Raw genomic sequence first — 72,089 nt, forward strand, 5'->3', positions numbered from 1 at the left:
TTGGGGCCAACTGGTTGTAGAAAACTAAGAATAAAGCCAAAAAATCCTCTGAGTATTTTTGTGATGTCATCAAAATCTTTTAATAGATCTTATTTCCTTTTTAAATAGAAATCCTCACTCAGAGCCTGTATACTACTATTAGCAATAGTTGACATGGAGAATAACATGAATAGAGATAATTTAAGAATAACTGAGCTTCCTGAAAATCATCATAAAACAAAAATCTTATACTACATTACAAGTAATCATAACAGAAACTACTCAGAACAACTGGAAATAAAAGACAAAGAAAAAATGGAGAGATTCTACTGCTCTTCAGAAATTGGACACTTAAAACATTCAAGAATATGATTGTAGGTCTGCAGTTTGCAAATCAAAAGGGAAAAAAGACTGCAAGTAATCAGAAAAGTTGCGTACTAATGAACTACATTTAGAATCACACAAAATTCATCCATCAATTAGTAAGCATTTATTGCCTATTATATGTCACTATATGTGTGTAAATAAATGTATAAACACATATATGTGTGTGAGAAAATATATATATTTATACATACACATATACACACATGCACTTTGTCTTCCTAACTTTTGTCTTGCCACTGCACTTTGATGACTCAAGAAGAGAGGGTAAGGTGATGAATTTATGTAACTGTGTCTCATCAGAAATAAAGGGGGAAGAACCATATGACAGATATTTTGTTAGCAAATATAAAAGGAAAGAAAAACCCAAAAACAAAGCAAGAAAGATTACAACCAAGAATAACCTTCTGAAAAACTTAGCATAGACCCATGGGGAATGGATGGACCTTTAATAAAATCAGTATCTTCCATAAACATTCCTGTTCAGAAAATCACATCTGGATAGATTCTTTCAAATATGAATGTGAAAAAGAAGAGAAGCCTTTTTCTAGATCTATCTTAGTAACTTGTAATAGTTAAGTGATATGTATACTTTTTTAATGATTCAGATCATTAATATTAAGATAAATGTAAGTTAAAGTAGCTCTAAAGTTCTACTTCATATTAAGCAAGGTAGAAAAATAGAAAAAAAATTAAAATAAAACAGGTACATTTATGTAGTGTTCATGGTCTAGCCATGCTGAAAAATCAATTTGGAACTATGCTGAAAAAGTTAGTATGCTTGACATATCCTTTGAACTCAGTGATGCAACTACTAGGCTCACACTATGAAGAAATCAAAAAAAGAGGAAAATAGCCCATGTATACAAAACATATTTGTAGTAGCTTTTTTTGTAGTGGTAAAGAACTACTTAGGGTGTACCCATCAATTAAGGAATGATTAAAAATTATTAAAGATGAACTTAATGTGCAATAAGAAATAATGCAAGGAACAATTTCATTGAAATCTGGAAAGACTTTTATGAACTGATGCAGAGTTAAATTAGCTCAACCAGAAGAACAATTTATGAAATAAAAGCAAGAAGACAAATTTGAAAGACTTAAGAAACTCATTAATAATACCAACCATTATTTCAGAATACCAATGACAAAGCACGCTACTCATCTCCCAACAGAGATGATGAACTCAGGGTGCAAAAAAATATGTGTATATGTGTGCATGCATGCATATGTATGTATGCATATATGTATGCACCTATTCATATATGTTTATATATATATATATATGCATTTTTAGTGTGGCCAATGTGGACATTTGTTTAGCTTGACTACTATATCCATATATATTATATAAAATACATTCACCTATATATTATTTAATATATAATACTATATGTTTAATATAACCAATGTAAAAATTTGTTTTGCTTATATATGCATCCATATATTCATAGAGATAATATCTAATTAAATATTATGCAATATGATTATTAATTATGACATAATATAATTGATAATATCAAATTGTATATATTTAATGTGGTTGGTATGGACGTTTGTTTTGCTTGACTACCCATATCGGATACAAGAGTTTACTTTTTCCTTTCCTTTTCAGTAAAGGAGGGAGAGAGAATCAGATTTTTGTTCATTGAAAAATTTAAGTCACATTTATAAAAGAAAAAGTTAAATGATCAAATGTTTGCATACTGAAAGGAGTCTTGAGATTCTTGCCCTTGAATTGTTCCTAGCATGTCCATGGTATAATTAACAATTAAATTATTAATTTAATAATAATTATTATTATTCAGTAAATAATAAATCAAGGAAATAATTTAAATAGGAAAATAATCAATAGGTACACGTAGTTTGTATCAATATGGAAAGAAAACAATGTAAAAATAATGTAAATACAATGAAGTCCAGATATATGAGTTTTATCAGCTAAACTTACTTTCAGTTCCCATCCCAAAAGCAAGGACCTAGTAGCAATAGTAGCAGTGAGAATTCATAAATTTGACCTATATGTCATTGGAAGGATTTCCACTCCAATAAATAAATAAGAAAAAAATAATAATATTTAAACATGCAAATTCCTTTAGCCATTTGGAGTTGAATGTCCAGAATGATTTATTTCCAGATGATGAGGACTTTTGTCTTTATAAGATGAGGTTCTTACACAAAAGGCTTTGAAAGAAAAGTTTTGGTTTGAAAAGGAAAAAAAAAACTTCTATATGAAGCATAAAACAACTCATAAGTGACCTATCAGTCATTCTAAGGGTTTGTTCTCCTGAGCCTTTCAATCTAGTCTTACTTATACTATTTGCTTCCTTTAAAAATTATAGAGAATAAAATTTCAACCCAACTTTCTCATAAATTTTTATTCTTGTTGTTCAGTTATTTAAGACATATCATTCAGTTATTTAAACCATGCATTCATGATCCCTTTTGGGGTTTTCTTGGAAAATAGAATGGAGTAGTTTTTGATTTCCTTTTCTAGCTCATTTTATAGATCAGAAAATAGAAGCAAACAGGGTTATTACAGACAGGCCAATGTCACCCAAATAGTTATGTTCTAATGTCACATTTGAACTCAAGTCTTCCTGACTCCAAGTCCACCACCTAGCTATTCCAACATGAATTATTATAGAATAAACTAGCAGGATCCAATTTAGTGAGGTCTTTCTATGGTAGTGAATGCACCAATACTCCCATCCTTGAAATGTCATTCTTAAAAATAGTTTTTGGAAAGGAAAAACAAAATTATTTGGAATTTCCTAGAAACACATCTAATGCAATGACTTCAGACAAAGAATATTAAAGTTTCTAAATGTTGCTCATAGCATGAGCCATTTGCCTTCTGAACCTTTGCAAGATACAATTACATTAAAGAGTTCAGAGATTCATTGAAGTTCTGGTATGTACCATACTGTAATATTTAGAACTGAAAATTAAAGCAATAAATATTTATCAAGGTAGTTCTACATGCAAATTTGCATGTGTGTGCATGCAGGTATGGTCCTAACAGCTAGGTGAGGGTAGGAAAGAATGATCAGGAAGAACTACTGGAAACTATTTATTGCACACTGTTTGCCATTCTACAGTTACTAATACAGGCTTTTGTCTAAAAAGCTGTAGGAGACTGAAAGGTATTTATTCAGTAACAGGAATGTGGGAAATGAACAAGTCAGACAAGTCATGCCCTGTTGGTGGCTCTCAAATCTAACTTCCTAATGACATCCAGATTACCAACACTGACACAGCTGGCTCTCTCAACAGGAATTATGTAATGCATGGAGAACTTGGCAGTACTTCCTAGTCACCTCTGGCCCCAAATTAGTACTTCTCACCCTGAGCTTGAATGAAGTTCCTCCATAACTTCTCCCCCTTTTATTTGACTGCTCCCATTTTCTACTATAGATTATTTCCTGTTCCAGTTCTCATCTTTAAATCCAAAGCATCTCCCACACCATTCTTTCTGTCTATAATCTCCTCCCCATTTCTTTGCTCCTGAATCCTATTCTCTCCCTTTCTTTAATTTTTTTTTAAGATTCACCTTCTTCTCCCTGATGCCTTTTTCTCCTTTCTGATCATCTTGATGTCCCCCATCATCTCCATCCTTTCAACCTCTCCATATACTAAGCAATTAGGAGTCTAGCTTTACTTGACCAGATCAGTTGGAGATAACTTTATAGCTGGAAGAGGATGTTAGAAATTATTTAACCCAGTCCCTTTTCTTAATATTCAAAGTGTTCCCAAAGTTTTAATACAACTCAAATAGTTTACACTCAGCTTTTTGGGATATCTTATATAAGACCATATGTTATATAGAATACAGAGCCAGAAAAAATGGCTAGTAACTGCAGAGAAGCAGATTTAGTCTTTTAGGCTTTACAAAAAAACTTCCTAACAATTAGAGTTCAGCAAAAGTGGGATGGGCTGCCTGAGGAAGCCATAAGTTCTGCCCTAGAGATCTTCAAGTCATGCATCATTTGTCTAATGTATTGTTGAAGGGATTCTTGTTCAAGTATGTATTAGGCCTTAAGTCCCCTGAGCAACCTTTCAAATCAAAGATAGGATACTTTAGTGAAACTGAAACTTATTAAGTTTTAATAGCCCACCACTACTATTTTATACTTCTGTTCCAGGTTTGTGATCTATTTTCCAAGTTTTTTATTATTATACAGATATGATCACTTGATTCCCCCTAGCCAATTTGTTTCCTACTGCCTCCAGGATCAAATATTCAAAAGCCATTCAAAGTCCTTTATTACCAAGTTTTGTTTTTTTTTTTTCCTAAGCACCCATTTTTTCAAGTCTTCCTGTAGTTGACACCCCACTACATTCTCTTCATTTCAATGATAGTAGCCTCCTTGCAAGTCATTCCATTTCCTGATTATGGGCATTTATATGATTATTCCCCATACCACAAAAGTTCTCCCTCCTCACACCTACCTCCTGGCTTCCTTGGCTTCTTCAAGTATCACCTAAAATTCCCTCTTGTCCAGGAAATCTTTCACAATCCTTAATTCTAGTTCCTCCCTTTTCTTATTCTCTGTTATTTCCTATTTTTACTGCTTGTTTGTATATTTGTTTGCCTGTTGTCTCCTTCATAAACAGTAAGTTTCTTGAAGTCATGGACTATTTTTTGCCTTTTTTGTATCTCCTTGGTACAGAGCCTCCCAACTAGCAGGTGCTTAATAAATGCTAATTGACTATTACTCTCTCTTCACAATGAATCATGGTAAATTGATGGTAGCTAGAACTTTCTACAAATTATCTGACATCACTAAGATACTTATAAAGGGCACCTCCTGAAGGGGATACTAAGAGTGAATAAGAGAAAGCCAACTATATAATTTTATATACTATAATAAAGAAAAAAACAGAAAGGGGATGAAAGTATACTAAAAGAAATAGAGAGAAAGCATGAGTTTTAGACTCAATTCTGCCACTAATCAGCTATGTAACCTTAGCCTGTGAAAGATTATTATACCTTCATTTCACTGAATCATAGCAGATGCCTGGATTATTGAAGTCACTATTTCAATGAAATCATCCATCTATGCCAGATTTGTAATTTACATTCAGAGCTCCTTCATTTATGTGGTCATCAGTCTCTCTGCCAAAAGAAGAGCAATTTAGAACTTCTTTCTTGACTTGTGTGAAGGGGGAGCAATTGAGACAATTAATCAATCCTCTTTTCCCACTTAGCGTTGATACCTTTATCAGGTGAGAGCATATCTCAATTAAATCAATTGGGCAGAGATGTCAACTACTTGTGAACAAGGTCTGGGGATCTCCCTGAACAAATCAATCATAGGCTTTAGATCAAGTATGGGGAAAGTCCACTATCTATTTATATGTCTTTAAAAGCCATTAGATAGATGTGACATGCAGGAAGTATGTTTGGACTGGTCAAAGACTGTCATCCTCTGAGGGTCATCTACAAAGTATCAGATATTTCAGAACAAGAGATCTATGCATCTGTCAATTGTAAAGGAGAGCCATTCCAGCCAAACCCTATAGGAAAAAAAAATTGGTTACTGATGAAGGAAACAAACAAGTCTAAGTCTCCTTCCTAGTCTCTTCCTTATGAACTTTGAAAGGCTCATAAGATTTTGAACTTCCCCCAGCATTCTAGCAGTATTCACAGAATACTGATGAGAAAGTATATCAGGACCTGAGACGTGACTAGATGCTAAGGAGAAAAATATATTCAAGATTCTACAGAGTCTAGAAGAAAACCATTTCATATCTAAAGAAAATATCTTGAGGACTCCAGCAATATAACTTCCAGAAACTGGATTATCTCCTTGATCACATTTGCTCAAAGCTTGAGTCCATTTTTCCTTGGATTCTACATGTTCCTGAGAAAAAGTGGATTACAGCTTCAAGGCATGGGAGGATGATTTATACAGAGTTACTTTTATTATGCCACCCAAGTAAATACCCCTAACTAAATTCTAGCTATGCCTGAATGATTAATAGATAGCAATTGGAATAGCAGGAGGGGATAACACTGTTGAGGCTCATGAATTATAACTGGAAAACAGCCACTCAAAGTTCCCTAAAATCTTGAAAAGAGATATATAGAAGCTGTGTTTTAGGGAACTAGCCTGCCAGTGTTAGTAGAGTTTGGGAGAGTAAGTCCAGAATTGATATTACATTTGCTTTAATGATAATTTCATCTTGTAAAAGATGAAGGTACTAACAATGGAAAGTTGTATCAACAGGATTTTCACTAACAAGGCGGTATTAATTCCTGGAATGGAAGTTATGGGAACCTTTGTGGAAAGTGGCATTTCCATTTTAAATTCTTTTTGGTAGAAAAGAAGAAAGCTGATTATAGCCTGACATGCACAATAGTGTCTGAAAAAACAAATTCAAGAGTTTACAAAGAAGATATGAAGGATTCCAAAGGGCAAAATTCAGAAGTCAGATTACAAAGCTCTCAAGAATGAAATACTAATGATGAAGAAAAGGAAGCTATTAGTATAGATGCAGGGAAGTCATCAATGATAAGTAATTTTTAATATATTGAATATGAAATTAAGGGCAGATAATAAAGAATGAAAATAGAGTAACTAGCTAAGACGATAAGACTACTGTGCTGCTTGGGGAAAAAAGCAAGGAAGAAGAACTTATTGGGTAACTACTGTATTACAGATACTGTACTAAGTGCTTTACAAATATTCTTATGTGGTTCATATAACAATCCTGGGAAGTAGATGCTAGATGCTCCTGTCATCCCCATTTTACAGATGAGAAGCAGATAAGAGTTAAGTTAAATTTTACCCAGATTTGAACTCAGTTTTTCCTGACTCCAGGCCCAGTGCTTTGTCCACTGTACCACCCAACTACCTAAGGCAATTATAATTTATGGAAGAAATACAGAGAAAACAAAGCAGCTTGATTCCTATTCCATATTGTTGTGATTTTTTTTCTCTGACAAGGAAAAATGGTATTCAGATTATAAAATACAGGGGGGGGGAAATGATTAGTATAAAACCAAAACTCAGGCTAAAGTAAGCAGATAATAAAAGAGCAACTCATTGCCTCTGATGTCTTCAAAAATTTGAAGTGCTGATAGGTGGGCATCTAGATGGCACAGTGGATAGAATGCCCAGCCTGGAGTCAGGAAGACATCGTCCTGAATTCAAATTTGGCTTCAGATGCTGTGTGACCCTGGTCAAGTCACTTACATCTAGATTTGTCTTATGAGCTGGAGAAGGAAATGGCAAACCATTGCAGTATCTTTGCCAAGAAAACCTCAAATGAGGTCATGAAGGCTAGAATGTCACTGAAAAATAACTGAACAACAAAATATTCTTTCCATTCATTATATGGCACAAATGATGATGACTAAGGCTCAGACTGACAAATTAAACTACAATTTCCACTTTCTACCTTAACTTTCAATCTTCTTTGAGTAATATTAGCTGGCATTAGTATTATCATCACAAAAATATTTTGAGATAGATGCAATTACTATGTCTATTTTACAGAAGAGGAGATTAATGCTGAGGAAAGCTTCCTAACCCCTTCCTGCCTGCTATCTACATCAGCCACCCAACAGCCCAGTAGTTAAGGCTAGTTCTGCATAGCTAGACACATTTACCTGTTCTTCTAAGGGAGAACCTCTCCTCTCTCACATTACCAAGTGGCTTACATGGAGGCCTTCAGCATTTTGTAATCTATTCATCAGAAGCAGATTCTCACTTTTCTTGGTTTTAGGAATACCTGTTTCCTGTTTGCATGTCTGACACATTCTTCAATTAGTCAGACACCTATGACTGACACATCCTGAGAATCATCCAACTTAGGTTTCCAGTTCTGTCTGCTTCCCCAGGTTTTCTTTGATGACCCATTATTCAGGTATTCCCAAGAAGAAGAATGGAACTCTTCCTGAATGTGATATGTTAAACATATAGTTATATTATGTAGTCATAATTTCTACCACAATTAAGGAGATTAGCTACTAGCAGATAAACAAGAAGATGTTGCTGTGAGACTTGATAGTGATATCAGTCCAAACTATTTGAGACTAGAATTTTCTAAATGACCGGATCTCACATTTGGATGATTGCTCAGATGAAATCTAAGCCAATCCAGGGCTCAATAAGAACCCCTCTCTACAATATACCTGATAAGGAAGGAGTCATCCAATCTTTATTTGAAGACCTTCAATGAGGAAGAAGTCTGCCTGCTCAAGAGGAAGAGGAAGGACCAGTGATAATGCTTGTTCCCATGAGACACTGGCACAACCAGGAACACCTACACATCCTCTCCACACTCAGATGGCTCTCACCTTGTCTTTTCCCCTGAGCTAGTTAATTCCACTTTGGATTGGCTCTAATTGTTATAAAGTTTTTTCTTGTTGGGGGTATACCCCAATTCAACACACTTATTGCAATTTCCACTCATTATTCCCACTTATACCTTTGGGACAGATCAACTCTCTCTCCTGGGGACAACCCTTCCAATTTGGGGAAGTTGATTTCTCCAGTATTACCTTGAGCAACTGAAGATCTAGGAAACTTAAAAGAGGAAAAGGGACTTTTGAAACCATCTTCTGGACCTCAGTTCCCTCACATTTCAGATCGAAGATTTTGATTATTTTAATAAATATTTTAAACTAATTTTAAATTTCTAACATGGTAGAAACCCATATAAACAAAAGCTCTTTGGGCTCAATGGTTTTAAAAGTACAAAGTGTTTGAGAACCACTGTCTTAATCCATCAGTCAAACATTGAACAAACACTTATTATATACTCTGCAAAGAACTGTATGTATCTAATCATCATCCTCATCTCTCAATCAAAACCTTGAGTTCTGCTCCTGAATTTCTAGGCTCTGAAAGGGAAGTTTTCACTCCTTCTAAAAACAAACTTTCACATCACTTTCCAGCCATTTCTTCACTATGGTGCAAAGTATTCCAATCTTTATATTTCTCCAACTCTGCCCCTCTACACACACACACACACACACACACACACACACACACAGAACAACATTAGACTCTACCTCCACAGATGCCTTTAAAGGTAAACTTTACCTGAAGCAAGACTTTCACTCCACTTCCTATCAATTGCTATCCAAGCCCTTTATATGTTGCCTTCTCTCACTATAGGAATATAAACTCCTTGAAGGCAGGAACTGTCTCATATTTGCCTTTCCAGGGTTTAAGACAGTCACTGGCATTTAATAAGTAATTACTAACTGCTTCCTCTATCCAACCTAGATCCCTCATGCCAGCTGATTCACCTCCAATAACAGTGGGTAACAAGAAAGTAGCCAGAAATGGGAGCATCCAGTCTTTCTATATTCTTTCTTCCCTATTTCCAAAACCCATTCTTTGAACCAACTTGATGGTGCTCCCTAAGAGAGAATCCACGAACATGTGGAATCAGGATATTTGATCTCCATGGATGATGGGAAGGGCACCTTTCAAGAGTCATATTGGGAATACTGATTTAGTAGAAGAAAGTTTCCTTTTACCTCAGAATGGTATTCTTAAAGACAGAGCTTTTAGAATGAAGTGTCAAATTGAGGTTGACCCCTGAGGTGGGGCCCAGGCTTCCAAGCAGTCTTTGAACATAAAGAGGTGTTAAACTACAGTCTCCTGACCAAGCCCAACTCAGGATATTAGTTTTTGTCTACTGGAATTCCATGCACCTTTTTAGTTTTCTCCCCTCCATCTCCATAATACAGAAAAGTAGAGGCTCCTATTTAGCAGTGTAGTATCTACACCCCACATAAGTGGTTTTTTATGAATTGCAGTTGCCACAGGTGCTGCATGGGATCCAAGAAGCACTTTCAAGTGAGAAGGTGAGAGGCAGAGATGTGGAGCTAATGTTGGTGGTTACATTGATAACTGGAACAGATGAATGAACAATGTCTGTTTGGCAGACAGTTTACTTGGCCAACTTTTTCTGATCTCAAAGAAAATATGGTACAAAAGTAGAAAAGATGGTCTGAATTCAATTTATTCACAAAAATGAAGGATTGCAAATACTTCAGGAAACAGGCTTGGTTCAGCTCAATTTAAGAGGATTTTTTGTGAAGAATGTAAACCTCTCAAGTCAAACAATTACCAGAGATGCAGTGGCAAATGTTTAACAACTGGCTTCCCAGAAGAAGACAAAAATAAGCATGCACACTTTTCAATTAAATCTATATTATTAACATTGTCCCTTTCATTTTCCTAAATCTAAATAATCAATAAAACAGTAAATCAAACTCTGATTTGTATTGTCTACTGATTTCTAAGGTATGAGCTCACATTGAAAATTTAATATTTGCAGAACCACAGACTCAAACTGACTCCAGTACATCCCTGATACTAATGTAATGAAATGCACATCATTTTGGATTTGCTCTGTTGTGTAACAGTATGAAAGAGTGACTGGAATCCTAGACTTGAGTCAGAAAGATCAGAACACAAATTCCATTTTTGACAATTATTGTCTCCATAAGTCTGAGCTCAGATTGTACTCTAAGGCTGTATTAAATGGCTTGCCATCTGCCACAGTGAAGAAAGTTTTCATACCTAAGAAATCACAGGCCCTTGACATATTGACAGATCCTTCTGTATATTTTTCTGTGTCCCTATGATTGGTTGTGCATTCATGTGAAAGAATGTATTGGGTGAGATTTTAGCAGTCAAAAGAAAACTTAGAGGTCATCTGGTTCAGTCTCTTCATTTTGCAGATGAGGAAAATGAAGCACTAAGAGATGGAGGTAATTTCAAATGGTATTTAGCTTTTCCAGAAGGACCATATTCTCAGTTTTGAAACTTGTCACTTCATTAAGTGAACACATCACTCCTTAAGTTGTCTCATGAGTGAGGCTCCACTGGAGTATGGATTAACTTTAAGTCAACATTTACCAAGATTTATCCTACTAGGGAAGTGAACAAGAATTTTCTAAGTATTACTGCCAGTAATATTTTCCCTCCAAAATATAAAATTATGTGTGTGTCAAGAAATAGCACTCGGTCATGGACTTGGGGTTCAAATTCTCTATTCCATGTTGCCTCACACATTGTGGGGTCTAATTTCTACCACTGTGATCTGATACAGGAGACTAGGAAGAGCAGTTCCACCTTCATCCATTGCTGGGACTGCTGCCTAGAAGAGGTAAGTGTGTTTCTTGTGTCCCAAGCTAAAACTCAGAGTGAAGTTATGTAGGAAAAAATATTATTAATGATGGATCAATTCTGTAGAACAAGAATTCAGTTACAGTCTGGGCTAAATGGACCATTATGAATTGGCTTAGAAACCTAATACTATTTATATTTTTAAAATCTGTGGGAAAATACTTTCCAAAGCTCCAATCAGTTAATGTTCAAAGAAATCTTTTGAATATTATCCATTTGCTAATCTGAGACAGATTCTACTGACCTGAATACTATGAATATGGATATTGAGTGGCCATAATCAGGGATCCCACAGAGAAGAAAAGGTTGGGCTGCATCCCTTCTAAGACCTTATGATTTCATTGAACTCCAAGATTCTGATAAGTTCAAGCTTGGGAGAGTAGGAAGTCAAGGATCATTTAACTCACTATGTTTGGCTGCTTCTGATGCTATCAGTCCTGCCTGTCTGGTTCAAACCAGAGTTCCTAAAACCACATCCAATGGGCTTTCCCTGTGTGGGAGCAGAATGTTCAGATTCTGCCAGGCCTCTCAGTGTTATACTTTTCCAAGGAATATTACCACAATAACTCATTGGCCAAAAAGATAATTTTTATTGGTCAAAGAAATGTGGGACACATCTTTTCACACAAGATCTCAGATTTCCTGACCTCTGGATCCCAACATGGTAGTACAGCTGTCACTGGAGTATTTATCAACCAGGATACACAAAAGAACTTTTCAGGGATGTTGCCCTTTCTGAGACAATCCAGGGATGACCTGTCAACAGTACTTTTTCTTTGAAGTTTATCTTCCATCTATGCTGATTATCTTCTATGTACCTATTTATATGCATATTTTTTCCTTTATCATAATATAAGCTCCTTGAGGGCAGGGATTGTTTTTGCTTTTTCGTTGTATCCCCAAAGCTTAGTACAGTGTAAAGCACATGATAGGCAATTAACAACTGTTGGTTGATTTGTTGATAGGAATTTTTTTATATAAAATATAGAGCTCTGAAGAAATGGCCCATGGCCATTATGCAGGGAAAGAGAAAATGTATAACATAAAGCAGGGCACACAAAACAGTTTAGGAAGCAATGACATCCTGTTGCAAAATTACTTGCAAAAACCTCTATGGTGGATTGCCAGTATCTCTGGGCTACCACAATTGTCAAACAAATCAAAAATTATGGAACATTAAGATGACTCACACTGAGAAACATCATGATATTGACACCATACATTTTTATGATGCTTTGGATATTTTTAAAAGCACTCTCCAATCTATTTCCTGCTTTGCCTATAATAAGCCCTGAGCAAATGCTTGTAGAATTGAATTGAATTAAACATTTATTTTTACAACATCCCTGAGAGATAAATAGAGCTAATATTGTTGTCCCCATTTTATAGGAGAGAAAGCTGAAATATAGAAAAGTAAGGTCATTTTTTTTCCAAAACCATACAAGTAAATGATAGAGTTGAAGTATAAACCAGATCTGTGTTTTCTACTAGACCAGGTGAGCCAGTGGCATAACAATTCATCAAATATGAAACTAAAATATAGTATAAGTCAGAGATGAGTGGGAATCATTGACTGATCCAGTAATTTAAAGAAATTACTATTAGAACAGCCTTTTTTGCACTCTTGGAAGGGAAACACCTGAAATGGCCAAGTCAAATCAATAAGTACTTATAAGAACTTTCTTTGTGCCCTGTACCAGGCTAAGTGCTAGGAATACAGATACTGGCAAAAAGAAAAACACTCACTCCCTCAAGGAGCTTAAATTCTGAAGAGTAGCAGGGAGAGCAGAAGGAGTGGCATGTGGGAGAAAGTTTGGAGATTCAGGAACAGAGTCCTGAGAGGAATGAAGTAGTAAATAGGGCTGCCCAACTTATTTTCCTTAAAATTTAACTTTTTGGAGGGGACTGGCTGCGAAGGTCCCTTTCACCATAGATCTATGTTCCAGAAATCCTTCCTCCGTTCCACTAGTGAAAGCTAAAAAGCTACCATTTGCCAGTAGTATTTTTAATGAAACAAATAGATTAGACTTATATTATTGGGTGGGGAATGCATACCATGTGTCATTTGAAGAGGGAAAAAGTGTCAAAAGTTTCTAAAACTTGAGTGGAATGAGTAACTCAGAAGCTAATAGATATCCAGAGAAAGAGATATGGTTTACAAATGACAGTTACTTGCTCTGGAGCAAGAATAAGGCATTACTAACCAAACTCTGGAATCAGACTTACTCATGCTAAAAATAAGGGTCAGAAGGATTGTTGGTCTCACAAGCTCAGTCTCCTTGACTCTGCAATAAGAACTTAAGACAACCTCTCTTGAAAACATCTCACATAAGCTAAGAGACAATGTGTGCCTCTCATGCCATTACTAGCTCTGTCCTCTGAGTGAAAAAAAAAAGCATGAGTTGTTTTCTTTTCTGATTAACAATGTGCTTTCACAATCAGAGTACGACTGAGTTATGCAGCTAAGTTGGGTATCCATTTCTTTCTTTGAACAGGTTGTTTTCATAGCAGCAGAACCAACAGGACATTCCAAACCCCTGGAGCATCATATCTATGACTCAATTCACTTAGGAAAGAAGAAATGGTGTTTTGGGGTGTTCTTATGAAGGGTTGTTGGGGCATAAAGGATAAGAAGGATTAGGGCGCCAAATTTTTGTGACTCTGTAGGGTCCAATTGTGTGTTTTCTCCTTCATTTCTGGTATTGGTTCCATTTTAAAAGTTGTGATAAGAGCATGACACTGAGTGGGAGATCTAATCTCCTCTGTATTTGCAAGGAAGAACTTTTGCATTTGCCTTTTCAGGACAGAAAGCAAAGTATAAATGGTCTCAAAACCAGGAAGATCTAGATTCAAGTTTTCCCTTTTCCTCAGACTGGCTCTAGCTCTGGGACAAGTCACTTAACTTTATAAGGCTCTAAACAACTTTTAGACAAGAGTCTAAATCCAGAGAAGTTTTCCTTACCGAAATCACAGGTCCAATTCCCTATCCTTGGTACTTATTCCCCTTCCCTCTGATCAAATAAATCTGGATCATTTCCTTACCTCAGCTTCCATTAATTCTGGAAGTGGAATGGAGAAAACAGAATGGTTACAGATGATTCTAGAATCATGAAACAGTTTCTTAGCCAAGAACTAATGTGTTTTCTTTTCCATCATCAAAGACTCATTTCCGAGAATCCTGGTGTACTAGGGATAACCAGAATTAACTTCCCACTTCACCACCACCACCACCACTACCACTACTCTTTCTAGACACATCGCCTTATAACATACATGGAATTGAGTCACTTTTTGGAAATGCATTGAAGAACTATGAGCTTTGGAATCACAAAGAAATCTTCTTATTGATCCCACAGGCTCCCTTATTGAATTCATGAGAACTGGTGGAGCAATAAGGCAATTTCTTCATTTCCCATCTGACTGAGCTCTTCTGTACTTCATCCTGCTCTCTGTTGTCCCCCTTTTCAGCTTCCTCTTGTCTTCCGCCATTGGCTAAGCTCCTGAGGGCAAGGACCATCTTTACTAATTGCTGTATTTCCAGAACCTGGCACATAATAAATGTTTAATAAATTCTCTATCTTCTATGAATACAAAGACCAAAAAGTGAAAGAATTCCTGCCCTCAAGGGATTTTAATTCTAGCAGGGAAAGCTAAATAGGATCATAGATTTACTTTTAGAAAATACCTTAGAAGTACTCTAGTACCCCATTTTCTTTTATAGATGAGGAATTAAAGCCCAGAAATTAAGGAACTTGCCTATGATCAAATAGATAATAAGCAAAATAGCTGGGATGTGAACTCTTGATTCCAATACTTTTTTTTCTTTTTTACCGTGGCATTTTTTAAACATATAAGGTAAATCAAAGAGAAGTTGGAAAAGTTAGAATGAGCATCCAGTAGGAGATGGCACTTCAACTGAGCACTTCAAAGGATCTAGAAATTATAGGAAGGAGGGAGGGAGAAAGTGAAGAGGTGAGAAGGAAGCACTCTCTAGGCATGCAGAAAGATCTGACTAGAAGAGATGGACTGTTGTGGTTGTGTGTGTAGTAGTAGTAATAGAAGTAGTAATAGTAGTAGTAGTAGTAGTAGTAGTAGTAGTAGTAGTAGTAGTAGTAGTAGCAGTAGCAGTAATAATAGCAGTAGTAGCAATAGTAGTAAACAGGCTTATTCATCCAGAAAGCAGAGAACTTGCAGAATAGTAAGGTATAATTAGCCTAGGAAGATAGACTGGAACCAGATTTCAAAAGATTTTGAATGTCGAGAAGAGTTTGGATTTCTCCTGAAGGCAACGGGAAGACAGTTGGCTTTTTTGAGCAGGGAAGTGACATGATCAGACTTTTGTTTTAGAAATATCACTTTGATGTCTATGTGGAAGATAGACTGAAAAGAAGTGAATCTTGAGGAAGGGAGACTAGTTAAATAAGTATTGCAGTAGTTCAAGTGAGAAATAGTGAGGTTCTTCATTAGAGTGGTTCTATGAATGGAGAGAAAAGGATGAGTGTGAGAGATGCTGTAGAAAGAGAATTGACAAAATTTGGAAATTTATTTGAAGGTAAAGGTGAATTTAAATTAATAGATGACTACAAAGCTGCAACTCTGGATGACCAGAAAGAGGATAGTGCCCTCTAAGCAGGGGTTTCCTGAAACATCTCTCAAGAGCAATTATTAAGTTAGGCATTCATGCCCATCAGTTGGAGAATGCCTGAATAAGTTATGGTACATGAACGTTATGGAATATTATCATTCTATAAGAAACAATCAGCAGGATGATTTCAGAGAGGCCTGGAAAGATTTACCTGAACTGATTCTAAGTGAAGTGAGTAGAGCCAGAACATTGTACACAGCAACAATAAGATTATACTATAATCAATTCTTACGGACGTGGCTTTTTTCAACAGCAAAGTAATTCAGGCCATTTCCAATGACCATCTGCACTCATTACATTTTGTTTTCTTTCTCATTTTTTCCTTTTTGATCTGATTTTTCTTGTGCAGCAAGATAATTGTGAAAATATATATAGAAGAATTGTACACATTTAACATATATTGGATTATTTGCCATCTAGGGGAGGGGGTGAGGAGAAGGGAGGGGAAAAATTGGAGCACAAGGTTTTTCAAGGGTGAATGTTGAAAATTTTCTATGTATATGTTTTGAAAATAAAAAGCTTTAATAAAAAAATTTAGGCATCCACTTCTCTAAAATCCATAAGTGCTACAAATGAGGATTTGATTTATTGTTGACTGATTGGACTTTAAAAAATGATAGGAAAAAAATGTTAATAGTGCAGATTAAGCTTAAAAGTATGTTTTTGGAGAGCCAGCTGTAAAACATTTACTAGCATACCACCGTCTCTAATCAGCCCCTTTCATTTTATTGACGCAGAAAGTGAGATCTAGAAAGGGAAAATAATTTCCTCAAAGTTATGAACTTTATTTACTTACTTACTTACAAGTAAAAGACTCAATATTCAAAACTGGATCTCCTGACTTAGTCCAGTCTTCTTTGCATTACACCATGTTGTCACAGGATTCAGAAACTCAATAAATACTTGTTCATTGATTAATGAGCCTATGTGACTCAGCTTTTTCATATTTATTTATATTTCTCTTGGAAGTTACCTACTAATTTGGAACTATGCTTAAAAAGTTATCAAACTGTGCATACCCTCTAACCCAGCAGCATTTCTATGGGGCTTACATCCCAAAGAGATCTTAAAGGAAGGAAAGAGACCTACATGTGCAAAAATGTTTGTGACAACCCTTTTTGTAGTGGCTGGAAACTGGAAACTGAATAGATGTCCATCAATTGGAGAATGGCTGAATAAATTATGGTATATGAATGTCATGCAATATTATTGTTTTATAAGAAACAACCAACAGGATGATTTCAGAGAGACCTAGAGAGACTTACACATACTGATGCTAAGTGAAATGAGCAGAACCAAGAGATTATACATGACAACAAGAAGACCATACAATGATCAATTCTGATGGATGTGGCTCTTCTTCAACAATGAGATGATTCAAACCAGTTCCAACTGTTCATTGATGAAGAGAGAGAGGACTGTGGGAATTGAGTGTGTGTTGGAATCCTTACTAACTGCTAACTGATTAGAGTTGATCTAATCTTACAAGAAGATGTTTTGGGCAGAACCTGAAACAAGGTACTAAGTAGAACTAAGTTCAATGAGTTCACACCTCCCTTGAAGCTCGTTGGGCCAGAGAGCACTATGGGAGAAAACCCATAATCCCTCTCTCTCGTATCCCACAATTCCTCCCTCTTGGATAAAAGAAACAGACAGAAGCTCTCGGTCAGATTTCAGTAGAGTTACGCCAGAAGCCCTCTCTCCGAGGCAAGGCAGAATATTTTCCACTTGCTGGCTGGTGGCAGAAGAAGGAGCTCTAGAGAGGAAGACGCTACAAGTCGAGATTTCACCGGAATAACATGAAGACTGGAGTTGGGGAGGCTGAAGAAAACAGAGGCAGAGGCTGAAGGACCAGACCTTTGGATTTAAAGACATTTGGAGAGAGCTCTTGGAACCAAGCAGAGAGATAGGCCTCTAAGCTAACCGGGCTAGAAGAAAAAGCTCACCAACATTTTGGCGCCCGAACAGGGACAGATTCAGATCCATTTGAACTCCAACATTTTGGCGCCCTGAACGTGGGGCTAACAGACCCCCTCAGTGGATTTCAGTGGAAAAGCTCCGATCCTGATTCAAGTGGAAAAGCCTCTGATCCTGATCCAGTGGAAAAGACTCATCAACCCAGAAATTAGGGTGAGTGCAACAAAGAAATTTTGTTAGAAGAGTTAAAGTAGAATTTCATCTAAGATGGGACAGATATTTAGAAAACAGCCTGTTTCTGTTCAAGGAAAATGTTTAGACAGCATTGTCAAAATTATGGAAAGCCAAGGTTTAATTATAAGTTTACAGCAAATCACTGAATTTTTATGAATGGAAATTGGTTGGAGAGGATCTTTGTCAATTCTATGATAAAAATGGGCCTAACTCAATAATTAATACATATAATGTAATACAATTGGCTATAAGAAGTTATTTAAGTGATAGAATGATGAAAAGGAAAGTACAGGAGGAAGAATTGCCAACTTTACTAGGTGAAAAGGAGGACGAATCAGATGAGAATGGAGTTAATTACAATTCTGAGTATGATACTTCACAGCAGGAGGAATTAAGTGATTCCACATCTCATGACCCTCCCCCCGCAATTAACCGTTCATGGGTGGAACAAGGGGGAGGGAGGGAGATAGAAACACAGTCAACTTCTCCTGTAAAGCAGAATTTGACAAGATTAGAAAAAGCATTAATTAAAGCAAAAAATGAAGGAGAAGATATATCTGATTTTATAAATGCATATCCTGTGATTGAAGAGCTCAACTCCTCAGGTCAAAAAGAGAGAAAATACACTCCTTTTAATTTGGGACGCAATAGGCAAACAGGAGCTGTTGTACAAATCACTTTTGACCAACTAGCTGGTGAAGGTCAGTATGCAGAGAGTTCAGAACAGATTTATTATCCCATAACAGTCTATGAGCAAATTTCTAAGGCTGCAATAAAAGCCTGGAATTCTCTCCCTGGACAGAAAGATGGAAATAATGCTTTCACAAAAATAGAGCAAGGTCCCAACGAACCTTTTGCAGATTTTGTGGGACGTTTACAAACAGCTGTAATAAGAACCATTGGAGACAATGCAGCAACAGAAATAATGACTAGACATTTGGCTAAGGAAAATGCCAATGAGATTTGCAAGAGAATTATATGGGGGCTAGACAAAAATGCTTCTTTAGAGGAAATCATAAGACGCTGTGCCACAGTGGGCACAAATGCTTATTATGCCCAGACTATGGTGAACTTGGAAAGACAAGGTCCTTCTTGGCAGAGGAATTCTAGAGAAACTCGTCGATGTTTTCAGTGCGGAAAAATTGGACATTTGAGAGCTCATTGTAGATATGGAGATAGAGTGAGAAGACAGGGTGAGAGAAAACCCAAAACCCCATGTCCAAAATGTAACGGAGGCTTTCACTGGGCCTCTAAATGTATATTGATCCAGAGGAATGAGAGGCAGGGCCCAGCTCTAAAGTATCAATCAAAGGATAGAAGAGAATTAGATAGGTTAACTACTTGGGGAAGAGGATCTGCTTATATTTCCACAGGTGGAAAAGGAATCAGATGGCTAACAATGAGACTGTCAAAAGAACTTTAAAATCTTCAGCTTTCAGTTCCTGAAAAACCAGCAAGAATCACTGGATTCCCTGAGATGAAAAATTGTTGATGAGACTTTTGCAGTACTTCAGAGCTTACAGGAATTATTAGATTCCTGGCGCATGAACTAATGGACAATGGATTCCTTATGGACTATTTCTAGGACTTATGGACATTTGTAAATTTTCAGGTCGATTTATGTTGTTACATTAGTACTAGCCTGTGTTATATTACTATGTGCTTATGTATTTTAAGCAATTGCAAGAATCATTGGATTTCTTGAGATGAAAGATTGTTGATGAGACTTTTGCAGTAGTTAAATTTTCATGTTGATTCATGTTATTTGTTACATTATGTATACCATGTATATCTGTTACAAAGTTCTGGCCCATATTGATGGATTTATGTGTACCCCCTCAGAAACCCCCTATGTTTTAAAACAAAAGAAAGGGGGAGATGTTGGAATCCTTACTAACTGCTAACTGATTAGAGTTGATCTAATCTTACAAGAAGATGTTTTGGGCAGAACCTGAAACAAGGTACTAAGTAGAACTAAGTTCAATGAGTTCACACCTCCCTTGAAGCTCGTTGGGCCAGAGAGCACTATGGGAGAAAACCCATAATCCCTCTCTCTCATATCCCACAATTCCTCCCTCTTGGATAAAAGAAACAGACAGAAGCTCTCGGTCAGATTTCAGTAGAGTTACGCCAGAAGCCCTCTCTCCGAGGCAAGGCAGAATATTTTCCACTTGGCTGGCTGGTGGCAGAAGAAGGAGCTCTAGAGAGAAAGACGCTACAAGTCGAGATTTCACCGGAATAACATGAAGACTGGAGCTGGGGAGGCTGAAGAAAACAGAGGCAGAGGCTGAAGGACCAGACCTTTGGATTTAAAGACATTTGGAGAGAGCTCTTGGAACCAAGCAGAGAGATAGGCCTCTAAGCTAACCGGGCTATATTGGATATAATAAAAGATCTGAACTTTTATCACCTGGCTGTGTTTTGAGAAGAAAAAGGTCACAACAAGTGTGGACCCCAACATAGCATTTTCATGCTTTCTATTGATGTTTGCTTGCATTTTGTTTTCCTTCTCAGGTTTTTTTCTCTCTAGATTTGATTTTTCTTATGCAGCAAGATAACTATATAAATATGTATACATATATTGGATTTAACATATATTTTAACATATTTAGCATGTTTGGGACTATCTACCATCTAGGGGAGGGGATAAGGGAGAGGAGGGGAAAATTTGGAGCAGAAAGTTTTGCAAGGGTCAATGTTGAAAAATTACCTATGCATATGTTTTGTAAATAAAAAATCTTTAATAAAAAATATTTTAAAAAATAAATTGTAAGCAAGCATAAAAAAGGAAGTTACCTGCTAGGAATATTCTATGATAAGACAAATGTGTGATATTTCTCTATGTTAAGTGGCTAAAAAAAGACTACATGAACAAAGGCTACATAACAGAAGAAAGAACACTGACAATCCAATCAGAGGACCTGAAATTAAATCTATTGAGTCTGGGAAAGCCAGTGAGAGGGTCTTAATCACAGCAAATCAGCAACTGAATTGAAGAGCAGACCAGTAGGGCAGCCTCCAGTCCCAGTTCAGAAGGCAATTTGCTAACTACAAAGACCGGGCTATTTCCTGGAGAGAGCAGGTAGGGCTATCCCATTCTGTCAGCAAGACATCAAAAACAAGAGGCCCTTGTGCTCAAAGCCAAGGCTCAGAGCTGCACAAGAAGCTTGGGACAGTGCCCCCTTTATCCTAGAAGCAGAGTTTGACCTTCAAAATAACAAAAAGTGGGGGAAAGAGAAGGAAAGAAAGTGAGCAAGCAACAGAAAAGAACCTTGATCATAGAAAGCTATGTTACCATAGTAGGGAAGACCAAAATACCAACTCAGAAGAGAACAAAATATCCAAAGAGGAAATCTCAAAGAGTGATATGAATGGGTCTCAAGTCCAAAAAGGATTTTTGGGAGTGCTCATAAAAGATTTTAAAAGGCAATAAGACAGGTAGAAGAAAAACATGAGAAAAGAAATAAGAGGTATTAAAGAGAGATTCACAGCATGGAAAAGGAAGAAAAAATGACTAAAGAAAACAATTCCTTAAAAAATACAACCTGCCAAATGCAAAAAAATCCACTGAAGAAATCAATTCCTTAAAAAAAACCCACCAACCATCACAACACCATCTATTTGTTACAGCCAGTGGAGACATTGTGAAAGCTGCGAATAAGTTCACTTATCTTGGCAGTAAGTATATTTTCCAGGAATATACATATAGATGATGAGATTGACACATATATTATTATTAGAGCTAGCTTACTATTTGGAAGGCTCCAAAGAAAACTGAGGGATAAAAGAAGAATTAGACTGCCTAACAAACTGAAGATCTACAGAGTCATTGCATTAACCTCATTGCTGTGAAACCTAGAAATATACCAGTGCCATGCCAGGAACCTGAATCACTTCCATTTGAGTCGATTTAGAAAGATTCTGAAGATCACTTGGCAAGTTAAGGTATGGAACACTGAGGTCCTTTCTCAGGCTGAATACCAAATTCAAATTCTACTGCAGACCACAGTTTCAATGAGCTGGCCATTGATAACACATTTGCCTAAATGACTGTTTATAGAAAACCCTCCACCCAAAGCAAGTGCTTACATGGGGGTCAGAAGAAATGATGCAAGAACACTTTTCAAAGCTTTTCTAAAGAGCTTTGAAATCAATTTGAGAAATAGGAAACATTCCACAGAAACACACGCCTGCATCAAAAAAAAAAAAAAAAAAAAGGTGCTATGCTCTAAGAGAAAGCAGAATTGCAATAGCTCGAAAGCAATATGAGATGATCCACTCCAAATGTTCATATAAACTAATTGTGTCCAACTTGTGATAGAGCTTTCTGAGCTTATATTTGTCTGATCAGCCACAGTCAGACATACTGTACCTTGACCCCAACATAATGAAACAATTCAAGGATAAAAACCTACATTGGACAAATCAGTTAACTTCGTATCTCAGTTTCCTCATTTATAAAATGACCTGATGACCTCTGAGGCTCCTTTCAGCTTTAATCTTTGATTTTATGAAAGCTTGTTTGAAACTGATGCAGAAAGTGTTCTAATAACTAGATCATCTGACGTTTAAGATCTTTTCCATCTCTAACATTCCATGATCCTAAGTCTTGAATCCTTATGCTAAAAGCAGTTTAAGCCTTCAAACTTATACCACACCATATTTCATCTTTGCAGTTTGGAACCAAAGGAAAATTTTTGGGAAAAAAAAAACACAAAATTCCCGCTATTTGAGACAAATTCAACATTGACCAGAAGATGGCACCCTTTCCTTAAGTCTGCACAGCTGTTCTCCAATTTCTGGCTGGTTTCTGAAATACAGGATTCTACTGACTGAGGCTATTTCCTGAAAAGAATTCTTCCATAAAGAGTCCATTGATAAAGAAGAGAGAAAAAAGACTATTTTGGGAGAAAAGGAAATCAAAAGAAAAATCCATTAGCTGACCATAGCCACATCACAAAATTTGTCCCCTATAACTCAGGTTGGAGACTGTTTTCTGTTGCAGTCTGGGGATAGAATTAGAATCTCTCTGAATTTCTATGATTTTTGAATCCATACAGTTCCATGTGTACATATCCCTGAAAGATGAATATTGATGTCGATAAACAAGATACATAAGCCTCATTATGTCAGCACATTTTCTTGGGAAAACAAGACAGCTTTAGTACTCAACAAGGTAGGGAAACTACATGACTTAAAATCTATGTGAGGATACATAAGAAATTATTTGTAGCAGGATCTACTTTTACACACATCAACAAAGGAAGACATTCACCATTTTCTGCCTTCATGGGGCCCCAAACTACAACACTTTCCTGTTCTCCTGGTAAGGAAAAAAGCAGCAGCTGACACTGCTCTTTATCAGCTACTCTTTCTCAATATTTACCAACCAATAAATCTTCTTTCCCCCCAAGACAACAGACATTCGAATCTCGTTCATTTGGAGGCTTGTTACCCAAATAATATTAAATGAACTGGTTCATTATACATTGAAAAGTAACAAGATGCCATTTTCTTAATAGGTCAATATTTAGGAAGAGAGAGTGGACTGTTTCTGTACCAGGAATAGGACAGCTGTCCCTGCTCTTCTAGACTTTACATCTCAGTCTAAGAACTTGCCTGCCAGGCTTCTGGGAAATAAAAAAATAATAAAAACTATTAATCTCATAATAGTGTGGACAGGATACTGAAATAAGAGCCTGGAAAACCTGCATTCAAATCTTTCCTCAGGCATTTATTATCTAAATCTCACTTTCCTTCTCAGTAAAATGAATGGGAGTCGATTTGATTCCACCTAAAGATAGATGATCCTCTGTTATCCTATTCCCTAGTCTTTGGTGCACATTTAGAAGAATTTGGAAAGCCTTTCTCTTTTTGTTCAAAGGACTGTATTTAGTTCCTGCCCTATAGCATCTTCTTGTAAGAATACTAGTCACTGAAAAAGATAAAATTAGCAGAGCAGAGATCATGAAATATTTTCAGCTTAGTTAGATAGGAAAGGAAATGAGGAAAAATTGAAATCCAAATGGGAAACTTATAAGTTATCACCTTTTCCCAGTAAGAAAAAGCTCAACATGTTCCTAAAACTCCAAATTCTGCTTCTCTTTTTCCTTCTCCAATCCAATATTACAGGATAAACTAAGATGGTGTTTGTGTAAGTGGAAAGAAGAAGATGGCTGGGAGACACTCTATTGCAGGGAGAAGAAACAAGACTTAGCAATGCATTGATGTAGAATGACAGTCTGCCCTCAAAGAAGTTTCAACCCTTTAACTCTTCTTCCTTGTATTCTCTATTTTTTAAAAAAAAGCATATATGAGGACCTGCAATGAAAGCCAGGAATATTGGCAATAAGGAAGAATTTCTTGTCCATTAAAAAGATCAGACATTGTCTTGGTTTCTGAGGGATACTGAAGATCCTACTGAATATCTTCAAGAAGTGAGTAGAAAAGCAATAGTCCTGGAGAACTGAAATCCTATAGTCATAGCAGGAGATGAACTCTGCTTGTTCTGTAATTCTGTAGCTATGCCTGAGTTGTGTTCCACGTAAGAGGGCAAGAATCAAATTGAAAACTGATGTTACATCTTCCTTCCTTTCCTCCCTCATGTATTCTGTTCCAAGCTCCTAGTTCCTGTGATAGAACCAAAGAACCATAGAATTTTGAATTGGAAGAGACATGAATGGTCATTGAATTTAATTAATTCTAGGAGGAAAACCCCACTATAATTTACCCAACAAGTAGTCATCCAAATGTTCTTGTGGATCTCCAAAGAAAGAGAACACACTTCTGAGTCCTTGGGTTCAGGATGAGAGCCAAAATTTCCCTGAAGAATGCTATATAGTGAGGAACTTGGCCACATTTCTGGAACACCCAAAGTTTAGGGACACCTCCTTCTCTGAATGGCTAGTTAGAAATAGGGCACAATAACCTCCCCAAAATACTGTCATCTTCCATGCTACTAGACGCCCATAGCCAGGAGTATTATCACTTACATCTACCATATGTCAGGTCTATATTCTCTGTTGGTCCCCAGAGAAACCTTTTGAAGAAAACAGAGTTAATCTCAGAGATTACCTTCTTTTTTTGACATTTTTCCTCTTCTAAACAATATTCCCTCACTTCTCTTCAAGCAATTCAAAGCCATCAGACTTTCTCCTTTCTTCCCTCTTAATACCAGAAAGATCATTGATTTTGGCATCAAAAAAATGGGAGACTAAGTCCTGGCTCTGTTACTTACTAGCTTCATGATCTTGGAAAAGTCATTCCTCTTAATATGAGCTTTTGCTTCCTCTTCTTTAGCATGAGGTGCCTTTTGACTCTAAGACTTTTAACCCTATGCAAATATATTCTTAGAAAGGGTTCTATTTTCCATTATTTATACCTTGATACAATTTGTCAACCATCTCTTACATGAATCATTTCATCTAAATACTTAAGTATAATTGTAGCATGAAAGATTTTTGTCCCCTAATGAAGACATTTCAGGCATAAACCAGTAGGTTGGGAAGATATTTAGGGATTTGAGAGGACCTAATTCAAATATTAACATGTGGGCAAATGCCTGTTCTACCGATTTGTAAGGCCAGCAGTATTCATTATGAAGATTCAAATATTAATACTAGGCAGGACATGGTTGATCACTTCTAATTCATAGTCTATGAAGAGGTGGCAGCTGCGCCCCAAGGGAAAAGAGGGTACACAGCTGCCTATGGTAGTGAATTACTCACAGACTATCAGAGAACATCAGGATATGCAACTAATTCTGGTAATTGGTGGTGTAGAGGTAGTTTAAAGCTGGCTCCACGGTGCTAGCAAGTAGGATGAAAAGTGAAATTCCTAGTATCCAGAAAACACAGCGGAGACAAGAGAGCTATGTTCAGGCTTGGAAAATTTCGTGTGATGATTTGGGGTGTGGGTGCAATCAGTATTTTAAATCTGTACTAACAAGAAAGTTAGAATTAGGGTACAAGTGGAAGCTGTATTTGGATGCAAACCCTCAATCAACCTAAGAGTGATTATCAATGTATGTTTTTGTGTAGAATTCTCCAGTTTGGGAAAGCAAGACAGTGCCCATGTGCAGACTGATCACTAATGTTTCAAATCCTATAACTAAATGTAACCTACATCCTAAGGACTAAGAATCATAAAGGTCTTCCATCTTTGAGCGTTAGTCAATTAAGCCACATAGGACCTGGAATCCTGGAATATCTCACTTCAAATCCAGTCTCAGATACCCAGTAGCTATGGGACCCCAGTAAATCCTTTTTTAAAAATTTGAATAGTATTTTAACCACTTTACCATTTTACAAAAATTTTACATTTACATGTAAAAATAATTTTTAATATTCGTTTTTATAAAATTTTGAATTCCAAATTTTCTCTCACCCTTCTTAAAATGGTAAACAATTTGATACAGGGTATATATGGGCAGTCATGTAAAACCTGTTTCCATATTTCACTTAACCTTTCTTAGTGTTAGTTTCCTCTTCTGTCAAAGGGAAATAATCATAATGGCACCTACTTTCCAGAGTTGTTGAGAAGATGAGAGGAGATAACATCTGTAAACTGCTTTGCAAACCTTAAAAGGTGGAGTAAAAGCTAACTATTGTTTTTATTTGGTCTAAGAATAGACACTAAACATTCTTTTTGAGTTTATCACAGAGAAGAGCCAGTTCAAAAGCCTTTTTTGTTTTGTTTTGTTTTCAGTTAAAGTGATTCCTCTTAGAGACCTCTCTACCTGGGCAGGCATTTTGATTTGTAGACTTTATTCTTTTTTTATATTCTTGTTTTCAACATGAATTAGTAATGTTTTTGTTTTGACCATAGTTTCCTACTCTGAGCCTCATGAACATTCTTTAAACTAGCTAATGCCCTCTAACTAGAGTTCCTCTCCTCCTGAATTCTTGTGACTCATATATGAGACTAACATTCAGGAACACTGAAATAGAGCAGTAAATAAAGAAACAGAGTTCTTGACTTTTGAATTGAGCTAAGAAGCCTGCACCAAAAAGAGATGGGTGGGAGAAGAGAGAAATTCTGTGAACAAATTCTAACCAGGAGATAACTCAAAAATTGTTCAGGGCAGTTCCTATATCCAATCCACTTCAACTGAGTAAACATTAAGGGCTGTTTAAGACTCTATGGATTCAAAGGTATAAAATAATACAGTCTCTTCTATCAAAGACTTGATAGACATAGGGAGAAAGAACATGTGTATTATACAAATAAGACACTGATGTTCCACCATCAGCAGGCCAGCCATGGGCTTTGGGTAGTTTGCCCAGTCATAGTAATTCATGTCTATGATCACTTTTTCTGTCTCTTATCTCGTCCTTCTTGTGACTTTCTCAGTGCATTTCTGGGGACAGGAGTATAACCTAGAGTTATGGAATAGGGTGTAGCAACCTGTTGGAATAAAACTTACCAATGACTTCAAGCTCATTTAATACCATCCTCTAACCAACTCGGCTACTTCAGTATTTCAACAATGCTTCTGGATCTCATGATCTCATCAATGCAATTCTTCCAATTCGCCACCACGTACCCCTTTTCATCCTCCCACATACCATGCTATAAAGTCCAGGGGTCCTCAAACTTTTTAAATAGGGGGCCAGTTCACTGTCCCTCAGACTGTTGGAGGGCCAGACTATAGTAAAAACAAAACCTTTGTTTTGAGGGCCTTTAAATAAAGAAACTTCATAGCCCTGGGTGAGGGGGAGAATCATCCTCAGCTGCAGCATCTGGCCCACGGGCCCTACTTTGAGGCCCCCTGCATATACTCTGCAAGTCCCCCACAATGTGATCCAGTAAATGTATTCAGGGATGCCTTATTTATCTCTTGACATTTCAAAAGTACTCATGCAATACATGAACTATACATCTTACTACTTGTATATAATGGAAAGACTGGTGAGGCAAGCTCATGAATTTCAAAGAAAAATATTGCCATTTGTATAACACCTACTATATGTCAGACACTGTGCTAAGCTCTTTACAAATTCTATCTCCTTTGATCCCCATGACAACCCTATGAGTAATAACAATCCTATTATTATTCCCACTTGATAGATGAGGAAATTGAGGTAGACTTTTAAGTAACTTGCCCAAAGTTAGACAGCTACTAAAAGTCTGAGGCTAAATTTGAACTCAGATCTCTCCATTCTCAGTGGATTATCTGCAGCATCACCTAGCTGCCATCTTCCTAACACAGTGACCCAAGTGGGATGGGAACAGGAAGGGGATAATAAAGGATATGAAAACTATGGCCACCAAATTAGGCTTATAAAATGAGAGGATTTTGCAGTCTTCAAACTCTTTAAAGACCTCATTAGAGAGTTCGCTCTGTAGGGAGGGGATGAGTGCAGATCCCATTTACATAGGGATCAGCATGTGTGTCCACTCAATTGGGATTTACTAGCATCAACCATGCCCAGTCAGCTATTGTTTGCAGCACAGTGCTAATGAGGCCAGGGTCACAGGTTTAGTTCTCTCATGGGCCACTTAGCTTTGCTCCACTCTGTCCACAGACTTCACCCCTGACCCCAGCCAGTCATCACAAATCTTGGTCATCAGGGGAAGCAAATGTGGATGGTTCAGTGCAAATAAATCACCATTATCAGAAAACAATACAGATACATGATGGTAGATCAATTAACTTATATTTATGAATATAACAGACATTCTAAGGCTTATATATTCTCAAACCCCAATAAAAGAGCCTCCATGGTCGTTGGAAACTGGGAAGATTCTTTTCCATAGGGAGCTATTTTATAGCTACAATTTCTATTATTGTTAATAATAGTTTTTAAAAACTAATACCAAATTTATTAATTTATTATTTATTAATTAACTAATATATATTGTTATTGTTGTTGAGTCCTTTATTTTGGTTCTTTTCTCCTAGATACTGTTTGTAGTATAAAATCCATTGAGTTAAGAGAAAGGGGTCTTTCAAGTTCTTTACAATACCTAACTAAAGAAAGGAAGGACCATGGATTTAAACCTGAGAGGATCATTAAAAGCTATGAAAACCAACATCCTAACTTTACAAATGAATAAACTGAGGCAAAGAAAAGTTAAATGCATTTTCCAATATCCCACACTAAATAAGTACACAATTTATTTGTAGCAAATCCTACTTTTACACATATCAACAAAGACATTCATTAGTTGTTACCTTCATGAGACCCCAAACTACATCATTTTCCTTTTCTCCTATTAAGAGAAATAGAAAACATATATCTATATTTGTATGTATTTGTGTGCATGAACACAAACAAACATAGTATCCAAGCTTTGGGCTCACCCTTTCCCAACTCACACCCCAACCAGCAGGCCAGGTCCCCAAAACAAATCTACCTACTTTCTCCCATGTCCAGTTTTAGAGGTAATCCTGAAGGGCTTCAAATTGTTTTCTAATACTACTATGCACAAGACTCCATTCAGATATTAATCATCAGCTGACATCTAAATAATATCAAGTGACCATTTGATTCTTCCTTAATATAAAATTAACCAATTAATTAAAATTAGTGTTTACAAAAGTTTACTTACTGGTAAATATATAACATGGGTAAAAATATAAATTTATCTTCTGAACTGGGGCATATACTCTTCCCTCTTCATCCCTAAGGATAGTGGACTTAAAGTGAAGAATACCAAACATTCCTACCACCAGATTCACTTCTGGATTTTGTAAGCTGATGGACTAGTTGATCCCTTGTTTGTAGCATATGGTGTCTCTGGTGCTAAGTTGGGGCAAGCAGGTCATTTCTCAAGAAGGGACCCATATCAGCTCAGCTGCTGTGACTCCTAGAAGTCTCTCATACGAAGTCCAATTGCTAAAACTCTGTTCAAAGTGCACAAGATCATAAATTGGTCTATTTTTTTTAATATTCATTCATCTAAGATCAAGAAAGAATAAATCCAGATAGTCAAAAGAAAGAGCAGCACTTCAGCTACATTGTGGATGAGGGAAGAGATAAGGCAGGAAGGTACAGACATCAGGCTACCACTCTTCCACTGCTACACCTTTCACCCAACCCATGGCCTAAAGACATTCTTATCTTCTTCATCACTCTTCAATAAATATTTTAATTTTTTAAATTTTATGCATATATTCTCAGTTCTGATTCAGTAGCCCATCAAAATGTCTCTCACTATGCAGAAGGCTTACTGGAAACAGTCAGAAAATATCTATAGGAAAAATTCAATATATAATATACAGGAATCAATCTCGCCTCTGTGAGTTGATATCAGCCATAGCATAAAGCTATACTCCAAGGACTGGATTCTAACTGGCCAAAGTCTCCATTACATTTATATGTATATATGACATGATAACCAGGCCCAGAACACTGAACTTGGAATCATGGGACTCTGAATTCAAAATTCTATCACTTACTATCTATATGATCTTAGATAATAAATGAATGAGGCATTTACTCAGTGCTTACTTTGTGTCAGGCACTGTACTAAACATTGTCTATACAAATACAGAAAGTGAAACAGCCCTTGACCTTGAAAGAGCCTACATTCTAATAGAGGGAAACTAAACATAGTGGAAGGTAATAGCTAACAAGAATTATTTCATTATGGGGAGTCACAAGGATAGTGACATAGGACTATCAATTGGCATGTCTTTCTAGAAGTGATGCTGCTATCAAATTTATTTTCATGCCAGGAAGATGGCAAAATGAATGTGATATAAAGGTGAGGCAAAAGGTAAAGTGAATTACATAAGTTTGCATTAGGCAAATTACGTAACTTTTCTACGCCTCAGTTTGTTCCTCTATTAAATTAGATAAAATAAACTTTGAAGTTTCTTCCTACTATAATAGAATGATCCTAATATAATATATCTCTATAAAGTTAGGTGGAAGAAATAGAGATGAGAGATACATATGGCCTTCATATGATTGTATTTATATGTACAAATAGACATATATGTGTGCGTATTTGTGCATATATATATGCACATGTAGTTTTTAAAGTTTCTGGGGTTTGTTTGCTATGTTTTAGAGTATCCTCAGGAGAGATGAAACATCCTTCCTCTCCAAGATGCGGATCCGGTGACAGAGGTCAAGTGACTTGCTCCAGTGCCCACCACAAGTCTGTGGCAGAGCTATGAGTTTCTGACTGCCAGGCTTCTGGTCCCTCCCCGAGGCCAGGCTGCCTCTCTGTTGCTTGTTGGCACTTCGCCCAGGTTTTTCCTCCTCTGCTTTGAGAGCTCCCATTGTGGGTGTTAAGTGGCTGTGTGCCATCGCCTGAGATCCTGCAGGTGACAGATCTGTTCTGAGATGCAGAAGTGGCTTAGACTCAGTGAGGAAAAAAGACTCCTCTTACTCTCTGTGGTTAAAGAGCTGGAAATGAGACGTGTAAAAGGGACAAGGAAAGAGCAGAGGCAGGGAGGGGGGACCATAGATAATGAGGAATAATGGAGATGTTGAGAAGGAAACAGAAAGAGATAATGATGGCATAGAGGGAGAGCAATGGGGAAAGAAAAGAAACACAAAGTAGAAAAAGAAAACAAAGAGACTGAGAAAATGTTGGGTTCAGGTGACTTTTGTCATAGTTTCAAAGAATCTCAGAAATAGGATGAATCATAGGTAAGAAGTTCATCATGACTTGAAATCTCTCTTTGAAGAAGGCATTCTTCAAAAGGCACAACCAGAGGGGGAAAAAAAGTTGGGCAGATGACTTCCAGGCTTACTTTCTACTCCAATATTATAGGATTCAATCATTTGCTAGCCTGATATTGTGTCACCTCATTCTGCCTGTCCTATATTTTCTCTAATTTGAAAGGGGCCAAACAATAAAATTGGTGGCAAGAAGGAAAAGAAATTATCTCCAGAAATCCCCCATTAAAATGTTCATGGGTCATATATGCTCTCATAGTCTTTATCCCAACTCCCACTTGCAATGACAACTTGGTTTCCCAGAAGGTAATTGTGTGGCATCTCCTTTCAGGATACAAAAGATGATGTTATAGTGTTATGAGATTTTCCTAATGTCATCAGCTTAAGCCCTCAATTTAGTGTGCTCCCTCCAATAGCAATCTCAAGACACAGCTAATGTCTTCACTATGTCATTGATTGACCTATCAATGTCAATTGATATCAATATCATTGATATTAGCATTAACATTCTAATTAGATTAGCATTCTAATATCATTTATCCAATTAACATCAATAAGCTTTTACAAATATTTACTGAGAAGATAGAAAAATCAGGAGTGTAAATTTAGTAACTTCAGAATTAGGGGGAGCATGTAGGATGGCAACTCTCTCTCCTTCCTGCCATCTTAGTTCCTGGGAAGATATAGGTCAAACTTAACGTGATCACTATGTATATTTGCTCACCAACTTCACTTCTAAGTGTTTATAGTTACTAAATAAGGTAAAACATTTCCTTGATTGAAGGACATATGTCAAATTGTATCCTGCAGGTCCCTCTCATGGCTACTTTAGAAACTCCCTTGATTTAGTTGCCAATTAACTCTGGTACAGATTGCCTTTCCTGGACCTCTTGTGCTTTTTCTGACTTCTTAACTGCCACTAGGTTACAACTTTATTGATTCCAACTCCAACACTCATTCCCCTACTGTAAAGCCAGAGGCACACAGAGGCAGAAAAATAGCACACTATATGCTTATGACTTTATATCAACCCAAATGGGTAAAAGAAGCTGCTGGTGCTTCCCCACCCAACCCCAACAAAGACTTACTGAAATTTTTGTCTCAAAAGCTCCTAAGGAAATAGAAAGATCAAGTTGGTCAGTTAGTATATTTTATATGTATCCTCAGTTTTGATTAAGCAGCTAACTAAAAGGCCTTTGCTTCACTGCTTGATAAGTAGACAGAAGACAGTCATAGAATCCCTATACATCATTGGAAATAGAAAGGCACCCCTTTCCATTCCACCTCATTAGGTACTTTCAAAAGCAGGTTTGCCAAACATGTATATTCACTGTTCCCCATTACATGAACACCTGTTTCCAAAAGGTAGGAAGAACTATAAGGATCCTCCTTGAATTTTCTCCTATGGGTTCTTTAACACACCAATTATTTTATCAAATTAAGTACTTTGCACAAACTTGGACTGATAAATTATAGAAGGATTGAGTTTCAATCAAGTAGTAGTTTCAGCACAGTAGTAACAAGCACTAGGTTGACTGGAACACAATCAGAAAAAAAAAGTGAGATCTGAGGAAAACCTAGGGGAGGAGAGAGGAGAGATTTGTCTGAATAAGGTCACAAAAGCACAGAACTTCAAAGTTGGAAAGGACTTCGTGGGCTATCAAATACAACCACTACCTGAAAAATAACCCCCTCCAAACATGGTCTACTATGGTCATGTAGTCTTTACGCAAAGAGAGAAACCTTTACCCTAACCCCACAAGTTGCCAATTCTACTAAGCTGTAATTGTCAGAAACTTTTACCTTACATGAAGTCTAAACTATCTGTCTATAACTTTCATCTTTTTTTAGCTCTTCCTCCTAGAGCCAACAAGATAAGTCCTATTCTCTTTTTCATGTAACCTCCAGTACATGAGCTGATCATTGAGCTGATATAATGAGTCCTCTCCAGGCTAACAGTCACTAGTCACTACATCCAATCCTCAAATGACATGGTACTGAAGACCTTCTCCAATTTAGTTGCTTTCCAACAGAAGATCTCCAACTTATAAGGCAGTACTTCATCAGTGGTGTCATATATTATCATCTATCCCAGGGATCCTCAAACTTTTTAAATAGGGGGCCAGTTCACTGTCCCTCAGACTGTTGGAGGACCGGACTATAGTAAAAACAAAAACTTTGTTTTGTGGGCCTTTAAATAAAGAAACGTCATAGCCCTGGGCAAGGGGGATAACCGTCCTCAGCTGCTGCATCTGGCCCGCAGCCCTAGTTTGAGGACCCCTGCCACTGTCCATATCCTATACTTGTATGGTTGATTGTTTGAAATGGTGGTATTTCGTTTATGTCCCTAATAAATTTCTTCCTCCTAAATGCAGTTTTTTGCTTTATGGATTTCCACAACCAACCTTTTTATGATGAATCTCTCTATATTTAACTAGGCTTGTCCTCAGTAGACAGACAATATCTATTTCCATAACTATGTTCAAACTTTTTTCTAGAGGTAAAATATACCAAAGCTTGTGATCCACTGTCATACCCCTCAAGAACTTAGGGTCATCTCCATGCTAAAATGAAGCATAAGAGTGCTGTAGGGGAACATTTGGTCACAGTGAGAGTCAGAGTTGGACACTCTCACAATATTCTCTTTAAGTCAAAGCTTTATTTAGCCAAAACAGGTGGATCAAATAGCATGGGTAACTAATTAGTAATTACAAGGGAAACAAAGCTTTTATACCAAAATTTTGGCTGTAAACTATGTTAAGTATTTTAAGGTTGTTAAAACACAATCTTTTCCAAACAGTAGCTTAGCCACAAGATCTGTTAAAAACCAAATGAAATCCAAACAGAAAATTGGTTGCCTGGATTTAAGGAACAGTTTTCAGGACAAATATTTCTTCTATGGAACATATAAGCCTAAATGTACTTATTTTAGTGATTTTAGAAAATGTTTATGTTAGTGATTTTTATAAGCTAATCTAGGATCCAGGTACTAGATTCAGCATGTCCTCTACAAGAGTAGAACTTTGTGGAGAGGTAATATAAATGATATAATCAGGGGAATGAATGAACAGAAAAAGGTAAACAAGTCATGTAGTGAGGTTGATGACAGATAGTTTATATACTTCCTTGATATCCATACAATATCTAGAGACTTAGAGGCAGGCCTCCAGGAGGCTAGATATCACCTTCTTCAAGAACAATTTATGGGACACATAGATAAAAGTCACACATATTGGAAAGGTATAGATGAGTTGTAATCTGTATCACTAGTTAGGACACAATATCACAAAATGACAAAAGTATCAAAGATATAGTTCATTATTCTAGCTTCTTCAGAAATTTTTAGAATTCTATTCTATCATCTAAAACCTTGCCATCTTGTTTTTAATGGACCTATATTTCTCATAATCATCATATCCATTTCGAGTGTTCGCAAAACTATCCACTTCATTATAGTTAATGTTGTAGAAAGTTGGCAACATAAACATAAAGTTTATCAGTCAAGAATTTGCAAAGTTCACATAAAAATATATGGATATATGTGTATATTTGCCATAATTTCTAAAGAGAATTGCCAAAAATTTATAATTGTAAAGCTAATCTAGACATTTGAAACTAAGGCATGAATGCTTTACAAGATATGCTACCGAAGAGCATGGTAGACAGCCACACCAAAGAAACTTCATGGACAGGGAAATTGAATAATGTTTTGCCAAGTGAATAATAGACTCTTCCCCTCTCTCTTGAGTGACCAAGGAGCAAAGCCTGGAGCTGACTGGGTGCCTAAAATATCAACAAGGCCTGCCAGAGTCCAGTCAAACAAAGATACTGAGGGAAAATGAAGTGCTCATGCTTAACCAGGGATAGCCATTGATTTGAGTACCTTTCTCAATCCCATCCTTGAAAGAGTTTACGATCTGGATAAATAATGGATTCTTCCCTAAAGTAAACAGTAATGAATTAGAAGAAAGTGAACCAGCACTGCCAGCTAACTCTGTCCTAATATGCTCCCTCAAATATCCTTGTTTGATTAGAAATGTAATATCTAGGGATAGTGAAGAGAGAAGAAGAAAAATAAAAAAACAAAAAATTACCCTGGACATAATTTTGTTTTCTTCTGATAAAAACAGATTATAATGCATCAAATTTTTATTAGAATGTCAGACTGCTCATGAAGAAGTACTCATATTTGCCATGAAGTCTTAAAATCTCAAAATTATTTCTAATTGTCATTCAGAAAACAAACTTTTACTAGGTATTTTTTTACCATATTCTAGGTATATGAGGTACGTGAGCATGTGTGTGTGTGTGTGTGTGTGTGTGTGTGTGTGTGTGTGTGTACTTCAGTTCCCCTCTGTACCTTTGACTGGGCTTTGTCAGGTCTTGCTGATGTCTTAGGTATCCAGGGCCTTATTTCTCTGATTGAGAGATGCAGAATTTTTTATGGTAATTACCATACTAAGGTGAATGATAAATTCCTAAGTTAGACATAAGAACATATATGTATATGGTAGGGGAGAGGACACAACATGGTACATGGAAATAACCTCTCTTTGGAATCATTAATATCCAGATTCATATCCAAACTCTTATACCTATTAGTTATGAGACCATGAACAGTTTGTTTTTCCTCACTGAATATCGGGCAAATCTCCTAGATTATAAATTATAAATTTTTTGGGAGATTGGCAGTGATTATGGAAATTCTTACACTACAAATTCCTTACAGGATAAAATTACAAATCTCCTTTCTCAGAATAAGCTGTTGTCCACACTGACATGCCTTGCCCTATAATGAGGTCATACCCAATTCTTTTTGGATCTCTCTTCTCCAATTTTATCTTTTAAGGATTCTTACTTTTCCAAAAAGGAAACATTAAAGAGGAAGGATTGGAGGCAGCTAGATGGTGCAGTGGATGGGAAGATCAGCCCTGAAGTCAGGAGATCTGAGTTTAAATCTGGCCTCAGACATTTAATACTAGCTGTGTGACCCTGGGCAAGTCACAACCTCTATTGCTTTACAAAAGCAAACAAATAAAATAAACTCCCTAAATTAAAAATAAAAAGAAGAAAGATTGGCCACTATATACTTGATGGCCAAGTCTTCTTATTTTTTGGTCATTCAGCCATGTCTAACTCTTCATGACTCCATGGACCATACTGTCCATTTTCTTGGAAAAGATACTGGAATAGTTTGTTATGGTTAAGTGATTTGCCCAGGTTACCTACCTAGTAAGTGTCTGAAGTCAGATTTGAACTCATCTTCCTGACTTGAGGCCCAACACTGAGCCACCTGGCTATCTGCTTCTTATAGTCAGTAGTATTCAAATATGGTGTCTGTGGATTTTAACTAGAACAATTAGACTTGCTAAGGAAGAATTATACAAAGATAACAATAAGAACTTCATCTTGGAATTTCCACTTTCCAAACCTAAGGTAACCTCTCAACTAAAAATTTAAATTAAATAAAATTTAATAGGAGAAGCAATATGGAGATTGAGAAAAGAGTTTCCAAGAAGCTACTTTTATAGAATCTCTCTTCTGAATAAGCTTGGTTCAAGACTTCCTCCTGTTCTCTATCTTTGCCATTGATATTTCCATATAAAGTCTTCATTTGACCCAGGAACTTCTTCTGGCTCAATTATTGTCTCTATCAGCTACTTCTCTGGGAACAAGAGGTGCCCTAGAGAGGAACAAAAATCTAAGCATCCCATCTTTTGACAGCTCTCTTTTACAAAGACTAAATCCAATAGCAGAGTTCAAGTTCATGACAATCTAGGATTCTCATGGTTAAATTATCATTTCTTTGTAAATAGTTCCCAGATTTATACATTTACCCCTATCTCACGTACAATCTCCAGACCCTTCAACACCAAGTACTTTTTGGAAATTTCTAATTAAGCATTTTAGAAACATTTCAAACTCAACATGTCCAAACAAATTTTTATTCTTCCTATTTAATTGCATCTCTTCTTTAAGTTTCCCCATTTCTGTGGAGGGAACTGCCACCCTTCCAGGCACTAATATATATAATTTCAACCATGTTTAACTCAAGTAAAATGTAATCTTCATCTCTGAAAGGACTAGTCTCACTTTTGTATTATTTTCCCACAGCTTAGCATAGTGCCTGACATATGGTAGATGCTTAATAAATACTTATGATTGATTAATTTATTTATTGATATGCTAATATGTACTCATTCATTTATTGGTACATATATACATATATGCATATGTACTAAATATGCACAAATATTTAAATGGAAATTCATAAGAAATAGTACACTTCTTCTCAGCTATGATAGGTTCTATAAATATTCCCAGAAGCCTCCTTTCTATCTGGGGTCTGTGGACAATTGTGAACAATTTCTTAATAAGATTTTTCTACCTGATCATCTATTACTATGAGTTACCACTTAGGACTTTCCAGAACCTCCATATTGTATTGTTCCCACACCATTTGTGTTGGCTTAATTGCCTTGGCTTTATAATGCATCCTGATTCTTCTTTCAATAGGAAATTATGATATCCTCTCCATCATTTGCTGTATTCTAGTGGCTTCATCAGCTGCCTAATTTTCTCTAATTCTCACTGAATCAGAGAGTCATACAAAGCTTGCATTGTTCCCATGATTGCCTTGATGTATAACATCTCATAACAAAGATGAATATTTACCAGGTTTGTTTTCACTGTGATAATGGAAATCTTCCAGATGATGTGATAACTTATCCCAGAAAAAATACACAAAATGAAGCTTTAAAATATGATGGAATTTGAAGATTGCACTTCAGCCATATAGGCTTAGACTGTTGAGATAATATAGACCTTATTATGACAAACAGATAATGGCCTGCCATCCTATTAGCCTTGATGATTTTTTTTGGCCCTAGAAAACCATATGCCCTATGGAAATTTGTGCCTATAGTTTCTTTGGATGAAGTGTGAAATAATGGTTAGAGTGTGAGATAATGTAGGGAGAACATCCTGAGAAATAGCAATATGATTCTAAAACTAACATCATACCAGGAAATTTGGGGCATTGCTCTTTTTGGAAATACCTGAGCCCTAATTGAAAGCCATTTCATTGTGAACAAATGGCCCTTTCTTTGCTTGGAATTATACATAACTGATCGTTTAATGAATATGAGATATTTTAAATAAAATTAAAAGATCTTACAGATAAATACTTCCAGAGGAAGGACATGTGAATTATGGAAAAATAGGAGAAGCTTTGAAAATATGACTAACTGAACACATTTATAAGGTGAATTCCAGAAACTGATAGAAGGATCTAGAAGGGATACCAGTGTCACACTAGAAGGAAAAGTAGGGGTAGAGTTTAGAGTCCACAGATAGGAAGGAGGTCCTTGCTTCACAAATTTTCTTACTTCATAGTATTGACAAAAAGTAGAGCAAGTGGGCCCAGATGCTATAAGAATATGAAAATAATATCAGAGACTTTGTGGCATTTTACATGTCATTTATATTCTGTAGCTTTGTAATTCTCTATCATATTGGTAAATCTCTATCCTAAAGTCTATTTCCCTAAATTACATTAAGTACTAACAAAGCATTTTAGAAAAACCTCAACTACAATGTATATGGAAGGGTAACATTGTAAACTTGTCTAAGAATTCATGATAATGTTTTAAATTATGATAGAAAAGTGATCAAACTTCAGATCTTTTAATCTAATCATATTCTCCATATTCTCCAAAAAGGTCAAATATAGAAGCAAACCCTTAATAAATACCAAAATGTTTATGGCAACATCTATGTGTGAGAGAGAGCAAATAATTGGGCACAGTTCAGGCATCTACCAGTTGAAAATGATTGAACAAACCTAAAATATCAAACATAAAAAATGATTAGGAGGAATTCAGAGACACAGAGGAAGATCTGTATGAACTGATATGAAAATAAAATAAGAAAAAACAAAAGAAAAATGTAAATGAGAACTACAACAATATAAATGTAGAGGTCACTAAAAGAAAGTCGAATTCTCATGTGCATTTTAATTGGGAAAAGTCTTATTTAAAGGAAAACCATTGGAGGTTTAATGCATCAACAATTATGAGGGACATAATTTGATCAAATAACCTTCTTAGACCTTTAGCTGACACCATGAAACCATGTAATTGTAAGACTAGTCCTAGGGAAAAGACAGATCAGAGACTCTATTTCTTGTGCAACTCTGTCATTATAAAACCTTACAAATGAAGATTTGGGGGATGTTATGCTGACTTAGAAAGTCTATATATGTACCCAGTCATACCTTAGCTTGGCTTGGGTAAATAAAAAGAGCATCCCCAAATTCCCACAATGTCAGATCATTAGACAGAACTTACTGGCATATTGATATTACTAGTATAGTTCTCCATTTCCTATTCTTTCCCCAACATCCATCTTGGAAAAGCACAAACGTTCATGTTAAATGTTGTAAAAGTCAGATGCCCAGTGGGCGCTCATTCTCCCTAACTCACTGGTCTAGATGGGGAAAATGGAATTCTCCTTGCTCCCCATCACCACTTTTAGGTTCTCCCTCCACAACTATCACTCAATAATTTCTCTTCCATTCAGGTTCCCTCAATCCATATCTATCACCCACTCATAATTCTGGTAGCCGTTGTCCACACTGACATCTTGGACACTCAAATTATTTCCTCAAAAGGAGGGAAGGAGAGAAGGAAGGAAGGAGGGAAGAAGGGAAAGAAGGAGGGAAGGAGGGAAGGAAGGAGGGAAGGAAAAGAAAGAAGGAAAAAAGAGAAGGAAATGAAGAAAGGAAGGGAGGGAGGAAGGAAGGAAGGAAGTGAGGAGGGAAGGAGAAATATTTGGAGAGAAAAGGGAGAGAGAAAGGAAGGGAGTTTAGTTGCTCTGTGATTTGATGCATACATTAGAAGCGGAACAAGAAACTGAGAAAATATTTTAACAGCATTTTTTTCTAGCAAAAACCTCATTTCTCAAATTTGTAGCAAACTGAGTCAAATTTATGAGAATACAAATTATTCTCCAATTGATAACCCAAGAATATGAAATTGAAGTTTTCAGAAGAAATCAAAGCTATCTATATTACAAAAAATGTAAATGATTATTGATTAGATTAAAACAATTCTGAAGAATCACCTCACACCTATAAGATTAGTTATTATGACAGAAAAGAAAAATGACAAAAACTAGAAGAGATATGAAAAAATTGAATCACTAAGCACTGCATAGGGAAGTTGTGAATTAGTCTAACAATTCTAGAGAAAATTTTATAGCCCATAGAACTATAAAATTGTGCATACCCTTTGACCCAACAATACCACTATTAGATCTGTACCCTCAAAGAAATCAAAAAAGAAACAAAAAGACCTATATGTACAAAAGTATTCATAACAGGGTTTTTTTTTTAAATTTGTATATGGGGTTGTGGATGGATGTGGTGGTGTTGGTGATGGCAGCGGCAAAGAATTAAAAACTATGGGGAGGTGCATTCATTGGGGAATGGCTTAACAAGTTGTGGTATAAAATTATGCTATAAGAAGTGACAACTATAACTCCACCTCTTATAAGGAAATCGTCCTCCAATCCTTCCTAATTCTAATGCCTCTCTTCTATTGGTTATTTATAATTTATCCTCTGTGTAGTTTATTGGTACTTACGTATTGGCATGTCATCTCACCTATTAGATTGTTAGCCCCCTGAGATCAGGGATAGTTACCTTTCTTTGTACCCCTGCTTTTCACAGTGCCTGGAGCACAATACACACTTAACAAATGTTTATTGATTGACTGACTAGTCCAGAGCAAGTTTCCAAATTTGAAGACCAAACTCTCCAAGGTCATTGTAACAATAATGATAATGATAACCATGGTTTATCTAGCCTTTTAAGTTTATAGGTTATTATACTGATATGTTCATATAATCTCCTTTGCTTACAATAAGTAGGCATTGTTATGATTTCCATTTTATAGCTGAGGAAACTAAGGCAGGCACAGAATAAATAACTTTTTCCAGAGTTATATAATTAGTAAGTATCCAAGGCAGAATTCAAACTCAGGTTTTCCTGAGGCCTATTTCAACACTCCATCCATTGAGCCACCATGGGGTTTGAAAGGTCCTTTATATTTGGTGCAGAGACCATAAAGCTCTTTATGGGCATCAAACCACTTGCTCTTCTGATACTCTGTTATATAGATTATTCACTAACTTTATAGATAGTCAGTCTGAGGCACAGGGATGCCAGAAAATATATAGAACACTATAACAAAGCCAAGAATAAAATGGAATTGGCTTATAGCTCCAAAGATCAGATCCACCAAAGTTCCAGGAAGCTTCCTTCCCAAATCCCAATACAAAGAATCCAGCAATCATGCCTTGCCTTTGATTCTTTAGCTACTCCTGTGTAGTATGCTGCAATCAAAAGAACACTAGGCTGGAAGTAAAAAGAGCTGGCTTCTAGCCCCAGCTCTCCCACGAATTGTGTGACCTTTGCAAGTATCATCACCTCCCCGGGTCTCAGTTTCCTCAAATGTAAAATTATTAGGTGGAATATAGCAGGAAAAAAATTGCATTTGGATTTTGAAAACCAAGATTTGCTTACCAGCTCGAATTTTTATATACTGTGGAACCAAGACCAAGTTACTTAATCTCCAAATTCCAGCTTCCCAATCGTAGAATGAAGCAAGATGTTCTATAAGGTCCTATCTAGTTTTAACATTCACTATGAATTTAAATCCTTCACAATCTGTGGCTTGGAGGAATGAAATCTTTTTTTCTCGAAAATATTGCAGAAAAACTCATTTGCAAAGGTTATCTATTCAAGATATCAAAAACCAATAGCTGGCACTCAAAATTATCCATGTTAATGTAAGAAAGAAGTATCACAAATAATCCAAAAGCCATTTCTCTATTTTGTAGCTGTTTTTCTTCCTGGGTCTCTTTGACTGTATCAGAAATTGGTATCCCTTAAGTGTGAAAAATCTGGGCAGCAGAGTAAAGCAGCTTAATGTTAGGTCACAAAAGGAAGTCAGCCCAAAGTTAAAAACTGATGAAGCTAATAACCCACCTGAGATATAAACAATGTTATTTTGCATTTGCCTAAAGCAATGCTGGGGAGGAGCATGATTGTAAACAGAAAACAAGGGAGATGGGTCCAACTTAAGAAACAAATCAGTGGCATTGTGACATCAACAGTGTTGACAGTGACTGTGGTCATGGGTGGTTAATATGTTTCATTAAAGAGGGCAATGGTCCTTAACCACACACAAAATAATCTTGCAGTCTATGCTTATTACAAATACACACTGTTTGTTTCCTCAGTAAGATGTCCCTACTTGGTTTTTCTATTACACTTATCACAAGAGATCAAAACAGACAGATGCATTTACTGTTTTCCCTCCAAAGATAATGAAAAGAAACAGTTTATAAAATCAGATTATGTGAAAAATTGCCTAATGATTATAATTTATAAACTCGTTGCTGAATAATGATGTATTCAAGAGTTGTCATTGTATGATGAAAGGAAGCTAATATGGAAGATTTTCTCTATGAAGAATGACTACAGATGAATTGCACCAAGATACAATCCTCTGATAAAGAACAATAAGAGCTTCTAGAACACTTAATAATAGACTACTCAGGGTGAATTGAGTATTGCAATAAAAGCCCATAAATTAAAAAGTTTCCCAATGATTTCTGATAAAAGACATGCCAAGGTGAAATAAAGAATCCTTGTAATCAACTGATAGCCTGGCTATAATTCCATAGGTAATGGAGGGAAATTTCAACAAAAGCATAGAAAGTGTAATTTCTGAACCTGGAGTTTGAAAAGCCTAAGTTTTGCTCTTTCTATTTTGAAAGCTTTCAACTCTTTTTTTTTTTTAATTTTCCATAAAAGTTAAAAAAAAAGAGGCTCATGAAATCATTTTTAATGGACAGAAGAAAACAGAAAGAAAAAAGAAACTGACAAATAGGGCAGCTTTGAAAGCTACTTACTGAATTTAAAAGCATTTAAAAAGCAAATTGTACATAGATTTGCAGTGTCAGGTACAATCAGTCAGTCAATAAACATTTATTAAGAACTATTATGAACTAGGCACTGGGCTAAGCACTAGACATACAAAAAGAGGCAAGAAAACAGTGCCTGTTTTCTTCATGAAGCTCACAATCCTCCTTTTTATTTTACTTTGTATATGGAAATACTCATTTTATTTGGTATTTGTTAAAGTTTAGAATTCTTTAAAAGATCACATTAACTCACACTCCTCCTTCCCTCTTACCAAAAAAAAATATTTCCAAAGAATTCATGCTGACTCTTTCCAGATGTTATCCTAAGGAAAATGAAACAGCTGGATCCCACAATCAACAAGCATGAATTAATTCTCTCTAACTGTTAAGTACACTCAAGCATTCTAACTTCATGTTCAATGTGCTCATTTCAGTAAGCAGTACCTAAAAAAAGAGATCAGTGACATTTCAATGCTTTCTTAGAGCCATAATCCTACTTCTCTAGAAACTCCCTCCGTTGGTTTATATTGTCACTTGTCCTTCTTGTCTTGTGATGGGAGATGGCACAGTAAAAAGAAGTCTATGCTTGGAGTTATGAAGATTCATCTTTCTGAGTTCAAATCTAGCCTCAGACATTTCTTAGCTATATGAGTAAGTCACTTAACCCTGTTTACCTCAGTGTGCCCATGTATAAAATGATCTGGAGAATAAAATGGCAAATCATTCAGTATCTTTGCCCCCCAAAAAATGCCAAATAGGGTCACAAAAAGTCATAAATGACTGAATAACAATTTTTCCTCATCTGTGAGATTCTTGTCCATCAAGAGAATTAAACATCAAATCAATGAGTTGAACAACTCAATGTCATTTCTGCCCCTTTCCTGGGGCACTTAGTATTTTTTTAATCTGTTTCACAAGTGGCCTAAAATTCTACAGCCTAGAAATCAGCCTTCTTGGAATGAGCACTTCCATGGTTAGCTTGGCCAGTCCTCAGGCAGAAGACCAAGTCTTTTGCCTAGAACATAATTGAAGCCTTTCCAGCAGCATAAGCTGCCAAAGTTTCTGTTCTACCAGCATGGATTTTTAAGAGCCCAGGTTCAACCCAGGCCATCGTGAAGCATCCAAGAGAGACATTTGTGTTATTTCACAAGCGATAGATGGAAATATGGTGAGAATTTTTGAATGAAAACAGATAGAAATCAATTTCTGGAAAATATCAGCTACTTAAAGAAAACAAACAGTAAGTTGTATGTATTAGGGAGGAAAAAAACCAAGTTGTCAACAGTCAGAAGTATTTATTAAGTGCTTATTATGTCTCAGGAATTGTGTTAAGCATGAGATACAAAGAAAGGGAAAAAACATGATCCTTTCTTTCAAGGAATTTATGTTCTAATGGAGGAGACAATTGCAAATAACAAGGTACATAACAGGCACATACAGTGTAAATGGGAAATAACCTCAAAGGAAGGGTATGGCAGTGGAGAGGGACATATAAATGTCTCCTGAGGAAGGTGGGATTTAAGTTGAGCCAAATCCCTAAAGGTACAGAATTTGTCCAAACCTCCCACCTTGATGGCTCAGTGGATAGAGCACTGTGTCTGAAGTCAGAAACTTGCTGTTGTTGTTGTTTTAATGTTTAATCATTTCAGTCGTGCCCAACTCTTTGTCACCCCCATTTGGGGTTTTCTTGGCAAAATGGGTAGTACAGTATATAGAATGCCATGCCTGAAGATAGGAAGACTCATTTTTTTAAGTTCAAATCTGGCCTCAGACACTTACTAGCTGTATGATCCTGGGCAAGTCACTTAACCCCTACTTGCCTGGGAAACAGCTAGGTGGCTCAATGGAAAGAGCACTGGATCTGGAGTCAGGAAGACCTGAATTTAAATCCAGCCTCAAACATTTATGTGGTGTGATCCTGGGCAGGTCACTTAATTTCTGTTTGCCTTAATTCACTGGAAAAGGAATTCGCGCTCCCTAATCTTTGCCAAGTAAAAGCCTTGGTGTGCCCACCAGGACATGAAGAGCCACACATGGCTGAACAATAACAGCACAAATGTGAACACAGGTGAGTCTCAGTTGCCTGAATTATTGAATATTTTTTATGAAAATGTTGTTCCTTATAAATTCATTAATGCAAATTAATGTGTTCCCCATTGGGCCTGCATGGACATTTATGCCTCAGGCAGCTCAGTGAATAGCGCAGTCAACTTGGAATAAAAAAAGACCTCAGTTCAAATGCAGACTTACCTACTAACTAATTATGGAACCCTGAGCAAATTATTTAACCTCTATCAGCCTCAGTTTCTTCATCTGTAAAATAGGGAGCATCTACCTCCCACAGTTGTCATGAAGTTAATATGATATAGTAATTGTAAGGGGTTTTGAAAAACTTAAAGCTCAACGTTAATTACATTATGATGATCATGACCATGATGAAGATGATGATTAACAGTACACTGAAAATCCCCAGAGCTAGAACTGATTAGGTATAATACCATAATCAGTCTTTCTTGGTGATAGGAGGGAAAGAAAGTTTGAAAATCAATAGTTCAAACAATTCAACAATCATTCTAACCAGCTGTTACAGTATTTACCTGGAAGACAGAGGTATACTTTGTTATTACTTCCAATTCACTGCTTCTCTTTCAGACACCCAATCTCTGGTCACGATATAAAAGTGACCTGCTACTGAGCTTGAACCACTTCCTCCAAAATGGCAGGGAAAATTAGTTGCTCAAAGTATTGTAGCTGTGCATTTTGCAGACATGAGAGTCTCTCAGAACTGCTACCTTGAAAGATAGCTGTTGACCATGGCTCTTTTGTTGACCAGGAACTAGTTTTCTGCTTATCCATTGGCATGAGTCTTGGATCATTTTCTTGATAATTTATATCAGGGTCTTAGAACACATGCAGAATACCAAAAGATAACAGAATTCTCTCTGATCAAGAGATTGTCATGGCAATCTGTGAAGACCAAGTGGGGTAGATCCTAAACTGGTGGGCAAAGTAGTAATAAGATTGGCTTCAAGTTTTACTACTGGGGAAACAGCCACTTTCCTTGTTCTCTCTCATAAGATTTGTACTCAGGAAGGACCCACTCTTCTACTGAAAGTGTAGGGGTATAAATACAAAAAAAAATTATTAGTTTCCCAATAAAACATAGGAAAAGGAACTAACAATATACATATTGTTATACATATACAACTATTAGTAGTGAGAAAGCTATGTGCCAATTAATTATAAAGTAAAGGATAAGTAATTTAAAAGCCTAATTCCTTGCCTATATATAATATTATATATTTGAACACAACTTTAATATAATTATATAGTATATTTAAAGGACCAAAATTAGCTGTTGAGATTCACATAATTTGATAATATTTTCTTTTTTTATTATTTTAGACTTTTTGTATCCCCCTGAATTGTTTAAAAGAACCATAACTAGGATAGGATGATTGGAATTTCCCCTCAAAGCTCTGACACCCAATGGAGCATGTTTCTTTCCCTCTGGTTCTCACCTCTGTGGCTCGTGGTCCCCTGTCAGCTTAAACTTGGACCTAGACTACCACTCATCACTGGAGCACATTTTCCTCCCCATTACCTTAATCCCATTATTGAACTTAGGAAAAATTTAATTGGGCAAAAATAGGGATGGACATAGTATTTTAGCTGTTTGAAAGATTAGTATATAAGCTTCCCACTAACTCCAGTAGTTTTCAGATGTTTAGTCATTTTTCCCATGTTTAATTGGGAAATTAAACGTTGTTCTGTGTAGATTTATATCACAATACCCTCTGTCAAAAACTGGCCCAATTGGTTTAGGGTTGTAAATTCATATCATTGTCTTTCACACATCCATGGCACATGAATTCTTAGCAACAGCTCTGTTGCATTGTGGCAAAATGCTTTATAACACCTAAAAGAAATGTTGTATGCTTCTTTTAGGAATCAGCAAAAGGAAGAAAAGAAAGGTCTGCATATTTCTGTATAGGCCAAACTGTCTGGTAAAGAAACTCAAATCCAAAGAGGAGAACTGTGGCAACAGGAAACCAATCAGGGCAGAGCATTGACTCTAAAGTTAAAGGATCTGCAACTCATGCTTACAACCTAAATGACCTTGGACAAATCATAATTTCTATGGGTCTCAGTTTCCTTTTCTGTCAAAGGAGAAAGTAGGACTAACTGGACTCTGAAATCCATCCTAGCCCTAAATTTGTGATCCTGTGAAACCAAGAATCGGTGAGCCAGAGGTTCTTTGGTTAATTGAGGGAGAAAGTGGATTACAGAGTACAAAAACCCCAAGGGACAACAATTATTTTGGTTGTTACACTGTATCCTAACTGTGTTATTATGATACAGTTCAGGTATAAATGCTGGGAGCTCCACTCTAAGGTGAGAGCCCATGGTGATCAGCCTTTGACTAAGCTCTACCTCTTACAAACCCCAACCTCAGGGATTCCCAGAAGATGCAATAATCAACCAATCAGTAAATATTTATTAAGAACCTATTATGTGCCAGCATTGTGCTAAGCACTGGAAACTATTAATTATTAAAAAATAAAGTCAATGAAACAATGTCAACTCAACAGGTAGTTTGAGGTGAAGAGAAAAGATTTGATGGATGGTGATAACAAAAACTAACAAATCTTCCTTGTGAACTGAAGGTTAGGGTTTTTTCTGTTTCCCTAAAAAAAAGTGGGAATATGGTATAAGTGATGATGGATAATCTGTTTTTCTTCTCTTGATATGTAAAGCATAGAACCACATTCCATGCAATGAAAAAAATTCAAGATCCAAGAAATCACACTTTGAATCATCAAATGATTCGAGTAAATTGACTAGCAAGTCTCCAGATGTCCAGGAGAGGGCACTGTGTGTCTTCACATGCCCACCACCTTGACCAGAATTATAGAATCGTGGATCATTAAAACCGGGAGTTGAGTGTTTCCATCCAACAGTGATGCTCTATTTACAAGGCAGAACAGGAAAGTTGCTTTGACCAAAGCTAAGTTCTGTGACTTCCCGTATCTAGACATGATATTAGTTCTGTTCATTCACACACTAATGCCAGGTTGTTGGCAACTTATTAGCAACCAGAGCTGAACCATAGAAATGATCCAGGAAGGCATCCTCCAGTTACTGGGTTCCATACTTTCTTTAAAAAAAGAGAAAGGTGGAACTAAAGGGACCCTTTAAGAGGACAAGTAGTTCTAGTTATCCTACAGGCTGTGGATAGAATGGAGCAAGTTTTTTGTTTTTTTTTTCCCAATTGCTTTCATTTTCCTAGCTTACTTGCTGCCCTCACTAACCTGTCACACATAGACCCTTGAAAATATCAATCCTGGTCCCAAATATGAAAGGAATAAATAAACCACTTTCCCCTCAGTAGTGAAGTAGGAAACAAGAGGTGACGTGTTATATGGACTGACAAATGTGGTCACTTTTTCATCTGGGTTTTGTTCAAATTTTTCTTTATTACAAAGAAAATTCAGAGGATGAGCATATTGGGAAATACTTAGTAGCTCAGAAGCATTAAGAAAGTCCTCAAGTAGAAAATAAGTTTGAGTTGAAAAGAGATTTTAAATCCTTTAAACGGAGATTCTATGTAACAGCAATGAAAAGAGAAGGCATGAAGGACAGGCTATACAAAAATACAATGGAGTTGGGATATGGATTATCATATATGAGGAACAGGATGCTAAGTGGCACCACAATGCACAGAGTGCTGAGCCTGAAGTCAGAAAGACAAATTCCTGAGTTCAAATCCAGACCAGATACTTACTAGCTATGTGATCTTGGGCAAGTTATTTCTCTCTGTTTGCCCCAATTTCCAGTTTCTTTGCCAAGAAAACCCTAATGAGGTCACAAAGAGTCAAATACAATTGAAATAAATGAACAACATAGGAGAAACAGTTAAACAACCAGTTTTGGCTGAACCAGAGTCAGAGAGAATGAAAAACTTTAAAAGCCAAATAGAAGAATATATTTTATTCTAAAGACCATAGAGAGCCACTGGAGTTTATGGAATAAGGGAATGATACTTAAGGAAAATAATTGTGGAGGATAAACTGAAGTAGAAGAGGTGAGTGTGGGAGACCAATTAGACTGTCATCCTGGTTTAAGCAAAAGATACCAAGGGCCTAAAATAAGAAATGATTATGTAAGTAATGAGGAAAGAAAAGTGTTAGTCATGCTATGACAATAAAAACAGCAAGGAGCTAAGCAAAAATTAGAAGATTGAGGCAAAATTAGATAGTTTCTACTGCTAATACTATTAGTAGTAGTTAGTAGTATTTACGTTTTTGCAAAATACTTTGCTATTTGAGCCCCACAGGAACCCTGTGAGATATGCGGTATAATATAAAATGGTTCTCATTTTTCAGGTAAGGGAACTGAGGCTAAATGAGGTTGTGACTTGTTCAATTCCACACAACTAGTATCAGAAACAGTCTTGGAGTTCAGATCTTCCTAACATTATTCACTCTTATCACCTACAAAATCAAGAGAATCAAGGTGAATCAAAAGAAGGCAATATCATAGAAATCCAGAGAAGAAATAAAATATGGTAGGAAGGAATTATAAACATAAAAATAGAAACAAAATTGTAAAGAAGATCTCAGAAACAATTGTTGTTATAATGATTGAGACCACTTTCAATGATCTCATGATGAAGAGAGCCATCTACATCCAGAGACTGTGAGAACTGAATATGGATCACCACATAGTATTTTCATTCTTTTTGTGGTTGTTTGCTTGCATTTTGTTTTCTTTCTCATTTTTTCCCTTTTTGATCTGATTTTTCTTGTGCAGCAAGATTATTGTATAAATATGTATACATATATTGGATTTAACATGTTTAGCATATTTTGGATTACTTGCCATCTAGAGAGGGGGTAGGGGAAGGAGGGGAAAATTTGGAACATTTTGTAAGGGTCGATGTTGAAAAATTATCTATGCATATGTTTTGAAAATAAAAAGCTTTAATAAAAAACAAAGAAACAATTGTTGTTGAGTCATTTCAATCATGTCCAACTCTTCATGACCCCATTTGGGGTTTTCTTGGCAAAGATATTGGAATGATTTGACATTTCCTTCTCCAACTGATTTTATAGATGAAGAATTGGGGCAAACAGGGTTGCCCAGGTCACACAACTAGGAAGTATCTGAGGCTTGATTTGAACTCAGGAAGATGATTCTTCCTGACATCAGGCCCAATACTCTATCCATCATTCCATCTTGCTGCCCAAAAACAATAAGAAAAATATCTAGGCACATATTTAAGAAAAGCTGATGCTATAAAGAAATGTTACTACATAAGAGCACTAAGAAACAAAGCATATAGAAATAACTATGTCATCATTTAAGTGTTTATCTCTCCTCTAAATAAATGTAAATATTGTTACCTTGTTAACAAGCAAAAAAACTCCTGATTGTTTGGATTTGGTTTTTTTGGTTTGGTTTTGTTTTTAGTTTTGTTTTTTTGGTTTAGACTAAAGCTATCTTCAATTTGACTGACTTACTGAGACTCAGAAGAATAGAATCTTGTCAAAGAATGCCTTGTGGTACTGAGTTTAAAAGGAGAATAAGAGACTATATTCAGGTCTTTTTTCCCTGTTCAGGAATAGACCAGCTTAAAAGGATAGAAACTGTATTCAGAGGACTACAAGGAAAGGGGAAGAGGAAGGACAGAAACATATGGGAGTTTATATATACTGATTTACTGCTTTCTGAGGACTTCAAAATTTAGTGTTCCTGAAGAACAGATTTTCCCAATCCAAGAGATGGTAGTAGATAGAGCATTGATTGAGAAGCAGATATGTGCTCTCATGGCCCAAAGCCCATTCAAGCAATGTTCATGGTCCCAACTTACTATCAGCAATGAATTTTAGCACCCTAGCTAGCATGATTTGAGAATCTAATCTTCTAGTCAGAGATGGGCACTACCATCCTTGAGAATTGTTTCAAGGGCAATTTCAAGGGCATGAAAACTTCTAGGAAAAGAAGATTGCCCATAGAGTTCCTGAATCTTTTCTAGTCTTAGAGAAAGGAAAAAACCACACTCCCAAGGATCAAATTACTAGAACACTAAAGCCACATCATGAGAGAGAATATGGTGAGAGATCAGTATCTTAGATCTTGCAACCTCTTGCGATTGCACCAAGTTCTTCAGATAGTATGGTTTTGATTGTTTGTTCAAAAGCACCCTCCAAATATGTCATATTTCCTGTAAAGGTCTAAACTAGAGGGTATTACTATGAATTTTGGATAAACTATGGAGGACACTATGGGAAATATATAGAACCCACATATATCAGAATGTGAACTATTTAAAAGCTTTATGTGTTTCTACATCTGTTTGTGGATTCTTATTATGATACTTTCTCATTCTATACATTTTGTGTTGTTGTTTGTCCTTCATTTATAAAATAAATGTAGTATTATACTAATATACTTTTAGTACCTTGAGTGATTTTATGGAAGCTGGAGACCAGTTTTACCCATAGTTAAGGGAACTCAATCATGAATAATATTTAGGGATTTTCAAGTAACTCCAGGTGGAGAAAATAATACAAAATAATAAAATAATCCTCTGTTATCAGCCTCCAGCATTATACCTGGTATAACTGAAGCATAGGGAGGGGGAGGCAGAGTATAAGAAGGTGGAAGGATTCACAGTCACAGGTTACATAGTAAAATCCTATCTAGTTTAAACCACAGATATGCTGATCAAGTCCTCCTAGAATTTAACTATGCATAGTCAGCCAATTCAGACTTTGTAGTCACAGGGGCAATGTGTGATGAAGACTCTCCTGAAACCACCAGGCTGAGAATTTGATTCTATATCCTGGAAGCTATTAACTGTTATATGTGTCTGAGTTAGAAGCTGCCATATCGAATGGTTTCCTTTTGTTTCCTTCCTCCCACAACCAGACAAAACAATAAATACCTTCTGCTGTGACTTGGCTGGACAGAGCTACCAGTCTCTCCTACTTTTTGGTCAGTTTTCAGAACATAAAGGGAGTCTCTTTATCAAAACAGAGAATGAGACAAAGGAAACAGAAAGAACCAATCTTGCTGTATATAAAGAGACAAGACAGTAGATTTTCTAACAAATTGTGGTGTTGATTTAAATATATTAACAACCATTTCATCTGTTTTTAAAATAAGAAAAGGGCAGGAAGTATTTATGAGATCTTTCTAGTTTGAGGTAGAGATGGGGTAAGTTTTAATGTGAGGCTTTCGAACCCCTGCATTCAGATGGTTGTGTTTGAAATAACCATGTTTGCTCACCGCTAAGCAGACAGGGAAGTAAGATGATTTATTATAAGCTGTTACAGAATATATTATGCATGGTAGAGGCATGGAAAGGTCTTTGATATGTATCTGAAAGAACTTCAAACCCATAAAAGAGATAAATTTTGTATGAATAGTGTCACTGAGAGTATGGGAGGAATCTCAGACACATCTTCATATCACATGAAATAATGTAGGGTTTCTATACTTAGACAATCTGTGCATTAATTTCACTTAAAGAGGTAGTCATTAACATATCTATAGACCATACTTCACATCCTAGCTGAGCTTGTCTAATGCACTCTTTTTCTCATTTCATTTTTTTCCCTGTTCATATTATGGGAATGGAATTTTGCTAGTTTTTTTTTTTTTCCTATATGGTGGGTATCTTTAGGTTCCCAGGAAGATCCCCTGGGAAAGAAGGCTCCAGTTCTCTGAAATGAAAACCTTTTTACCAGCAAGCTCCAAAGATTCATCACATGTCTGTATGTAACCCTCTCCATCTTTCTGTGTGTATATTTCTCCTCTCTCTTCCCCTCCTCTCTATTCTCTTTCTTTACCCTCTACTTTTTTATGCCAGAAACTGAGTTAATATGCTAGTGACACAAAGAAAGGCAAAAGACAGTCCTCACTGAAAAGGAAGCTCACAAACTGATGGGGGGGGGAACATTCCAATAACTCTGTTTGCAATGCAGTATATACAGGATAACAAAATACACAGGATAAATTAGAGGTAATCTACATAGGGAAAGCACTAAGAAATATCAGAAAAGGCTTATTCTAGAAGATGAGATTTAATCTAGGACTTGAAGAATACCTGGGAAGCTAGAAAGTGGAGATGCTGAGGGAGAATATCTGGGCATGGGAGACAGCCAGTGAAAATGCTGGTAAAAATGTCATATTTGGTTTCAGAGAGTATAGGTTTAAATCCTGGTTATGCTAATTACTACTGTGGACAGTTCCTTCACCTATCTGGACCTCAGTTTCTTAATTACTAAAATAAACAGATTTACCTAGATGAGGTCTGATCCTTTCCATCTCTAAAACCTATGCTCTGGTCTATTGAAGCTTTGTTGGTTTTCTCATTTGATTTCTTCCATGCTCATACAACATACAGGGTAGATGTTTTGCCAGCACATAGCACATGGTAGCTTTCTCTGGGGCGCTTTCTACTCCTTGTGTATGTTTTTTCCAAGGGCATTGATCATTTATATGATCTCTCAGCTAAAGGCTAATAATGTGCAATCTGTCTCCTTTGACTTCATTTTCAATTTTCCAGCAAGGCAGTGGGTGAAAGCACAGCTCAGAGTTGTGCTGGGGAGATCCCAGCACTTCTAGTTATAACTGGTTACTGAGGAAGCCACATAATATTTGTCAAGGGCTCCTCTTGTTCTCCACCATCCTGAATGATGACTTCCTGTCTCAGACTGCTGCTACTGTTTGTATTAGGCTACACCTAATTATGGTTTTATTTGCTTTAATAAAGAAACATCCAGGGGTAGAGGACAGTTGCTTGAAAAACAATAATAATAATTCCTCTCACTAAGCATCTGCAATTAAAGCATTTGCTGTTAATTGTGTTAATTAACCTTATAGACAAAGCAGCTGGTGAGGCTTCTGTGACATAGAAGGAGAAAAAATCCATGGAAACACTTCATTTGGCAGTTTGAAGGAGAAAACTCATTCACAGTGACATCAGTCTAAAGCTGAACCTCAGATGTTGAATCAAGGGATGTTTACTTGAGATATCACCTCTGTATGTGATGGATACATTTCAGAAGTTAACAGAAATACTACTAGGAAATTTTGCACCCAAGACAAGTGACAGGCAGGATCCCCATGAAGGGGGTAAACTTCAGCAAATATCAGGGTAAGGTCATGGCTGGTAGCCAGGATAAGTGACCAGAGTAAGAGATGAGTTCACCCCAGCTTCACATTTTCACTTGTATTTCCCAATAAGTAGATGCTAAAATCTATTGATTTCATCTTGTTAGAATACTGTAAATGCTATTGGCACCCTCTAATAGTGTGTCTAAAGTCATTGTCTGGTGCAAAACCTCTGTCCAAGTTACAACTTTAGTAGCTAATCCCTCCTGGGTACTCATATAACCATGTTAGTCCGTAGTTCACAGAGAAAAATTTGCAGTTGAAGATGGATCAACTATTACAGAGGAACTGTAATAAAACATGCTACTACGCACCTCCTGATAAAGGGATGATGTTTTCAGGGTGCATATTCCTTCATTCTCCTCCTAGCTCCATCCATGACTTTCTTGGATTTCAAATACATATTCCCCTTGCTGTCTTCTCCTTTTCAGCTCCTTTTTGTATACTATCTTCCCCGATTAAAATGTATGCCCCTTGCAATATGAAACTATGCCCAAAAGGCTATCAAATTATGCATACTCTTTGACCCAACAGTATCTCTACTTGGTTGGTAGTCTAAGGAGATCATAAAAAGGGAAAAGGGCTCACATGTACAAAAAAAGTTTGTAGCAGCCCTTTTTATAGTGTCAAGGAACTGGAAACTGAGTGGATGCTCATCAATTGGAGAATGGCTGAATAAGTTATGGTATATGAATGTTATGGAAAATTATTGTTCTATAAGAAATGATCTGTAGAATGATTTCAGAGAGGCCTGGAGAGACTTACAAAAACTGATGCTAAATGAAGTGAGTAAAACCAAGAGAACATTGTACACAGCAACAAGTTTATGCAGTGATCAATTCTGATGGACGTGGCTCTTTCCAATAGCATGTTGATTTAGGACAGTTCCAATGATCTTGTGATGGAGAGAGCCATCTACACCCAGAGAGAGGACTGTGGGGACTGAATGTAGATCATAATACAGTATTTTCACTTTTTTTGTTGTTGTTTGCTTGCATTTTGTTTTCTTTCTCATTTTTTTTTCCTTTTTGATCTGATTATTCTTGTACAGCATGATAATTGTGGAAATGTGTATAGAAGAATTGGACATGTTTAACCTATATTGGATTATTTGTTGTCTAGAGGAGGAAATGGGGGGAGGGGAGAGAGAAAGAGAGAGAAAAAAACATTTTTTGGTATACAAGGTTTTGCAAGAGTGTATGTTCAAAATTATCAATGCATATGTTTTGAAAGTAAAAAGCATCAAAAAAAAGAAAAAAAATTTATTTTAAAAAAAGTGTAAGTTCCTTGAGGGAAGGGAATGTCTTTCTTTTTCCTTATGTTTATATCTCTATTACTTAGCACAGAAACTGATACATAGTAAATGCTTAGTGTACATTTGTTTCCTTCCTTCATAATAAGGCATCTATTTTTTGATATAGCCATTGTATAAATTATTTTTTGAGTTTGTATATTTGTTCCAAGAATTGAGGAGGGGTTCCCCAATGGGGTACATAGGAGAGAAAATAAACTTTTATTTATTGAAAAAAATTAATATGCACATACATAATACACTGTTGTTGTTGTTGTTGTTCAGTGACCCCATTTGAGGTTTTCTTGGCAAAGCTACTGGAGTGATTTGCCATATCCCTCTCTAATTCATTTTACAGATAAGGAAACTGGGCCAAAGAGAGAAGTGTCTTGCCCAGAGTCACATGGCTAATAAGAGTCTAAGGCCAGAGTTGAACTAAGGAAAGATGAGTTTTCCTAACTCTAGGCCCAGTATTCTATTCAGTTGTCTACCTCATGTGCCCAACATACATACATGCATAGATAAATATATACATCTATAGCGGGTCAAGGAATTTGGGCCTTTAGCAAATTGGAATAAACAATGGAGAGTTATTTAGCCTTTTTCCATTTTTTTTTCTTTTTTCTTTCTTCATAGAAGATTCTTTGCCCCCCTTTTGATCTGAAATAAGAGAAATAGATTAAACAAAAACCATTTTTATATCAACTCACTAACATGTACACGTGTTAGTACTTAGTACTTAGTAATTTAAGATTTCCTCATAACAACTCTGTTGAAGTAGATTGGGCCCAAGATTTTAGGTCTATTCTACAGAGAGGGAAACTGAGACTTAGAGATGTTAAATAGCTTATCCATTTAACACAATTCATAAGTGTCAGCAAGCATTCAAACAAACAAATGACCTAACCCCAAATCCAATGTTCTTTGGAATGCACACACCTCATTATATCCCTAGACCATATGTTCTCCTTATAGCACTCCAAAGTTTTCCAGATAGGCAATTTCTGAAACACAACAAATCCAATTGGAGTCAAAAAGTAAAAAATTGTCATGCCTTTCATAATAACCCCTTAAGATTTATTTACTAATTCAAGATAAATTGTGATATGCACTACTAACTAGAGTTCCTATGAAATGAGTTCCTGTACTGCCAAAATCACAAGTCCTTACCACAAACATTTATTAAATACCTACTGTATTCCAGACATCATACTAAATTCTAGGAATATAAACACAAGCAAAAAAAAAAAAAAAAAAAAAAGAATCACTAATCTCAAGAAGCTTATATTCCAATAGGGGAAAATAATACATGGAACTAAAGGAAAAGAGAGGGGACATACACACTTGTGTGAATGTTGACAAAACACAACAGGTAGGGGAATGAAGCAATGACATCCTGGACCCATTACCAAAATGGAGGCCAACAGAAGGAACTCACCAAGGACAGGAAGGAGGCAGCTTTATCAAGGGCCATTCCAGGGTAAAATGGAAGCTGAGACAAAGGCAAAGAATCTGCAACATATAACTAGGGATAGGTGCTAATTTCTATTATTTTAGATCTGCAGCAACTCTAAGAGATAGATAAAGATCTGTTCCTATCCTAATTTTGTAGATAAACAAAAAAGGTTTGTGATTTTCCCAAAATCCCACAGCTAATCAGAGTCAAGAACAAGTCTCAAGTTTCCTGAATTTCTGTCCATGCTTATAATCATTAGACCATATTCTCATTCTAAGAAGAATTAGAATAACATTTTTTCTAGTGGAGTCTATGGTCATTCAAAGACAAACTAATATTTTGAAAAATAATCAGCTATTAGTATTCTTCCCCCAGTGATATAACAGGATTCACAGATTCATCAAATCATTTTAATTCATTTTTCTTCCATACACATTTATTTACTTAAAATTATTTTTATAGATTTTTATTATTATATTATATATTATTAATATATATTATATTACTTATTATATTATATTAATTATATATATAAATTATTATATAAAATTATTTACTTAACTGAATGTATGAAGGGAAGGAAGAGTATCTAGCCAAAATGATAATTTGGTCATTATGGTTGGGAGCTAATTTGTTTGAACCAGCGAAAAGTATAAAGAATACAAGGACACAGAAGGATCTGTGATTTTGGCAACATAGGAAACTCCCAGTGTGGGAAGTTCATTCACGAGTGTGGATCACAATCTATCTGTGAATTAGTAAATAATTCAGACCTTGGAACAGTAGCTAGCATAGTAGGCAATTAATAAATGATTGTTGCTGAAGTGAATACCTAAAATCTAATGCTACTGAACCTGATTATCTCATGAGCCTGCGGTCCAGAATTCCTGCCCCCTTTTTAACGAGTACTGCAAATCTAAGTAACAGCTGGCTAGGAAAGAGAAGTAATTTATGATAAGGGTTAGTTAACATTAATGAGATTAACATTCTAACTTATCTTTAATTCTCTCTTCAGACACCTTTCTTTGTACATTAGGAAGAGGAAAACTGTTTTCAGCCAAAGACTATAAAATAATTAGAAACATTTTCCTGAGATAGCCTGGATCCCCAAGATCTCTCATTAAAAGCCCTAAAAGCTTGGCATCAACTAGACCTTAGGTAATAGTTACAAAAATTGAGTCATTTAGTAAAGGATCAAGGACTAAATATTTTAAACTAATTCCTATGAAGAAATTAATTCTTTTATAGAATATGCATTTATTTTTCTCCTGGAAGGATGGGTTTTCTGAAAACTAAATGAAAAATACATATATCTATTGTTCTTATTCTGAAGACATTTTCCAGGGGTTCCAAATAGCTCCCTTGTGTTTGGTGTCATTTTTGTTGGTTCTTTTTTTTTTTCTATATTTTCTTCCTTTTGTCTCTCCTAGGTCACCCATATCCCATGATGTCTTTAGGTTCACTGCTAAAAGAAAGGTCTTTTTCTCTGTGGAAGCTGCTCGGGAATCATTATTAAACAAGCTCTTTTCATGCTGGATGGCCATCATTTCTGAAGCGTCCAAAGGCTGTCACAGAGAAGTGCCCTAAACCCTTATTTTCTTCCTCGGGTGAAATATCCACCTGTGGTAATTAACGAGATTTGTTACGACCCCAATTGAGTTAATAGAGCCACAAGACCGATCGAAACCCTTAGACATACCATATTTTTTTTTTAAAAAAGTGTTTCTCTGATTTCTTGTTCCCAGATCTGAAAAGCCATCTCCTATAAGCTCAGTGGAAAACTCCAATTAATTAACTGTTTTCAACAGAAAAAGAAAATCTCAAAAGACTTGTTGACAGCCACTGTACTCGTGGCCTTATCCTTATCTTTCATTATCTAAGCTTTTGTTAAATAAATAAATTAAATAAAAAAGGCATTTGTTTTCATAGACATAACCTCACAGGATCCTTTCATACTTAGAAATAAAGACACACAGAATAAAGAACCACACTTATTGGAGAGACCCTACATACCCTTGAAGTCTCTGAAGAAATCTCCTCTATCTATTTAGGAGTAATATTTTCCTCATTAACACTCTGAGCCAGTCTTTACTGGCTATATTTCTAAATTTATCTATTCCCAGGTGTAAAAATCAAGTTAATTAAATCTATTTTTAAAACCTTTGTAATTCAGCCACTAAGGAAGAGGTTTTAATCCCCGTGAGTTACTTATGGTTCTCAAAGGAACTATGGTTTATCTCCTTCTTTATGGAATAAAGATTTGATTCATAATGGTTCCAACAGATGCAAATGTGAAATAGGAAGTGAAACAAGTGCAAGTAATCTAGTAACTTCCTTTCATTCTCCAGCAAACCACCATTGTCAAGCAGCCCTATGTATATTGATAGTAGGGGGAAAGAAGCCAGAATACCACCCCATGCATCCAGGGAAAAACAGACACTTGCTAAATAAAGCAAATCCATTAAAGCAAGATGAGGCAAGACAAATAGGGCAAGGTTTCCATTGTAATAGTAGCTGTGGGTAGCAATTAGCAAAGGATCTCATACCTGGAAATCACTGACTCCTGGCTTCTCTAGCTTCCTTCAAGTTCCAGCTAAAATCCCAGTCTTTTTCATGAAGCCATCCTGTGTCCTCCTTATTCTTGGTACCTTCCCTCTGAGATTATTTCTAATTTAACTTGGCTTTAGTTCATGTAAACATAGCTGTTGGCATGCCATCTCCCACCACCACCGTCCCTGACCATTTCAATATGAGAGAAGGGACTTTCTTTTGGTTTTTTCATAGCTTCAATGCTTAGCACAGTGTATGGCACATCATAGGCACCTAATAAATGCTAGTTGAATGACTGACTGACCTTCAATCTGTCAACATCCAAGGCCATCAAAGCACTAGGAAATCTAATCAAGGACTTCTTCTAGTCCAACTGTGCTAATAAAGGAATGCGGAGAGCAGAGACAATTTTTTTGGTCTTTGTACCTTTTCTTGCCATCAATTAGATTCCCTGGTCCCCAGTTTCTTCATCTGTAAAATAAGGGTGTTGGACTAGATGGTCTCTGAAGTCCTTTCCACTCTTCACCAATGATTCTATAATTTCATTCACTCCCATGGCTTCAAGCAACATAACTGTATAATCCAAGGGCATAGTAGGAAAAAATGCTACATTTGGTTTCTAAAGCATTGGATTCAATCTAGATTCACTACTTGTGTGAATCTAGATTAGTCTCTTTAACTCTCTTGGCTTCCATTTGTTCATCTATTGTTGTTTTCTTTATTCTTGTAAAGGACCATGACATCAGGGAGGAAAATGGTGATTTGCAAATGAATTGGATTTAAGTGAAGGAGGGTGGAGCAAGGCTACCTGCCTCACTTTCCCCTCCAGAGCCATCTGGGTCTAGGAGCAAAACACAGGCCAGGATGACAGAAGATAGACCTGGATGCAGTGGGAGACCCTAAACTTTTTTTTAATTAAAGCTTTTTATTTTTAAAACACATGCATAGATCATTTTCAACATTCACCCTTGTAAAACCTTGTATACCAAAATGATTTTTCTCCCTCTCTTACCCCATCTCCTCCTTTAGACAACAAATAATCCAATTTAGGTTAAAGGTGTAGTTCTTCTATACATATTCCCACAATTATTGTGCTGCACACTAAAAATCAGATCAAAAGGGGGGAGGGGAGGAAATGAGAAAGAAAACAAAATACAAACAACAACAAAAAGATTGAAAATGCTACGTTGTGATCCACACTCAATCCCCATATTCTTCTCTCTTGATGCAGATGGCTGTCTCCATCACAAGACCATTGGATCTGGCCTGAATCCTTTGAAAATAGCCACATCTGTCAGAATTGATCATCAAATAATCTTACTGTTGTTGTGTACAGTGTTCTACTGGTTCTATTCACTTCACTTAGCATCAATTCACGTAAATCTTCCCAGGCCTCTCTGAAATCATCCTTCTGATCATTTTTTATAGAAAAATAATGTTCCATTACATTCATTCACCATAACTTATTCAAGTTATGTCTCTATCAGTCTCCAACTGATGGGCATTTACTAAATTTCCAGTTTCTTGCTATTGCAAAAAGAGCTGCAACAAACATTTTTGCACATGTGGGTCCTTTTCTCTTTTTTTATGATCTCTTTGGATTATAGGACAAGTAGAGACACTGCTGGATCAAAAGATATGCACAATTTGATAGCCCTTTGATCATAGTTCCAAATTGCTCTCCAGAATGGTTCAATCAGCTCACAACTCTACCAACAATGTATTAGTGTCCCAGTCTTCCCACATCTCCTCCAATATTCTTCATTATCTTTTCCTGTCACTTTAGCCAACCTGAGATGTGTATAATGGTAACTCAGAGTTGTCTTAATTTGCATTTCTCTGATCAATAGTGATTTAGAGCACTTTTTCATGTGACTAGAAAGGGTTTTAATTTCTTTGTCTGAAAATTGTCTGTTCATATCCTTTGACCTTATCAATTGAAATTTCAACTTTTTAAGCTAAGGTCTTTCCCAAGTCTCAGTCTGACTGAAGCAACACCCATTCAGTGATTTAAGGCTGGGTAAAAATGCGACAAAGAATGACTTCTTTTACCTAGTCAAATAAATAAATAAATTTGTGAATCTAGGTTAGTTCCTTTAGCTCTCTTAGCCTGCATTTCTTTATCTGTAAAACAAGGAAAGATTAGATCATGAATTCTTACACTGTATTATAGATTTCCAAGGGATCCATGGATAGATTTCAGGAAGTCAGTGAACCTAGATGGGAAAAAAATTTAATTTAGTATTTCCTTCCATTATGAATATAGAATACAAACATTATTCTGAGAGGGGATCCATAGGCTTCACCTGATTTCTAAAGTTGTCCATGACACACAAGTTTAAGAGCACCTGGACTAGATGGTCTTGAAAATCTTTTCTACCCCTATAAATATAACCCTACAATCCTATGAATTTAATGGAGAGGACCCTGGAAAAGGATTTTTAGGATTACAAATTTTTGATATAGAAGATACCCTCTAATTTTAAAGATGAGGAAAATGGAGGCAGGGAAAGGCAAAGTTGATTGCCTAAGGTCACACAGGTAGTATATAACCAGTCCATTGGATTTGAACTCAAGTTCCTTACTCTAAATCTAGCCATCTTTCCACTAATTGGCTTTGGCTCTATACGGAAATAAAGAATCATTTCACAATTCTTGGAATTAGCATAGCATCACTCTAAATCTCCATATGACCTTACCCAGAATCTGCTCTTTTTTAATCCAGTGATGAACTTTCCATATTTAATTGGCCCAGCATACAATGGATCCCTCTCCCTCCCTAGCTTTCCCTTCTCCTTACAATGCCATGGGGATTTGAAAGTAGAAGTTAAACTTTCAGAATGCTGAATTTATAATCAGAGGACTTGGGTTGACATCCCAGCTCTATTACTTCTTTATACATCCTAGAGCAAGTCACATAGTGGTGTCCATATAGTTTCTTTAACTATAAAATGTAGTTATATCAGATAATTCTTAATGTCCAACTCTGTATTTACAATCCTGTAATCAAAACTCAACTACCAATTCCCTACATCCAAGAAAAGGTCCCATATCAGAAATACCATGTAACCTTGAACAGTATAAATTATATCTTTGTTTTATGTATAATGGCTTCTTTTTTCCATTTCTTACCATGGGAAGAAAGAAAGAATCGATATTTGCAAAAATATTTATAATAGCTCTTTTTGTGATAGTCCTTTCTAGAAACTAAGGGATTGTCCTCCAATGAGGACACATATTGTATATATAACATAATGGAATTTTATTGCAAAATGATTATGTTACATTTTTCATTAAGAAATGAAGAAATGGGGGCAGCTAGATGGCAAAGTGGCTAGAGCACCAGCCCTGACATCAGGAGGACAGGAGTTCAAATCCAGCCTCAGACACAATACTTCCTATCTGTGTGACACTGGGCAAATCACTTAATCCCAATTGCCTCAGGAAAAAAAAAAGGAAAAGAAAAGAAAAGAAAAGAAATGAACAACTTCCAAGGAAACTGGGAAAATAGATAGATAGATAGATGAACTATTTTAAAACAAAATGAGCAAAACTAGAACATTAATGCAATACCATTATAGAGAATAACAGTTTTGAAAGACTTTAGACTTCTGATCAATGCAATGAGAAATTAGTCCAAAAAAATGAAGATGAAGCATGCCATATAGCTTTTGACAGAGAAGGAATGAACTTAAAATTGAAAAAGAGATATATGCTTTTGAACATATCTAATATGGGAATTTCTTTTGTTAGAATATGCAGCTATGTTTTGAGGACTTGGGTGGGGAAAAGATTTTTTTTTTTTGTTCAATAGAGGTGGTAGTAGTAAAAGAAATAAATTAATTAAAGTGCTTGTTAGTTGGGGGGGAAGAATAATTTTTAAGAGAAAGGAAACCATAGTCTGATTAGTTAATAGTCTCTTTAGTTAATGCAATAAAAAAAAAAAAGAAGAAGATAAGACAGTGTAGTAGAAATCCCACTAGGCTTAGATTCAGAATATCTGAGTTGCTTTTCTGCCACTTACTGGTTTGGAAAAAATAACTTCTTTGAACCTCAGTTTCCCTCTCTATAAAATGGGGAATGGTACTCTTTCCATCCCCTTCCTCATCAGTGTTGTTCAGAGAAATGTATTCTGAAAGCAACTTTATAAAATGTGGGTTGTCATTATTATATAGATAGATATTTTCATTAATGAAGGATAACACAATAGTTCTTTTTCTAAGCATAACTTACTAAGGGTGTTACATAAGTGAAATAAAAGGCTGTTTCATTTGGCAACCAGGTTCTGCTTGAAATGAGATGTAAGTATTTTCATTTTTCTGCAGAAGAACTTATTATCTCCAAGCCCATGCTTCCCTTTCGTACCTCTCAGCCTCTTTTGTTGGTTTCTGAGCAACCAGCAGAGCCCTTGCTAGGCAGCCTGAAGCCTGGGGCAAATGGGAAATCAACAAAAATCCAAAGGCTCCTTCCTCTTGCAAGGAACATTTTTATCCCAGACTTTCTGAGATGAGCATAAATGCTCTAGAGAAGCAAATTTTTCACCCAAGAAAATGTTGCTCCATAATATATCCCTTGCCCTTGACTATAATATGGCTGCTTTCTGCTTCAAAAATGTCAGGTTTAAAAGAGACCCATGAAAGCACATATGGTTGGCCTGAACCCAGCAGGGCTCACCTCTGGGTTTTTTCTCTTTGATTCATCTCTTATATTCTCATTACTTCCTTCACCTCCTTACCTCAGTGAAGGCTTCAGGAATCACTGGCACCACTGTGGTGTTTTAACGTGAATCAGCATCTCAAACAGGAACTTTAAAAAAATTATCATTCACAAGTCCAGTCCATGTGGCAAGGAGAAGGGAAGAAGCATTACAGGTGATGTCTGCATTACAGGAATCTGTATCTACATAGACACACACACACCCACATTTCAGACATTTAAGTACATCTTTGGGGTTTTCGTGGCAAAGATATTGGAGTGTTTTGCCATTTTCAACTCCAACTCATTTTGCAGATGAGGAAACTGAGGCAAATAGAGTTAAGTGACTTGCCCAGGGGCACATGGCTAGTAAGTGTTTGAGACCAGATTTGATTTCATGAAGAGGAGTATTTTTGACTCCAAGCCCAGCACTTCATCCACTTCAACCATCTGCTTACCCATATGCATGTATGTATAGTGTACATATATTATATAAAGATGTATGAATGGATATATAGAGATATACATACATATGAAGAGACATGTGTATGTGATTTAATGGTAATTATCATGAAAAATAAGATACTGAGAGTTTTGTCTTGTTCTTCCTATGTCAGCCAACAGCATCTGTTAAGCATTTATTGCGTGCTAAGAATTGTACCTTAACACAGTTATGCCTGGGGATACAAAGTAAAAAGGAAAGAGAATGATCATTTATATAGTGATAGCTTTGTGCCAGACACTGTACTAAGTGTTTTACAGACATCTCATTTGTTCCTCACAAGAACCCTACAAAGTAGGTTCTGTTCTTATCCCCAGGTTGCCGTTGTTTCCATACCCATTCCATTCTCCCCTCCCTTCCATATCCAAGTTTCTGATTCCTAAGTTAGAATCCAACCTGTACATCAACAACAATCCCCAAGGCTTGCCTGTCATCCCCCAAGGTAATTGCACCAAGAGGTCTCCTTCCAGAACCCCAGAGAATGGCATGTAGCTAGGGAAACCTGTTCTCACTCATGCTTGCAACCTGGTGAGAGCAGGCCAGTGGGTAAGTTGCCCTTATCATAGTTTTCCTCCTATCTAGGATTTATCAATATCTTTGGAACTAAACAGGAACTCCAGAATTCTCTACTTTGCTTCCATTTAATACAAATTAAATGTGGAGAGGGAAAAAAGCACTAGCATTGTGCTAAGTGTTGTATACTTACCTCACTGGATCCTCACAAAAATCTTATGGGACAAGTGCTATTATTTTCCCAATTTTATAATCGAGGAAATTGAGGCAAAGAGTTAAATAATTTGCTCAGGCTAATATGCCTGAATAGGTATCTGAGGTTGGCTCAAGTCTTCTTGACCCCAGAATCAGTGCTCTATCCACTGAACTACAAAGTGAAGTCAAAGAAAGACAAAAGCATAATCTCTGCCCAAGGCATGAAAACAATTATGTATGTACAAGGTATATACAGAATATATGGGAGGTAGTTTTGAGAGGAGAAACGAGTAGGAAGGGCAACCAGGATATCCTTGCAAAGAAGCTGAGATTTTATCTGAATCTTGAAGGAAGTCAAGGAAGTGAGGAGGGAGAGCATTCCAAGCATGGGGGACGGATGATGAAAATTCCTAGAGCTGAAAGATGAAGTATCTTGTGCGAGGAACAGCAAGAAATCCATTATCACCAGACTATAGAATACATAGAAGGGGATAAAGTAAAAAATGACTAGAAACATGGGGATGGGCTTTAAAAACCAAACAGAGGGTTTTACATTTGAACCACGGTTTTGGCAACTAAGCCATAAAGTCTCAAAGGTGAAATGGATCTCAGAGATCATCTTGTCTAACTTCTAAGGAAATGAGAATCCCCAGTAATAAGCAGTCTTATTTTGTTCTTTTTTCCTAACTGCAACAGTATATGTCAAAGACTACTCTTGAACCCATGTTTTGGAGTTCCAAAGCCAGAGCTCCCTGTTATTATGACATGAATCAAGGTTGGAGTTATTTAAAGATAGTCCCATTCCTGTGACATCTCCCGTGATCACAGTCTTAGGTACAGATCTAAAGAATTATATAACCCAATGTCTTCCTATATTACAAATGAAGGAGCTGAGGCTAGGAGGTCAGGCACAGGCATATGTAACCTGGTAGACCACAGGCATACTTACATATCCTTTACTAGATTAATTCAAACACTTTAGTAATAGCTCACTTTGGAGGGATGAATGTTTTTTTTTTCTTGCATCATTTTATTTTACTGGGGTTGTGACATGGAAAATAGATAAAATGTAGAATGCATGATGATAAGAATGAAAGAGAAGGGCAAGGAAATAGAAATAAAACATAAAAACTTGTATACCATGCATGGGAATATGGAAGACCCTTGCAAGATATGCATTTCAAAGCATTTCTTTTCTGAAATCCAAAATTTACTAATTGAACTTCAATAAGGTACTTTCAGTGACTCCCGTCAATCAATCTTGATCATATATATAAAGTGATTAGTATGTATCAGGCAAGATTAAAAGTAATACTTCAGGTGACAGAATAAGTAAATAAAGGCTAGAAAGACCTGTGAGTTTTCTCAAAAGAGAAAAAGAAAAAACTCCAACTAATTAAACAAGCAGTAGTTAAGCACTTACTATGTGCACATAGTAGCCACAATTCTCATTGCTGTCTACAGCATATGAGTAATTCACTTTGTCCTCCTAAAAGAACCTCGTCATGCTAGACTCTGGAGATACAAATACCAAAGTCATGGATGATACTCACTAATATTGCTATATATTTTAAAATGCAGGATTTTATTTGAACTTCCCAACATCCCTGTAAGGGAGCACAGGGATTTTGTAGATGAGGAAATTGAGGCTAAGAGAGGTTAAAAGAGATGCCCAATGTTACACAATTAAGGCAGGCTTTTAAGCTAGGTCTTCTCAACTCCAAATTTATCACTTTATCCAAAGTATCAGACCTTCCTTTATAAAGCGTTAAAACTTTACATGTAATCTTCATACTATCCCCTAGAGGTAGCATTATGATCATTTCTTACAGATGAGGAAACTATATAAATGTTAGTTGTTATTATTATTATTATTATCCATTAACTTCGAGCTACTTAAGAAAATCATTGAAGAGGTTTGCTCGTATTAGAACTAGCCCCCAGAATCAAAGCTACAAACTAATTCCCCATTCCACAATTAAGCTGTTAAAGTCACCTAAAAACCTGAGCCTGATTTATTTGATAAGTTGATGACTATTTCGAATTCTCTCTCCTCTATGACTAGTAAGTTCCTTCCGTTTACCTCCCAAGGATATGCTGCCTATCTCCAAAGTTATCACTGCTGTGCACTTTCTCAAGTTTTCATCTCTATCACTTCAGCTCTACCCCCTGCCCATTACCTTCAATCCATCCACCCCTTGTACTCTACCCTTCAGAATCTCCATGCTATTTTCATAAATTATATATTTCAAACTGGATGGGACCTCGGAGATCATCTAGTTCAGTTCTTTCATTTTACAGATAAGGAAGGTGAAGAGATAAAATAATTTTCCCACAATCATATAGATAGTCAGGATTCTGATTTAGGTCCTGAGCCTCTAAATGCAATACATTTTCTAGTCTATTACTTTAAACTCCCTTGCATCCAAAATCTGCTCCTTCTACTTCCATAAAATCTGGCTTTCTCCAAAGACCAGAAATGCTCTTTCCTCTCTGGTACCAATTGTTCTTCTACAGATAACAAGAACTAGTATATTCCTTGATCCTCACTACTATTTCTAGACTTGAAATGCCACAATTATAATAAAAATAGACCTGTCATTTTAAAACAACTTTAATTTTGTTTGCTATTATTTGTGTTTTCTTGTATTATAAGGATATACAAGTACTGCTGAGACATATTTATGAAACATATCCTACATATAATTTAGACTTGTAACCACTGAAACTGAAATCTGTTTATGATACTCGTACTAAGTTTATAGTATATATTGTTGAATATATAGATAGATGGATAGATAAAATTTCCTTTGAATGGCATCCCAAGTTCACTATCTAGGATGTTGGGCTAGCCATCCTTGTTTGGTTAAATACTTATGTAATTTAATGTTCTCCTACAAAGTTGCAAATATAAAATATACTGCCATTGATTTTTCAAGGACTAAAAAATTCCAAATCTTTGGAAGGAATGTCATAGGAGTTTGAGAACTAACTAGGATTAAGAGTTGAAAGAGAAAAGCACCTCTTAGCCATGAGAATGGTTTAGGATTAACACAATCTTTGAGCTAAAAGGCAGACCTAAGTCACTCTTGAAAGTGCTAAAAGAGAGAGAAGACTCTAAAAGAAGCAGAAAAAGAAGTGAAAATTGTGTGAGTTTAGAAGCAGTAGCTATGGAAAGACTCTTCAGCCTCCTATTGGACTTGTACAAAGAATGTGGATTTGTATGACTTGACTTGAAATTGTGAGACAAGATTCAAGACTGATCTTAAGAGGGGAAGAGACAGAGATAGAAAAAGATGATGATGATGATGATGATGATGATGATGATGATGATGATGATGGCGGTAATGGCAATGACAAAATGAAGAATCTATGTAGAGCCACATCCAGATGATTTGTTCCTTTGTCTTTTTTCCCAGTTTTAAGAATCTGTAGGTAGTAATCCTTTTAGATCTGAAAGGTGAGAGAAAAAGCTAGATGAGTAATGGTTTCTGTTTTGTTGAATGTGCCAACCAGAGATATTGCACATTCTGGTGCAATAGTAAATTTTTCCATAGTAATCCAAGTTGAGCAGTCTCAATTTTGAGCTGTTACTTAAAGTAACTGTTCTCTACACTCTAGATCAAAGGTGTCAAATACACTGACCACTATGTACATTGTACACAACCTTCTGAGTGCAGCCAAACCAGATTAAAATGTAACTGGGAAACATTTAATGAAATAAATGAAAACACAACAGGATATAGATAATATAAATATGTGGGTTTCTAAGTCAATATTATAACCAACACAGAACTGCATGTATGGTTTAGTAGCCCCACTTTTATGTGAACTTGACATCATTAGTTCATACATACTGGATTCCCAATCATGCACTATGCACACTCTCTCTCTCTCTCTCTCTCTCTCTCTCTCTCTCTCTCTCTCTTTCTCTCTCTCTCCTCCCTCTTTTTTCCTCTTTCTCCCCCTCCCCCTCTCTCTTCAACTAAAGTAATTTAGCAAGAAATTTTCCTTTCTTTTTGCACTGAGAAGTTGGTTGTTTTCTTTCCTAATTCTATTCTCATGCATTTTATAGGATACACCTAAGAAAAACTTGTATCCTGTAGGATGAGAAGATAATATTACTTGCTTAGATCACTAGTAGTGAGAGTTTTTGCTGCAAACAAATATCCTTGATTATACTAATCTAATTAAATATATTGTTTAGGCTTCAAATTTACTAATCTAATTAAATATATTGTTTAGGCTTCAAATTTATTAATGAATTAATTAAGCTAACACTTACAACATGGTCTGGTTTATTCGCTCCCTAGCCCTGATGTGAGAAAGGAAGGGGAGCAAAATGGAAAAAGATAAAGATTGGATAATATTTAATTTCTACCCATTCCAGTTGAGAAGAACAAAAAGGATTAAGTACCTTCCACAGCACCACCTCCTGGTATGTCATGAAAACTACTCAGTAAATAATAAACTTTTATAGGGACTATAATTTTCCTTGATTTCTTGGAAGATATTGTCCCAGTGTTCCTTTAGATTGTTCTTTTCAAATAATCCAGTTTTTCTTATATTGTTTCTTCTAGGTCTATTTTCCAGTTCAGTTTTTTTCCATGAAGTAGTTTACATTTTCTTCCATTTTTTCAGTCTTTTGAATTTGTTTGACTGATCCTTGATGCCTCATAGAGACATTAGCTTCCACTTGGCCAATTCAGGGTTTTTAAGATATGTTTTCCTCAATTAGCTTTTGTGCTTTCTTCTTCTTTTGATCAATTGTATTTTTTAAAGAGTTATTTTCTTCTGTGGATTTTTCTATTTCTTTTTCCTTTCAACCAATTGTAGTTTTTAGACAATTTTCAAAGCTATCAACTCTTTTTTCATGTTTCTTTTCCATTACTCTCATTTCTTTTCCCAATCTTTCTTCTACCTCTCTTATATGATTTTTAAGCTCCATTCGAACTCTTCATGAGTTCTTTCTGAACTTGAGACCACGTCCCATTTATCTTTGGGATTTTGCCCATAGGTGTTTTGATATTGTTGTTCTCTTCTGAGTTTGACCTTCCCTGTCTCCATAATAACTTTCTATGGTCAGATTCTTTTTTCCTTGTTTTTGACTCCTCCACACCTCCCCTTCCCTTTTCTCCCCCCCTTTCCTTTCTTCCCTCCCTCTCTCCTTTCCTGCTTCTCTCTCTCTCTCTTTCTCTCTCTCTCTCTCTCTCTCTCTCTCTCTCTCTCTTTGCTCCTCTAGTGAAAGGAATACTGTCTCAGGTTTTTTGTGCCACTGACTACAGGTCCCAACTGTTTACCTAGTATTCCACTGATGCTGTCCTGAACCCTACAGGGGCCCCTTAGGTCTGATACTAACTGAGAAAGTGGGATGAGGGGTTACTGGCACCACTGGAGGCCGTAGGAATCTGACAATTTATTTGGTGTTGAGCTTGGGTTCTAGTGATGGTGTCTGGCAATATCCCGAATCTAGGTAAGGTGTTTCTCTATTTCCCCAGTGTTACACTGAAGCACACATTTTATCTAGCTGCTGCAGGATTCCTGATTACCTGGGGCTGTGCTGAAGTTCCAGGAGGAGCTGGAGCTTCTGATGATTTCCTGGAGCTGGACTCTACAAATTCCCTTAGTTTTGCCCAGGCACATGGGAGGACGAGATGTTGGCATCCATCTGCTCCACCACTCTGTGGTTCATAATCTCCTACTGATTTTCTGTGGTGGGGCTTCTGCTGGCTCACTATGGAGCTTCCTGTCTGGGAT

The sequence above is a fragment of the Antechinus flavipes genome, chromosome 2, assembly GCF_016432865.1.
Source record: "Antechinus flavipes isolate AdamAnt ecotype Samford, QLD, Australia chromosome 2, AdamAnt_v2, whole genome shotgun sequence".
NCBI lineage: Eukaryota > Metazoa > Chordata > Mammalia > Dasyuromorphia > Dasyuridae > Antechinus > Antechinus flavipes.